General features: G+C 33.8%; 6 protein-coding genes and 2 non-coding genes across 10 annotated transcripts; 3 read left to right on the top strand and 5 right to left on the bottom strand.

Annotated features, from left to right (window-relative positions):
* Positions 1-5,288: 5,288 nt before the first annotated feature.
* LOC11443018 (linoleate 13S-lipoxygenase 2-1, chloroplastic) lies at positions 5,289-9,251 on the bottom strand. Its single transcript, XM_003601274.4, has 9 exons — positions 8,883-9,251; positions 8,483-8,751; positions 8,081-8,321; positions 7,675-8,001; positions 7,505-7,590; positions 7,293-7,403; positions 6,910-7,214; positions 6,560-6,826; positions 5,289-6,259 (listed from the first exon to the last, which is right to left on the bottom strand). Exons 1-9 carry the CDS (start codon positions 9,112-9,114, stop codon positions 5,500-5,502), a joined length of 2,598 nt encoding a protein of 865 aa, XP_003601322.2. The 5' UTR covers positions 9,115-9,251; the 3' UTR covers positions 5,289-5,499.
* Positions 9,252-10,926: 1,675 nt separating this feature from the next.
* Positions 10,927-19,112, bottom strand: LOC112420389 (protein FAR1-RELATED SEQUENCE 3). Of its 2 annotated transcripts, XM_024779449.2 has the most exons (6): positions 18,835-19,109; positions 15,625-17,627; positions 15,441-15,530; positions 15,069-15,218; positions 12,399-12,515; positions 10,927-11,545 (listed from the first exon to the last, which is right to left on the bottom strand). In XM_024779449.2, the coding sequence occupies exons 2-6, from the start codon at positions 17,545-17,547 to the stop codon at positions 11,501-11,503; spliced, it is 2,325 nt and encodes a 774-aa protein (XP_024635217.1). In that variant the 5' UTR covers positions 17,548-17,627; positions 18,835-19,109; the 3' UTR covers positions 10,927-11,500. The 2 variants fall into 2 exon arrangements, with proteins under 2 accessions (XP_024635217.1, XP_039687453.1); XM_039831519.1 differs by lacking the exons at positions 10,927-11,545; positions 12,399-12,515 and having other exon boundaries at positions 15,187-15,320; positions 18,835-19,112.
* A 1,206-nt stretch (positions 19,113-20,318) lies between these two features.
* On the top strand, positions 20,319-21,671 carry LOC11422529 (UPF0481 protein At3g47200). Its single transcript, XM_003601272.4, has one exon. The coding sequence runs from the start codon at positions 20,319-20,321 to the stop codon at positions 21,669-21,671; it is 1,353 nt and encodes a 450-aa protein (XP_003601320.2).
* Positions 21,672-26,795: 5,124 nt separating this feature from the next.
* Positions 26,796-26,868, bottom strand: TRNAA-AGC (transfer RNA alanine (anticodon AGC)). The gene has a single exon. It is a non-coding gene; the product is annotated as a tRNA-Ala (tRNA).
* Positions 26,869-31,415: 4,547 nt separating this feature from the next.
* LOC11426996 (protein EDS1L) lies at positions 31,416-34,974 on the top strand. The gene is made up of 3 exons (XM_003601267.4): positions 31,416-31,800; positions 32,489-33,277; positions 33,673-34,974. Exons 1-3 carry the CDS (start codon positions 31,432-31,434, stop codon positions 34,399-34,401), a joined length of 1,887 nt encoding a protein of 628 aa, XP_003601315.3. The 5' UTR covers positions 31,416-31,431; the 3' UTR covers positions 34,402-34,974.
* A 216-nt stretch (positions 34,975-35,190) lies between these two features.
* On the bottom strand, positions 35,191-35,263 carry TRNAA-AGC (transfer RNA alanine (anticodon AGC)). Its single transcript has one exon. It is a non-coding gene; the product is annotated as a tRNA-Ala (tRNA).
* Positions 35,264-36,138: 875 nt separating this feature from the next.
* On the top strand, positions 36,139-41,289 carry LOC11430191 (bifunctional aspartokinase/homoserine dehydrogenase 1). Its single transcript, XM_003601266.4, has 13 exons — positions 36,139-36,375; positions 36,863-37,013; positions 37,113-37,190; positions 37,316-37,431; positions 37,680-37,733; positions 39,003-39,090; positions 39,238-39,330; positions 39,456-39,496; positions 39,799-39,852; positions 39,956-40,119; positions 40,317-40,386; positions 40,575-40,740; positions 40,937-41,289. The coding sequence occupies exons 1-12, from the start codon at positions 36,280-36,282 to the stop codon at positions 40,698-40,700; spliced, it is 1,131 nt and encodes a 376-aa protein (XP_003601314.1). The 5' UTR covers positions 36,139-36,279; the 3' UTR covers positions 40,701-40,740; positions 40,937-41,289.
* Positions 41,290-41,307: 18 nt separating this feature from the next.
* On the bottom strand, positions 41,308-57,647 carry LOC11427549 (flowering time control protein FPA). Of its 2 annotated transcripts, XM_024779958.2 has the most exons (8): positions 57,408-57,647; positions 56,667-57,008; positions 50,408-51,630; positions 42,969-43,056; positions 42,563-42,847; positions 42,165-42,242; positions 41,908-42,096; positions 41,308-41,707 (listed from the first exon to the last, which is right to left on the bottom strand). In XM_024779958.2, exons 1-8 carry the CDS (start codon positions 57,408-57,410, stop codon positions 41,330-41,332), a joined length of 2,586 nt encoding a protein of 861 aa, XP_024635726.1. In that variant the 5' UTR covers positions 57,411-57,647; the 3' UTR covers positions 41,308-41,329. The 2 variants fall into 2 exon arrangements, with proteins under 2 accessions (XP_024635726.1, XP_003601312.2); XM_003601264.4 differs by lacking the exons at positions 41,308-41,707; positions 41,908-42,096; positions 42,165-42,242; positions 42,563-42,847; positions 42,969-43,056 and adding an exon at positions 45,764-47,372 and having other exon boundaries at positions 57,408-57,636.
* Positions 57,648-67,479: the final 9,832 nt, after the last annotated feature.

The raw sequence follows: 67,479 nt of genomic DNA, 5'->3' as shown, positions 1-67,479 counted from the left end.
TTACTAATAATGTTACTAAAAGCTATGCTACTAAAATGCTTCAATAACACAACAATGCTACTAAATATAGTTTGAGGAGCACAAACACAAATATATAAATCAAAAACCAAAGCAAGCAAGGCTAAATTATTTATGAAATTCAAGGCACATTTGCTAAATTCAAAGACAAAAAAATAGATGCTTCCAAAACTCTAAGAAACTAAAACTTAAAATTCAAAGTGGAAAGGTGTTGCACAATTTATCTAAACATGGACTAATTGTTAGATGGTATCATGTGACCCAACCATCGGAGCACCCCCTCTGCTCTTCACACCTTCACGGAGCCTGCGAGCTTCCACAAACCTATTCCAACGCCGTCCTATCTTGAAGTGTTCATAACGAAAAGTTGCAAAAGTTAGCTCACACACCCATAACTTACCGCAATCGTCGATAATATTCACAGTTGTCTTGAGTGTATCAAGCATCTGCGGAACATTGCCGATGTAAAGTAGAATCTGCAAAATTAGAAATCCATGTAACTTATATCAACTAAACGGAAAAGGAATAAAAGAAGTTAAGGTGGACACGAAAAGTGTATCATACCATGAAACCTTTAGTAACATCATACTCAGTTAATTTTTTTTTCGAAATCAAGAACCATGTCAGTGATATTGTGACGATAAGCGAGAAGAGATATTATTGGGGGGAGATAGTCATCGAAAGTTGCTTGTAAATTCATCTTGTCAAGAAGGAAATGCATAGGGGGATCAAAAACCGGGTTGGGGATACTCTTGTGAAACCTATCAGTCAACTGTATATCAAACTGTCCGTCACCAACAAAAACAAAGGTAATTCAGACACCAAGATCGATTCCGTAAAAGTCACGAATCGCTTTCCATCCCTTTGTGAGAAAAAATGCTCCGTTTACTTTGTCGACCAATGCTTCAAACTTGTTGGACTTAGGATCAGTCAATATTGCATAGCACCCAATTTGATCTCCAAAATCACCGCCAAACATGTTTGGCAAGCATACTGCACCCTAAAAAAATAACAAACAAAAACATCACAAACGTTGATAAAATAGAATGCAAATAATTAAGAATAGGTATATTTCGCAAAAAACACATACAACATCAATGTCATATTCAACGATATATGATCTGTATTTCAGTCTCAACTTGTTGATTGCTTTGTCAAGATCGGAAAGAGGGTTTTTCACCAACAGACCTACAAAAGATTAAAAGGGATTGAAAGAATGATTTATACTTTACAACAGCGAGGAATAAGAGCAAAAGTCTATATATTTAGTATAAACCAGAGTGGAATGAAGATATGGTTATCAGTGAGGCAGTGGTATGACAGCAAAGTCTGAATGTTTCTGGAAGCCATGTTGATTAAGAAATTTCAGTTTAAGAGAAATGTATGGTTTTAGAAAGAGATTTCCGTTTAGGAGAAAGGATTAAAATATATTGGTGAGGGTTTGGAGGAGGGGAGTTAGGAGATATGGTTTATGGAAATCAATTAGATAGGTTTTAGGAGGAGTGAAGTTAGGAAATCATGGTTAGGGTTTGGAGGAGGGGAATTAGGAAATATGGTTAGGTTTTGAAGGAGGGAAAAGTTGCTAAAATATTAGGTTAAAATTAGGGCAACAAAGCTTTGTTTAGGAATAAGAAGATTGCTCCTGAAATTCCCAACAGGTCGAAGAACAATACCAGGGAATGAAACCCTAAAAGCAAAAGAAGAACAACAACACTAATAACAAAGAAATGAAAGGATTGATCGAAACGGTAACGGCGGTGTTACGAAAAGTAACACAGGTGGGAAACAAGATTCACACCTCCTAACCCTCAAAGCTCTGGAAATTTTGGGTAAAAAAACATAAAATCCAAACCTTCATCTTCAATAACAAATCCTTCCATGGCTACGATTCTTTTCCTCTTCCGACGGAGCTCGTTTCAAATCCGCCAGCAATAAATCCAACAGCTTCGTCGCCGTCGTGATGCTCTTTACCACCAAATCAAACGAACGACCCCAGAAAAACGATGTGGCCAGAAAACCCAACGAACCCGGAAACAAAAACGATTGAGAACGGCAGTGTTGTTGTCGTCGCCGGTGATGGCCGTCGCCAACTTTCTTCATGTACGCTAGAAAACGAACCGATGAGTTTATTGAAGCTCAAATCGATTATGTGAAGGTTTGTGAGAGAATTCAAAGAGTTTAGGAGAGACCATGATAGTGAATTGTGTGAAAGATCAAGAGATTCGAGTGATTTGAGTGTGATTATGGATGGAAGGATTGAACCAGAGAAGGTATTGGATCGGATAGGAGTTATTGAATCTTGGTTCTTTGTAAGAGTTATTGAATTGGTGAAATGATTAAATTGTAATTAAGGTTCTTGTAAGATAGGACGAAGAAAAGGAGAATTTTTGGTTAAAGTAAAGAAGAATTTCTGGACAGAGAAAAAGAGATGGAAGAAGGAAAGATAAAGACAGGGGGTATTTTGGTCTTTTTGCATTTATTTGATGAGTTCAGGGGAATTTTTGTCCATTCACGTGCATATGAATCAATTAGCAGTAACACCTCATCAGATTAGTGACCTGACAGTGATTAACTGGGTCAAAAGACGAAATTTTAAATGATTAAACATTGCAAGGATTAGCGAATACATGGACCAATTTTTAAATGATCCCTAATTGCAAGGATGAAATACATATTTAAGCAAAACCACATATATATATATATATATATATATATATATATATATATATATATAGGGTTTTGCTAGAAGACACATTTTACGAGGGTGTCTTTTAGCAAGTTATTCTATGAGCATTTGCTAAAAGACACCAGCTAACTTTTATGAAGGTGTCTTTTAGCAAAGCTATAGCTAAAAAGTGGAAATCACATTGAGGTGTGGGTTACTAAAAGACACTTTATGGGGGTGGCTTCTAGCAAAACCCATATATATATATATATATATATATATATATATATATATATATATATATATATATATGGAGACACGTGCACAAACTTGCCTAACTCCTTCCTTCTAATTGCTTCTGCGTGATCGAAAACATAAGATAACTTGTCTTAACGCTATTTCAATTTAAACTTTCCTCCCAAAGGTACATATCATAGCTTATGCGTATTTGGTCAGCTCAACTACCTGAGTTAATGCTTAAATATTACTCCCTCCGTTCCTAATTATAGGACCCTTTTAAAAAAATAATGGGAATTAAGATAGTGGATATTTGTATTAAATATGTTTGTAATTACTATTGTTTTTACAATTTTATCCTTTAAGAGAGAATTCATTTGTGTTTTCAATATGATATTTATTGCTGATTGAAGAAAATTATGTATAATAAATAGGGGCATGCATGTAAAGAAATAATTAATGTAGTTGGAAATAGCAAAGGGATCTTATAAAAAGGGACAAAAAAAATTCTCAAAAGGTCTTATAATTAGGGACGGAGGGAGAACTTCCTTAAGCTCAATAGCTCACGTTTCATCTTCGCATGCAGGCCACAATTTCCATGCAAATTGATCTCTCTCTCTATATATATAGAGAGAGGCCACGCACATGCTAATTCCCATCCTCATTCTATCCTTATTCTTTCACATGATCCCAAATTCTGTAAGAGGTTAATAGACTTTTGTATAATTTTGGTCGTTGTCAGAGCTATGTTTCAAGTTTTGTAATGATTTATCTTCAAGCAATGCAATTAATTATTCGCTTTCTGCCTTAAGTATACTTCTTTTTCTGCCTTAGTTGTTTTGATATTGTAAGCAAGCAACTTATTCATGGAACATGATATTAATCATGTTTTAGTGCATAATATACACAACAGTAAGAAAGCTTCTAATATCTTATAATGATGATGTATGAACAAGCTTTGATAAATTCAAAAGTGCATATTTTGCACATTTGGGATTCTGCTCCTGAGATTCACGTGTAAAAAAAGCATCACAACTTTCTTCTTTATCTTTTTTCGAATTTTTTGTTCCAATGTGGTATTAAGCTAATTGATGCTAAGTCCGGTCGTTTCGCGTGACACTATTTTGCCTTACCAAACATTGACATATCATATCACATGCAATTGGTCCAAGTTATTCTTTTCGTTTCATGTCAGGTTGTATTGCATAATACCAGCTGCTGATGATGTTTCAATCATTGAACAGTTTATGTCTAAGCATAATCTTAGGTAGTTTTGTGATATAATGAGTTGATTTTTTTTTTTGTATGTATTAATTCATCAATTTATTTGTCATAAACTGTTCAGGTTGGAAACGAAATTGATGAAGTTGATTACACAAATTCTGATAATAATGTTTCTGCGAGTACTAATAAATAGGTTGGAACAAAACCTATCTAAGAACTACGGTCTTTAAAAAAGATAAAAAAGAAATACTATCAAAATTCCAAACACAGTGCTGTTAAATGTTTAATTTATTGACGTCTTGCTATAAATCTGGACGTTAGGTGGCTTTGGAATACGGTGATTCTTGCAGCACAAACTAACTTGGTTGAGACACAGTAAGCAAAGTAGGAGTTAAGCGCTCAACTGACAGCGTTGATTCCCTTGATGCTATTGGAGCTGAGATTGGCGAGACATCTATAACCAAACCAGTAAAAATGGTTTGTGTGAAGGGTGAGCCGAATGAAGGAAAATGATGTTCCATCTTTTTTTTTTTTTTTTTGGTTGTGAAATAATGTTCCATCTGTTGTTCCTTTCAAGCTTAAGTCAAGTGTTTTTAATTATGTATTTTGGCTTATTGTTGTACGCTGCGTTGTCATTTTTGTTGTCGCAAACTTAGCTGTCTAATGATATGGGCAATTCGAACCAAGACCTTATTCAATCCCAATGCTGTTTTTTTCGTTATATCATGGTCAACAGTTCTATATATTATATCCTTTGTTTTTCATGCATATATTTATGCGACAACTACTTCCATCAGGAACAAATGATTCCAAAGCGTAGCATATTAAGGATTCACACCAAGTTAACAAGTATATTTGTATTGTTAACCATCAAGAAAACATAGATAATGCTTTGTTCTTTCATACTTGAGTATATAATTTGTGGCATTTTACAGTGGCATTTTTGCGCCTTCTTACTTTAAGTTACTCTGTATCGATGTATTGTGTTTTAATGATAGCAACAAACTACATTACTAAGGTCACCATGATCCGACTAAAGTTTCATAATTGCTATTTTATGAACAATGACCAACATTAATTCAACTATAACCAATTGCCTTATTCATATAAATATAACAGATACTACCTAACTTATTCGCGTCTGTTTTAGCTGGTAAGACCCGTGCAGAGCAAGGGTCGTTGGTCTAGTTAATTACTAAACATAACTTACTAAAACAAGGTCAGAATAAACAATAGGTACAAGATAAATGTATATAATTTGCATCTTTATTCTTGATAAATATAAAAGAACTCCTGTGCTATTAAGAACCAAAGATAAACATCACATTTGATTATTCATATATACCAAACTAGGTTTAAATGGATATGCTGTATGGGACTCCTTTTCCAGTGACTCCAGGCCCTGAAAATGGCTTTAAAGACTCATAAGGCATTATCCCAGCTCCATTTCTATTCTTCAAATTCTTGTTTTTATTCCTTGAGTCTATAATACCTTCAATCTCTTTCAATCTCCTATGAAATCTTTCAAAAGCTGCTTTTATAGTTGGATTCTCACCCCAAGATGGCTCTATTTTTTGTCCAATATACTCTTCATCTGCTGAATGCTCTGATAATATGTTCATTATAACCGTAAACAAGGTTGCTTGAATTTGTGATGGAAAGCACTCCAAAAGTGTTTGTTCTGGTTTGTTAATAAATTTTTCCCATTCTTCCTTGGTAGGGTCTTCTGTTGGCATTTTGTTTCTTGCAATTGTTGGTCTATTAGGAAAAAAGCCTATATAAGCATATTGTGTGAAGTTCACAGCTGCATGATGAGCAGAGGCTATCCAAGTTATAGTAGTGATGATATCAGTAAGATCTTTTTGTGTTTTGAGATTTGGCCACCATGGTTCTTCAGATTTGTCTGCATGTCCCACTGTTCGAATTTCTGTCCACCATGCTTGGAGCTCTTGATCAGACTCTACAATGCTCGAGCTTGGATAGTAATGATTGACATAATCTGTCACCCATTGTTTGATTGCATCCCATATTAGAAGACCATCATTGGCAAAAGGGTAGTCTTCAATTGCTAGCTTTAGTCCATGTTGTGCACTATGATCTTTCACAGCCATTCCTCTTGACAAAAAATAACAATTTACATGAACAAATTTAGGGCCTGTTTAGATTGGTTTATTTTAGTTTCTCTACTGACATAAACTCTTGTAAGACTGTTAACACATCCATAAGATGTTTTCAGCTTATTTCCACAACTATGATAACTTATGAAAACAACTTAAGGGTTATATGAAAACAGTATGACTTTGTTTCATCTTTAGTTATAGAAATAGCATATGCATAAGCACTTAGATGATAAGCGCTTATTTAAACTGTGTATCAACACAGAACCTAAATATTAAGCATCTCTACAAACAGTACCTGTTAATAAGGTCATTTGGAAGATCCTGCATATCAAATTGCCAAAGCTTATCATATGCCACAGAACTTAATTCCATTGTATACTTCTTAGGAAAGAATGTTATTTCAAGGATGCCACTTGCATTAATGAGCACTTCACGCGCAACTTTATTGATTTCCATGGTATATCTCAGATGTGGATGCAATAATCTAAAAATTGGATGCATGGAACTGAGTTGTCTGTGTGTTGCAATTATAATAGGTTCGACAACACAATGAGTTCTTAGCCTGCAAACAGAATTAACATATTACTAAGTTAGTACTAGTTATAAGCTTGACATAACATCTCATACAACCTAATTGGTACTCACCAATGGCTTATAAGTTGATGATGACCAGAATCATGAGCAAGAACATGAGCTTTCGCAAGCCTCCAAAGCCAAAGATTGGAGGAATGATCAGAACTAGGTGTGAAAACTTGCTTCCATTGTGCCTTTCCATCAATAGGTGGTCTAGTGAGCTCAATAGCTAGTGGCTTCAATATTCCTTCAGTAGTAAGGAAGAATAGTGTTCTTGATCCATATAGTGTTGTTCCCTCAATCTTTCTCACTTTGCTTACATATGGTATGTAGAAATCATAATAGTCTAGCATGAACAACTTCTTCTCTTCAATAGCCTGTAGTATTGAATTAAATAATTTTTTCAGCATTATACATTATTAATTTAGTAAAAAAAACATTGTTGCTCTTGTTACCTCTTCAACTGTGCTATAATTTTTCATTTGTGACTCAATGATCTCTCTGTTAATTGCTGATTCTGGTGGACCGTAGATTTTGGGATCTAGTTTACTTTTCAAAGGCCATTCCTATAAAATGAACAAAAGTAAGCAGAAAAAATCTTTGGAAATTTTTGCATATATATAAATATTGTGAAAGGAGTAAAATGAATAATTGTTGCAATGTATACCTTAACCAATTGGATGCTATATGGATTGGCACCAGCCAAAGTTTCTCTGGCAAACTCTACATCTGAAAACCAAAAGAATCTATCCCCTACAATTCCAAAACACATATTTATATCAATAAGTAGATAGGACAAATCTTTAATAACTTATTTATATGATTAAACAAACTTACTTTTAAATGGTTCTGGAGCATCAAAGCGCAAAAGATTTTGGCTATCATTAGCAGCTTGAATAAACTTTGGAATGACTTTTTGGAGAAATGTTAAGTCATTGGATTTAAAAGGCGGTAAATGAAATCCTTCTTTGTAAATTTCTTCTATGTCTTCAAAGCTAGCAAATCCAAGATTTGGATCTGTGAGAATTGTGTCTAAGGATTGAATAACAGCAGTTATCCCTAAAGCTATGGTAGAAGTATTGAATTGTGTCTGTTTTGTTTCAGAAAATGACTCATCACGAGGAACATAGAAGTCTAAATTACTCCTTTCTTCATATAAAGGGTCTGCATAAAAAAAATTGTGTTATGAACATATATATCTTCAAAGATCTCAAAAATTTATACCATGAAAAAAATAGATAACCTGCATCAGAATGCTTTCGACCAGTGCGACAGCGTCTTGGATATGGATATTGTTTGGTGCCACCAAAAACAGGTCTTTTGAGTTCAATGTTGGTATCAGGATCTCCAAGATCATTGTAGACATCATAGTCATAAACTCTGTCTGAGCTTTTCCGTTCTCCTTCTCCATTACCTCTTAGTTGCATTAGCTCTTCTTTTCTCAGTCTTTGTAATCCTCTTGGTGTTTGAGATGGCAAATATGACTATTGTATATACATAGGTTAATTATTTAACCATAGGGAACATATAAGAGATTATCACTAAAAAGAAATTAAATGGCCAAGATTCATAAGATTACATGAATGCTTGGCTGGCCTAGCTTTTATGTAAATCTAATTTTTATAAAAATAATAATTCTAATTACCTTGTCGGTGAAGAAAACTCTCTTCGCAGGACTATCTTGCTTGGGTTGAATCCAGGAATTGCATGTGAGGTTAAGAGGGCCATCAGGGAAGCCATGAAGAACTATAGTCTTTAAAAACAACTCCTTGTGTTGCTCATTCTCAATTAGAATAGCACCAACCTTCCCAAAATCTTTGGATAACTCAAATTCGGCTTCATACTGCTCTTCGTCCTCTTTTTCCTCTTTACATTGTGCCGAGCCTTTTACTGTCTCCTTCTCTGAATTTGTTTCTTCATTCGTATAAACATCGCGTAAATTGTTACATAGTGCTCAAATCAAAACACACACAAACATCAAATTACACCGGTATAACTCAACATTGAATTAAAATTTTATATTTGATATATAAAATAGAAGCTACCTTGATCAAGCTCATTGCTCACAAGCTCCAGTACAAGTGTTTTTCCAACTAACTCTTCAATCTGTTGAATCCCTCCATCTACAAGATTCCTTATAAGTCCATCATCACTATGTTTCAAAGTAACAATAGCTTTCACTTTGATCAAATTCTGAGATTTTTTGTTGGTGTCATTGCTGTCACTGTCACTGTTACTTCCCACCACAGCCTTGAAACATTGAGAAAAGCAATCCATATGAAACGTAGTTGTTTAATTTCTAATCAGAGTGTTTAAAAGAGTTCAATTGTATTAATTATGATTATATGAGTATCTTTCATATTTGTGTTGTATTTATAGGGGAGAAAATGTACTATTAGCTACTAGCTAGGGATAAAGATGTGAATTAATTAGTCAACGACGTGCATTGCATGGTGTTACTTAAATTCTTCTAATCACAAATATCAATATTACACTCAAATATTTAATGAAGAGATTTTCCGTGGCTATTTTTATGTATATACATATGATCCATATTGAGAAAAGAAGGTCCACACGGTACACCATTTTTAAGAAAAAACAGAAACGTTTTTGCCAAAAACAAAAATATCACTGATACAAAACAAACGTAAATTAGCTAATGATGGTTTACAATTTTGTTTGGAAAACCTTTGTGGTAAAAAAAAAGTATGCAAGAAATAAGGATTAACGCCTATAAGAAAGTTTGGTAAAAAAAAAAATACACTTAGAAGAAATTATCAGTCTAGTGCAAGTGGTCGTTGGATGCATTCTAACTTTTTACCAAAAATAGTTTTAACATGCATATGAAAATTGTAAAAAGTTAGAACTGATTTCAGCTCGAAATGAAAACGAATCATAAAAAAATTTGGTCACACCATGTTTAACCTTCTTGCAAACTCAACTTTTTGTTTGACGTGGAAAAGTATTTCATTAAGCCTCTATTTGTATTGACGTTAAATGTGTTGTAAACATGTGTTTGACCTAATGCTATAATTTGTAGCTTCCTTAAAATCGCGTCAAATGGCCTTTGGAACGCGAGATTTCTTGTTCCACCGCCAAACCAAACAGCCTATAAGCAAATTATGGCTTCAAATAAAAAACACAGACATCATAGAGTTTCCTCAATTCAAATAATAGTGGTTTTGCTGCTGGTCCGTAATGGTATTAATTGTGTTCATTGAATCAGATTCCACTATTAAGTTTAGAAAAAGCATATATCCTTTGCAAATTTCAAACTCAACTTAAACAAGCACATAATCTATCAAAAAAGTATCCCCTACGTCAGGGAGCTTTAACGTGCAACTAAGAACAATTTTCTTCTAAGAAAACTCCAATTAAATATGACAATAAGCGTTCACCTAATTATGCCTGCTTTTGAAAATTTATTGCTGCCATTGACAAAAACGTCAAAACAATTTAATTGAATAGCACCCCAAAAGGATAGTTCTCTTTGCCCAATATAGACTATGATGAAGAGCCCCTCAGGAAGGTCTCCGACCCAAATAAATGCACTATACTACTCCCTCCGGATTAAATTTTTAACCACGTACATCAACTTTTCAACTATCATTTTTGCTTATATTTGATTTTGGAAGGGATATAGTCTATCGTGTTCCGGCACCAGGCAATCATATCACACAATGATAACAAAGATGCATAGTAATTTGGACTACCAATTCGAAATTGATATAACCATCATTAGAGTGCTACTCCTTAATTAGTGTGATAATTTTTATTGCAAAACAGACGATTGATGTGTCATATATTTAACAATGGATATCTCTGAATTCGACGAAAACAGAAAATATTGATGGATGAAGCTAGTCTCCATATTCTTTGATTTTTCCTTCCGTATTAATAAGTACTAATCTATATTATACTTATGCTATAAGTAAACGTTTTTTAGGCAAATAAGATAAACTTCAACTTAAATTGGAATTATACAAGAAGATATCCTTCAACTTAAATTGGAACTATACAAAAAGATAAACTTTAAACTAGTGTGAAGTGTTTGTCATAGGCAAAATTGTCAAAACAATGAAATAACTCTTCAAAATGGCACACATTGTGATGGTTGTTCTTCCCCCAATATAGATGTATAAAGAAACTTGTCATAAATGCAATTTATATATTCATTGTGTCACCAACCATAGTTTTTTTGCTACAACTATTATTCCCCCATGTCACACTATTTGGAAACTACTTTTCCTACCCCCCCCCAACATCAATGCATTCAAAAAATAAATTGCCAAATTTTTTGCCATCTAGATGCGTTCTTCTGAGCAATTTGTGCAGTTCGGATGCATAATTCAGAAAATAAGAAGGGCTTTTTGGTCGCGAGGGCGGGGAAAGAGCGCCCACAATATTTAGTATTTACCTTTACTTGATGAAGGGGGGTGGGCGTTGGACCATAAAGAAGGATGAAGGGAAAAAATCTAAAATAAAGCTCCTGCCTAGGACATAGTGTATGTGTCGGAGAACAAACTTGGACAAAAAGAAGCTAACCACACTAAAACACTACAACTTCTAAGTTTTGTCTGCTTTTTGTACCAAGTGGTCATTGAACTTCCATTAAGAAGCAAAGCAGCCACGCCCGCTTGAGTATGAATGAAAATTTGATGCTTTACTTTCTATGCCTTTTCAACAGAGGTTCTGATTGCACATCACCCTGCCAAATATTAACATTTAAATGGACATTAATATCAACAAAGAAAATCACCCCCCCCCCCCCCCCCCCCATAATGACACAGATTTTCAGATAAAGTAATGTAAATTGAACTCAGACAATAGATATGTACCAAGGCGGTCGTCAATTGCAATGCATATTTTTCATAAACAACTAAACATGTTGAAACCTTTTAACACAATTATTAGACCAGCATACTGAAAACTAACTTAAACCTGATGTGATGAAGGTGGATGGTTAATAGTTAATACTTTATTTTTAGGAAAGCATTGGCTCGTCCTTGTTTGCAGTCAAAGAAATTTCACTGACACTACATTATTTTCAAATAGGAGTGCAAAAAATCATCAATGCACACATAAGTTCAAGTTGAGGAATAAACAGCCGGTGGAGTTAAAAAGATTCAGCAAATAGCCTATGCCAAACTTATTTGGAATATTCAGAAAACCACTTTCATAATATAAGCATTGGCAAACAATTTGATCACCAAATTTACGTACTGAAAAATTAGTTCCTAAAATTGAAGGTCGCCAATCAATTCAGTCTCTCTTTCATGAATCCAATAGAGACAAAAAAAATGTTCAGTTCACACATTCAGGGCATGCTCAGTTGAAGCATGTATCCAGTAGATTCATCAAACTTGATTGAAGTGATCAAAGAAGGGGACTAAATTGATTGTCGGTCTTCAATTTCAAGAACTAAAAAGTCATTTCGTAAATTTAGGTTTAAATTGCTCGAACCATACATTTTCGAGGACCAAAATAGTAATTCAGTCATTACAATAATTGTATGCCTACCCAAGAATCATGGTCAAAGAGATAATGAACAAGAAACTTACAGCATGAGATAGTTGCTCACGGATATAGGCCATTGATCGTAGCATGGCACCCAATGTATCCCTGGACACTTGAAACTTAACTTCAGACTCACCGGAAGCTGTATCCGCGTCTTGAAGCTGAAACATTTACAAGAATTAATCCAACAATCAAAAAGCAGGTCAAAGTCAAGAGACAGATAATCAAATAATAACACATAATAGTATACTATGCTACGACAAGAGATGTGAATCATAATATAATTAGTGACAAGTTATCAGCATTTGTTTTTATCTATAGTTTATATTCTTTAAGGGAGGGAAGGAGCACTGGTGGTCAGTGAGAGGTAATAATGCTTGTGATTTCCAAATTGTGAATGAGAATTGTATTTTTAAGATATAAAATCAAACTGAACAACAACATCAAAAAGAAGTTATATCATATATGTGTATATATGATTGAAGAAAATGTCCAGTAACACAATAGTAGGCCACCTGGAAATAAGACAACCCGTGAATTATTAAAACAACTTAATAACTCACAAGTAAACTAAGTCCCTACATGATGCAGTCAATGCTAAAAAGAAGAAAACACAACAAAGTTGAATCAAATTGTTATGGAAAGGGCACAATTCTTTTAAGGAACGTCCCAATGATTGGGAATAACAAATTGTTATCTGCCTTGAATGAATTTTCTTAAGAACCTGGATAGTATTTGAAATGGAAATCCAAATTCACTGGACTTTTTATCAATCAGGTCACGGGACATTTTATCCATCGCAAACCACCTAAAAAATTATAACTGTGCTTTCAATTTCCCGTGTCATAACTCATGAGAATCCTTCAGAAATAAAGATGACCAAATTACACCAGTTAATGTAACACCATCTCCACTCTGGTAAGGTTCTAATTCACCCTCTGATTCATGTTATCGCCCTCTGGTTCATATCACTACATATGTGAATTGGATCTAGTTGTATGATTCAAACTGAGAATCATATGATTTTGATAACTTTATATAGATCCATTGTTGAACCAAAAGTTAACATTCAACTATTTCCACAAAGAATTATCCAACAAATGAAAAATAACACAGCAACATTGTATAAAATTACTACTCCATGTAGCCGACAGTTTACTCAAAATATGGATTCCAAGTCAAAATTCTACCTCCCACTTGACCATGGGATACTAAGGAATTGAACACTTTACCAACTATATTTGTTTCCTACAACAACAACAACCAAGCCTTATCCCACTAAGTGGGGTCGGTATATTTGTTTCCTATTCAAAACAAATTTGATAAAAACAATTATAGGATATTAATATCAAAAAGATAATGCTGTGTCTAGAAAGATAATAAAATTTAGGGCTAAATATTTTTAAGTCCCGTCGAGACATCTCATAGTTATCAATGCAGGATTGCGGAGCGGGCACTATTTAGAGACGCGGACACTAATACTAAAAATTATATTATTAACTAAGGACTAAGAAAGTATAAAAGAATCTATTTATTATTAATCTAAATAAAAAAAAATATTATTAGTATAAATGAAAAATATATTTAGTATTAATATGTATTAATACCAGTACTTCAAAAAAAAAAATATAGTATTAATACCACTGTTATTTACTTATTTAAATTAATTGATTTTATATAACAACAGTAAATGGTATTTTACTGCTATTAACTTAGTTAGAAAAACAGTAAAATAATTTAAAAAGAAGATGGTAACTACGAAAGGCCCAATTTGTTACATTATGTCACTGGACCTAGCCCAACCCATTGGTTTTCTTTGCATCTTTTACCCTAGTTTTTTTTCCATCTTCTACCTACTTTACGCCTCTCCCATCAGCCGCACCACTGTTCATCCTTCTTCTTTTTCACGACCGGTTGATTTACAGTTCGGATTTGCTTTCCTGCTCGTCTATGAGAGATACAGATGCATATAAATCCCAATTATCTGCATCTTAATTGTTCTTCTTCACAGTTCTTCACTTCTTTCATTTCTTCTCCTTCTTCTCTTTAACCGTGAAAAAGGGAGTAGTGGCGGATTTGTCCTTGCACCGCTCCGAACTGGTCACCGCAATAACGGCCGCTCCCACTGCATCACACATCTGCAGCGCTCCAATGTGACTGGGAGCGGAGGCTTCATTATTTCCATGTCGCGCCACTATATTGGCCGCACCAAGCACTTTTGATAACCTAGAGAAACCTACTATCAGGTCACCACTATCGGGCCACCTAAATTCTAAGATGGTATCGAAGTCTATCCGAGATCCATTGGGAGTTGGCACGCTTGCTATCAGGTCACCGCTAGTCCAGGGCGTGGAGAGGGTTAAGAGTCTCACATTTGATGAGATATGGCATGACAATGTGTTTATAAGCGATGGGTCTCATCACCTTACAAGCCGGTTAAGTAGAGGATGAGTTAGGCCCAACCCAAATTCTAATTAGTATATCATCTTCTTCAGCAACGTAACCAATATCAAAGACTCATCATAAAAACTCACTTTATAAATTGAAATTGCAAGTACATCTTTCTTATCCCCTATAGCAACTTATTATCAAGAATATTGCTTCAAAGGAAGTTTGACCACGACGTTTAAAGATGCATTGGTCTGTGCTTTTCTAGTACTAGAACAACTATACAAAAAATATTTAGGACATGTTTAGAAAATAAAATCACATACCCTGAGGTTTACTACAGCGACCTTATTTGCTGGCCTTGAGAGCTGTTCACTGATGTAGCCCATAGACTTCAGCATTGGTTCCAAAGAAACTCTTGAGAGCTGAAACTTAACCTCAGATTCTGTTGATGGATTCCTACTGTAATCTTGCAACTGCAATATGGTGCTTGAAATATGTTAAAGGATTAAATCTCCTAACTGGTTATCAAATATGATATGAGAGGGCAAAAGTAAAGTACTTTTCCAGCTGAAACGCTACAGAAGGTATCCATAAACATGCAAATAAAGCACCGAAATCAGGACCAACTATAAACCAAAGCTAAATAAAGAATATTAGAATTTACTTTTCCTTAGTTGGGGATAATATGAGCATACCTTCAGATTGATAACAGCTACTTTATTCCCTAGACTTGAGTTTTTGTTCTCCATTACCCATGTCATTGATTTTAGGCATGGAAGAACCACCTATATGAAAGATATCAAGGATCAAATCAATTCCATGGAATCCTATTCCATTAAACAATAGAAGCAGAAGGAAAAAGGATCTTTTTCCATATACCATGTTTCCAGATGGACCATCATCTCTATGAACAGACACCGGGGCCATTCGTGGCAAATTTAGGTCAGCAGCTGATTGAACCGAACCACCAGAATCATTAAGATTAAACCTCCTTGATTCATCTTGTCGGGGCCACAAAAGAGGAGTTATATCCAAAGTTGAACTGGTGGTAGTTTTCTTGTCATTTTTAGTCCCACTGACTTGATTATTTGGAGGTTTAGCTTTGGCAGCACTTCTTTTCATCACAGCAACCTTCTTTTCACCTTCTTTAAAACCAGTCATAGCAGCATTATAAGTTTCCATAGTTACCGCCCCATCTTCAGCATATCTGATGGCTTCCCGACATAGATTACTGTACCTCGATGTCAGAGACTTCTGTCCATGTGATTCACCAGTACGTTCATCTGATCCAGCACTACTTTTTGCATTTGTTGTCCACCGTTTTAAGATGTAATGAGATGGTAATGTAAGTACATTTGTCACAGTAAAAACAGTTAAAATGTGCCTGCAAAGAATGCCCGAATGCTCAAACATGTGGCAACTACAATTAGCTCTCAATTCAGCATGGTTAAATGCGACAGTATATGCCTTGTCGACATCCTCAAACTTTGCAACCTTGAATGTGCTATTTACATCATCTCCTTCAGTTATATTTGCAGTATAAACAAAAGTTTCAACTAGCTCTTCCTGAAACTTCAAAAATATTTTTCTTGTATAAAGGTTAGCAGCCTGTTTCTCCATTGGTGAAGGTGTCTTCAAAACTGGTGTTGTGCAAATTGTCTCAAAGTCTGCTTCTGTTTCCTTTTCTATCCAGCTCTCTAAGGCTCTTTCATACTGCCTAAAGAACAATGGCAATGTCATCTCTTGGTCGACATAACCATCAAAAAAAGAACCACCAAATCCCTGATTAGGAGATATTGCAGCAAAAAATGAATCACGGAAGTATGCTGGAACCCATTGAGCACGAGCATTATACAGAGACTGAAGCCAATCATTTCTTCTAAGTTTGTATTTATCAAGGATAGAAATCCAAGATGACTCAAACTCCTCAATAGTTTCCGTCAGGTTAATACAAGTATAAAGTTCACCCTGAAATTTTGGATGTGCTAGACATACATGGGCCAACTTTTCCTGGCCTTCCCTCAAGACATCCCACTTGTTAATACAGTGGCGAGCTTGTGGGAAAACTTGTGAAACTGCCACCTGTATGGCTGTGTCTTGATCGGTAATTATGGAGACAGGCTGTCGATCATTCATTGCTGTGAGAAATGTCTTAAAGAGCCAAAAAAAAGAAGCCTCGGAGTCATCTAAAAGGAGTGCACAACCAAACAAAACCACCTGACCATGATTGTTTACACCGGTAAAAGGAGCAAATGGCACTTTGTACCGGTTAACTCGACATGTGGTGTCCAGATGAACTGCATCACCATAATGACTGTAAGCTGTCCTGGATCGGGCATCTGCCCAAAAGACATTAGACATATGGTTGTCTTCATCCAGTTGTATAGCATAGAAGAACCCAGGGTTCTCACCCTGCATTTTCTTAAAATACTCCAGCAGATTATGGGCATCCTTCCCTAATGTCCTGTTTTGAAAAGGTGGCCGAGCAGAAATATTCATAAATTTGTCATTTTTAACAGGGGGGCTTGGTTCAGCGGCAGTGGTAGCTTGAATATTCAACACCGCACAAGTATTCTGATTAGAATTGTGATTCCCATCCACGGATACATACATGACACCACTTGGAACAAGTCCAACTCCCTGATAAGTTTCAGGCATAGTCCTTCCAACACTGGAAAAATGCTTACGTGGTTGCAGGTTTTGTGCATTATGAATTTCACTGTCACTGGGTTCTGCATACCCATCATCTGACTGAGCTTGATGATCACTTTCTTCTTCAACATTTATCACATGAACATCCATTTGAAACAATTTACAAGGCTATGCTACTCCGCGTCTAATTCATGGATTAATGTACCAACCACGGACTGTATATTGTATCCCTATAAAACAGAAAGTAGGTGCAATCTAAGTTATCTGAGCTCCAATAGTAAATTCAAAATTGCAAATGCAATGCATGAAGTCAAAAAATGATACCCATAGACTGTTCAAAACCTCATTATATAAAAGTCACTATTACACACTCTGTGAATGTGTTCAATCATTTTATCCATGTACATTGTTAATAATGAAATAAAATAATTGTTCTGATAAAAAAAATAAAAAATAAAACTCCCCAAATTAAAGTTTAAATGAAACTGCATCAAATTATTGTGGTCATGCTATAACCCAGTCTTTGTGTTTAAATTACAATTTAAAACCAATAGGGAATCACACATATTGATATATACCCAACCTATGCCACTAACAGGACATGGTCAATTAAGTGTAAAATTGAGTGAAAAACTAATGGACGAGCTTATAGTGGATAAGCTAGCAGATTGAATTTGTAGTGTTTGGTAAAATTAGTGATTGAACAAGCGTTATGGGTTTTTATATTTTTGTCTTAACCCTCCAGTTCTTAGGGGAAGGGAGCCCTAGTAATCCAAAGTTCGGCCACGGGGTAAGTAAGGTTTGGCCATAAATTGTCATGATTCGTCTTTTGGTGGAGCTCATTAACCACTTGAGCCCAATCACTTGGTTGGTTACAAGTATTTTTGGTCGAAGGAAATCGCTAATAACAACTAGCTAATAAATATCAAATGACAAAAAGATATTTTTAATTTAAAAAAAAAAAAAAAAAATCAACTTATTTGAAACAGCCTATTTGGATTGGCTTATTTGAGCTTCTCTACTGATGCTATTTGGCAAATTTAATAAGCTTTTTTCAACTTATTTTCACAAGTTCTCCAATATAGCTTATAAAAACAATTTAATGTTAGTTTATCTTTTGCTATAAAAATAGCTTACGCAAGTTCATACAAAAGCACTTATCATGAATCATGATAGCTTACCAAAAAGGTTAATTTTGGTCCTATGAGCTTATAAGTCCTAAAGCTACAAGCTCGAAAACTGACATTGTCAAACAGAGCCTAAAACAATTCATAAGTTGTTTACAATAACAATGAAAAAATATTAAATTGCAATGAAAAAACTAAACTTTGTATAAAAATCAACAAAGCCCCTAATTAATAATAATTTACGGAATTAATTAACGAAACGGTTTTGCAGAAATTAAATTGACATGAAGAATTAAGAACCCTAACTTACCGAAAGTATTACGACGGTGCTTTGGAGGTGGTGAGGGTTTCGCGACCACCGGAGAGTTGCAGAGAAAGAACTGAGAAGAAGAAGAGGAGAGAGAATGTGAGTGCGTGTCACAGATTCAACGTGACATAAGTACACACGCGTGTTGTGTGCCGTTTGATTAAGATTTAACGGTTCAAGATGACTTGGATGAAACTGCTTTTTCTTTTAAGAAAGTGGGATCTGAATAAAGCTGTGGTTTTTGTGGTGGGATTTGTCAAGTGCATCACCAATGTTGTGGGTCAAACATTTTGCATGTGTTTTCTGTATTCTTCTACTTTATTAAATTAATTAAAAACCTATGACTTTCTTTCAAAAGAAAATTTAAATTTAAAACCTATAATTTATTGTATCTTTTTTTTTTTTTAGACAAAAGGGAATATAATAAATAAAAAGAGAGATCCATAGTTAGGGAACATTAGACCTGACCCAAAATCAACCCAATGGAGAATACATCGTGATAAAACATTAAAGTGAAACAACCCTAATCAATCCTAACAAATTGAACACTCCTCACGGGCGCAACCAAACAAACCCGCGTACGAGCTAGAAACCGGGTTACAAAAAAGATGACAAGTGAACATCAGTAGGATAAAAAGGGGTTTTAGGTTGGCGAATGGATCGACCGTCATCACGGCAACTAAGATCCACGTACCAGCAATCCCCTAAACAAAGCAGCAGGTATAAAGCTCTTTCGAGCATCACTCCGAAAACAATCACACGGACTACGACGGATAAAAGGACGGTACGGTACCGGTGTGGAGGCGGACCTGAAGCATCAAGATCTGCAGATCTCAATAGACCTGGAAGAATAAGAGAATCAAGCAAGGAACACCAACACAACTAGTTTCTCAAGAACGTGTTTGAACCCATATCAAGTCCAAACCGTCGGTAACCAAACTTTGATAATAATATATGATTAAATGTATATATAAAATAATATTGACAATGTATAAAAATTAAACTTTTAATTAGATTATACGTTAAAGTTTTGTAGTTTTATTGAGTTTTTAACTAAAATTTTGTAGTTTAATTTTTTTAATATAGTTTAAATCTGTTCAAGAAAACATATATCAAAGGAAACCACTAATAAATCTCCTTTTCTACTCCTAATGAGAAACATGTAATTAGTTTCACAAAACAAAGTTTGACTTAATAACTCTTAAGTTAAGGAGACTTTTTGGAATTGACTTGAATGTTGACCAATTAATTTCCTCACACAATCACTGAAGCTGAGTATGTTATCTCTTCCTTTTGCTCCTTCTTTCTCTTCCTTTGCTGAGAGTGAAACTCATACTTCATATCCTATGTTGTTGCTTTTCAAGCAACACTCTTCTTAAGCCACCACATTAATGTGTGTTCTTCACTCAGGTACTTCTATGTTTCCTTACTTTACTATCCTTGTATTATAGTCTTGTACTGCTAGTTTCAAAAGGGTAATGAAGGAAATGGAGTTACAACAAAATGGTTTCATTCAAAGTGAAAATGAAAATAGAGAGTTGATAATTCACATGGAAAACATGTTACAAAGTGTTGAACTTCCCTTAGTTTCACGTTGTTGTATATACAAAGTACCTCAAAAAATCCGAAAACTCAACCAAGAAGCCTATACTCCAACCATTGTTTCCATTGGTCCATTTCACAATGGAGACAAGAGGTTAGAATCAATGGAAGATCTCAAATTGAGGTACCTCAAGAGTTTTTTCTTAGAAAGGACTCATAAGGGGTTAGGAGATTGCATTGGTTACATCAAAAAATCTGAAGAAATCATTAGATCTTGTTACTCAGAAGCCATTGAACAAACTAGTGATGATTTTGTTAAGATTATTTTAACCGATGCTTGTTTTATAATTGAGTATTTTCTTCGGTCGCTTGAGTGGCCACAAGAAGATCCTTTGTTATCCAAACCATGGTTGAGGTGTGATGTGAAGCTTGATCTCATATTACTTGAAAATCAGCTTCCTTGGTTTGTTCTTGAAGACTTGTTCAACCTAACAGAACCTAGTTGCATCGATGGCGAGGTTTCTTCATTTTTTGATGTTGCTTTTCATTATTTTAAGGTTCATTTCCTGCAGAGTATATTGCCTAATGAAACAAATAACAAGAACTTCACTATCAATTATTTTCATGAGCACTATCAACAATATATAATGAAACCGGATCAAGTTAGTATGCAATTACATAACCTCACTGATCTGTTAAGAGTATTTTACTTGCCACCTGATATGCTACCAAAGAGGGAAAAACAAATAGTGAAGCATTTGTTTAGTGCAAGCCAGTTAGTAGAAGCAGGTGTAAAACTCCATGTTGGTCAAGATTACCAAAGTGTACTTGAGTTAAAATTTGCAAAGGGCGCGCTTACAATACCGAGATTCGAAGTTTGTCACTGGACTGAGACGCTTTTAAGGAATGTAGTTGCGTTCGAGCAATGTCATTATCCGTTTCAGACTTACATAACTGATTATACAATCCTGTTGGATTTCTTGATTGATACAAGTCAAGATGTTGATAAACTTGTTGAGAAGGGAATAATGATTAACACATTGGGTGATAGCAATGCAGTTGCTAAAATGATTAACAATCTTTGCCTTAATGTTGTTCAGGAAAATATCAATGGCGGTTATATTTCGCTATGCAGAAAATTGAATTGCTTTTATGAGGACCCTTCTCATAAATATAAGGCAATCTTCATACATGATTACTTCAGCACTCCTTGGAAAATAACATCTTTTGCAGCTGCAATTGTGCTACTACTGCTTACTCTAATTCAAGCTACATGTTCTATTATCTCATTATTTTAGGTTGAACTATTGTACTCATCATTCTTCAATAATGTTATCATCTTTAGTTTTTTATTTAATGTTCTGCATGCATTGAATACAAGTGTCAAGGTTCTTGTACTCTCTAGATCAGAATACAGTTGATGTAGTTATTGAATCTAATGCAACTACTGATATTAAATGCATAAATTTCAGTTCTGCTATTGCCACAATAGACACAGTAGTTCAAGATTGTAAGTCTCTTATTCACCAATACATTGAAATTTTGCTTTATGCTTGTTGATTGGAAGATATGGTTATGATTTATGAAACCTGCCTTAAACAACGCCTTAGGAGTTAGATAGGAATTCCATCCTACTTTAATTAATAAATCTAATGCATCTGTTGTTAAATGCATGAATTACAATTCTGCTCTTGCAACAATAGTTCAAGATTCTAAGTCACTTGTGCACCAGTTTGATTTAATAATATTATCATCTTTAGTTTTTGATTTAATGTTCTGCATGCATCGAATACAAGCTTCATTGTTTTGTACTCATAGATGCTTAAGGGATATAAGACACTTGATCATTAGTCCATTTGTTTTAGATTTTGAGATGTCTCAAACTAGATCAAAATGCAGTTGTAGTTAATGAATCTAATGCAACAATTGAATCAGCAAAAAAGTTTGGAACTAGAACTTGGTTAGGAGAATGGTTATTGCTTAATGCAATATGTTGTTTAACTTAAAAATGGCAGAAAATGGAGTGGAAAGTAATAGGGGAAAAAGCCAAATAAATGTGGAAAAAAAATTTAGTTGGAGATGCAGGGTATCAATCCCTATACCTCTCGCATGCTAAGCGAGCGCTCTACCATCTGAGCTACATCCCCATATAATATAAATATTAAAAACAGCAGTATTATTTTTCAAAAACAAATAAATAAATAGCAGTTTTAAAAACATAGGTGATTTTTATATTCTATGGGACTCCTTGTACAAAATTTGAAGGGAGTAGCCATAGTTTTTTTTTTTTTTAATCGGCAAAATTTATTAAGTCAAGCTAGTGAAAAGGAACACCACCAAAAAGATAACATTACAAAGGTGTCGTATATATACGGAACACCTCTAAGATAGCACACCAAAAAGCTTCGCATACAAAAGAACCTCTAACCAAACCTCTAAAGTCCAAGAAAACCAAACCACAGCAGATCCCACTGCCACAAGGAGGCTGTGTAGCAGCTCCAAGACAGGAAGAGACCTGCAACTTGCTGAAACAGCAAACAAGCATCCGAAAACAGCACTAGTTATACAACTTATACTTATCTTCCACGTTCTCTTATAAATGAACCTTACAAAATCATCACTAGTTTGTTCAATGGATTCTAAGGTACCGTTTGATACGGCTTTTTTCCAGCTTCTCTATGTTTTTAAGGAGAAGTCAGGTCAAACACAATATTAATAAAGTATCTTCGAAGAAAAGTACTTTTTTAGAATGCATAAAATTGAATGAAATGAGCTTTAACCAAAAGTTGTTGAATGCTACTTCAAAAAACTACTTCTCCCCAATTTATTTTACAAACACCTCTCTACAACTCACGTTGGCAACCTTTTCTTTTATTTTTTCAATATGTTTTTTTCTTCCATTTTATTTTATTTTTTGAACCGATCCATTTAATTTTTTTTAATGACGGTCCATTTAAGTTTATTATCTATTTTTTAAGGAATTTTATTATCTTTTTATCACTTATATATTAATTTCAATATCTTTTGATTATCACAACCTCGCAAATATTTTTATTCACGTTGTCAATGAATGACACCGAATATTTTTATTCCCTTTCTTCAACCTCGGAAATATATACACACACATTAGTGTTTAGAGTAATACTTTATGTTCGTCTGTCTGTTTTTTTGTTACGCTAATGCATATAATTTTTTTTAGTGTTGCGTAATGCGTAATGCATATAATTATTTTTATAAAATTTTGATTTTAATTAAAAGTACAAGTGTAGTTGCCTAAAAAAATTATACTTATATATATTTTACACATTTGTATTGTAATAAACTATGCATATCTTTTTCTTATTAAAAAAACTAAACATATATTTCTCAATGACACCAGCAATGTAACAAATATAATATTATATAATATAAATTCTTATCTTTTTGACTGACACTAAAAATATGGTATTCTTATAACAAGAAATTTTATAGCAAAATTTGTTATAGAGTATAATTGAAAAAGAGAAAACCAATTATTCTCATTATATGTACACACACATATACATATTATGGATGTTATCTCTGAATATATGATTGAACGTGACGAAGAAAACAATATAAATGAAAAAATCAGTTCATATAATCCAAGAAGAGTACAAGATGGAGGCTACATAAATAAAGTTATAAATTAAATAGGAGTTGCATTGATGGAGAGTAAAAATGTTTGAGTTTGTGATGATTTATGTTTTTTTTTTAAAAAGATGATTATTGTTTTTAATTTTCCAAACTACTTTGATATTATTTATGTTATTATTTGAGCCTCATTAAATTATTTCTCCTATTCAAATATTTAACAAGTCCTTTATATGATGATACAAATTTGTATTCATGTTACACAAAATAAACGTCATTGAGTAAATATAGTATTTGTAAAAATATATCTTTTATATTTTAAACATTTTTTCCCTTCAAAAAATATTTTAGACATTTTTTTTATTTATTATGTTAATTCATAATGAATTCAAAGTTTTTTTTATTTATAGACAATGCATAAATATATAAATATATGTAAGGTTCCGGGTTCAAACCCCCTACACCACCAAAAAAATAATAAATTCAAAGTTTTGTACAATATTTTGTCAAACAACTTTTAACTTAAAAATAACTTTAGAACTAAAATAAAAAAATAAAAAAATAATAAAAAACAGTTTTAGTTTTTTTTAAGAACTTTATTTTAACTTTGTTTTAAAGTAACTTTTAGACCGAAAAAAATGCCGACCAAACGGTACGTAACAAGATCTAATGATTTCTTCTGATTTTCTGATGTAACCAAGATGTTAGAATCAATGGAAGATCTCATAATGAAATGGACCAATGGAAACAAGACTATACAAGGATAGTAAAGTAAGAAAATATAGAAGTACCTGAGTGAAGAACACAAATTAATGTGGTGGCTTAAGAAGAGTGTTTCAACCCATGAGCCAGGAAAGCTTATAACGAGATATTGTTAAGTTCGAGGTTGTTCTAAACACTTTGGTAATATAAGGTTCATTTGTTGAGTTGTGAGCTTTAAAAGACAAACTACATGCTTTTTTTATAACCTCTTCGTTTAATCCTATGTTGTCTCCAACTAACCCTCCACCCATGTTTCTATATTTGAAGACTTAACTTCATTGCAGTTTCATAGAAGCTTGGTTGTACTTGTTTGATTAATTAGTACGTAATTTCTGTGAAATTGGAATGAATGGTGATGGGTGAAATTACTTGGTTGTTGATGTTGATGTTGATGACTGACTTAAAGTCTTCTAAATGGGCTCCATAGTTTTTTTTCCTCCAATCAAACCATGGCTTGTAACTTGTAAGTATTTTTTTTTTCTTTTTTTCAAATTGTAACTTTTAAGTTATATTGTTAGTTATTTATCAATCAAAACAAAAATATTTAATGTGAGATAAATAAAGTGGTATCAATGAAATTTGGTTCGTTACATACTCATATTTAATAAATAACTTGAGAGAGTTTGGTGTGTGTGACACTTTCGTGTGGAAATGTGAAAAGAGTGGTTGTTATTTAGTTAGTAGTGTCTACCAAGTGTTTGTCGATAACTTCAGAGATAACTCTCTACTGAGTTAACAACTTAGTTTGGAGGGTGTGTCGAGGTTGCTTCCCACACGGGTTCGTCTTGCAAATAGAGGAATCACGTGCCCTATGGAATGTGTCATCTGCAGTGAAGAAAACGAGAATGCTATGCTCACCATGCTGACATGTCCACGTGTTGTGTAGGTTTGCCGTTCTGTGCATTTGTCGGACTCCAGCAGACAAACTGCAAGTCAGTTTAACAACATGGAAGACACAATTTTCAGTTTGCTACAACACCTTCAGAACATGCAAGCTGAGCGTTTCGCCGTTACCTTGTGGAGTATTTGGAAAAGAAGAAATCTAAAGCTATGACAGCAATTGACCAAGTAATGGAACATGATGTTCACCTGGCGCTAGGGATGGCCATTAGACCCAGGCCCGATGGATATCCGCAAAAATTACCCACAATGGGTAGGGTAAATACCTGCTTTCATGGGTATGGGCATGGGTCCGGGTAATTATCCGCAAACTTAAAAGGGTACGGACACGGGTATGGGCACTATACTATCCATCTCCGCAACCCACACATATGTATTTATATAATATAATAAATAATTTATATATTAATTAATTAATTTACCTAACTATTTAAGCTTAAACCTAAACCTAGCCTTCTGCTGCGTTGAATCTCTTCCGCCTGCCTGCATTTCGTTGTTTTTTGTTATCCATCTTTTCTGCTTTCAGGTAACTATTTTTTGAATCTTATACTTCTAAAGGGATGACAATTGGATCCAAGTCCGATGGGTACCCGCCAAATACTACGATACATATTGTTTTTTATTTGGCTAAATACTACGATTCATATTATTTTATGAGTTGATTTGAAATTTTTTGGATCATAGTTTTATTTCAATTGTGGGTTTTTTTTATTGTCTTTTCATAGTTAAAATGCGGGTAATGGGTGCGGGTATGGGCACTTAGGTGCCCATAGGATATGGGGAAGGGCACTAAAGTTGTTGCCCACAAGGGTACGGATCCGTGTGCGGATATTTTTTACAAACGCGGGTATGGGAATAGATACTATAGTACCCTACCCATTGGATACTCATTGCCATCCCTACCTGACGCAGCCATTACGTTCGAGCAGCAACAACAAGCTTGGACAAGCACTCGTTTGAATATACATTGATATGTTTTGTGCTCGCATAGACCAATTCCGGTTTGAATATACATTGAGAGTTTTGCATTCATCATTTTCGGTGTTAATGAGATTATCCGCATAGACAAAGACAGTTAAAAAACGGCAGAAAATGGAGAGGAAAAGTAATGGGAAAAAATAGCCAAATAAATGTGGAAAAAAGAAAGTTGGAGATGCGGGGTATCGATCCCCATACCTCTCGCATGCTAAGCGAGCGCTCTACCATCTGAGCTACATCCCCATCTACTCGTTACTAATTGTGAATATTAATAATAGAAGTTTCAATAGTATAGGTGATTTTTACATTCCATTGGACTCCTTACAGAACATTTGAAGGGAGTAGTCATAGTTATACTTTGTCTTCTACATTCTCTTATAAACAAAAATATGGTTTGAAATTAGTGACATATACAATATGGGAGCAGCTAACCATTTTCTATTATATATATTTTATTTCACAAACCAAATAACATGACATATCATTATCAACCCACTCAACAAAAACAAAAATATGACATTTCTACATTCGGGTAGGGTTTTGGTATGGATTTGGGATAGGTACATATATCACAGTTACCCGTCTCGTACCCGTATTATGAAATCGGGGAAAACTCAAACTCATACTCAAACCCAGTCAAATCGAGAGAAAAAAAACCCGTCAAATCAAAGTTGGTTTGGACGGATACCCATAGGCACGGATTTTGTTGCTATACTCATTCAGGATTACAAATGAGGATCTACATTAGTTTAATTTATGATTTTGTATCAAAGATGTATGAAAAAGTATTTATAATGAAAATATTTACCAAAATAGTATGTAAAAAAGTGTATTTGATGATAATATAAGTTTCTTGTAAATTTGTAGATATTACATATATAATTTTAAATATATGTAATTTTACCACAATTTTATTTTCCTATACAACCCTAGCCATAGCCACGTATCATATTCAAATTATTGTAAATTTGTAGAGTTTACCTATATAATTTCAAATTATTACCACAATTCTAAATTCATATCGGACTCTAGCCATAACCACATATCATATTCAAATTCTTCTATAAAATAATATTATGATAATAATGTATTAAACATATATATTTTAAAATAATAATCTAGAAGAAATCTATCCAAAAAATGTTGATATGGCACCCAATTTCAAGAATCATTAATTCTTTGACAAAAAAAAAAAAAAAATCATTCAAATTTGATATAGAATCAATTAAATAATTTTTAATTTAAAATTATCTAAATGAATAATTAAATATAAAAAAAAAATAGAGTGTTCGGTGGAGGAGATGGCTAGAGTGGGGTGGGGGGAAGGGGGTGAGGCGTGTTTGTGGAGGCGCCGCCCTGTTAGCATGGGAGGAGGAAAGTGTGAGAGAGTGTTTACTATTATTACATAACATTGTTATGCAGGCTAATGTAACTGACAAATGGAGGTGGCTTCTGGACCCTCTTCATGGATACTTGATGCGGGATGTCTATCGTTTTATTACCAACTCGGGGGAACAGATGGATAGAAATCTCGTTGTTGATGTCTGGCATAGGTATATACCAGCGAAGGTGTCTCTATTTGTCTAGCGTTTACTACGCAACAGAATTCCGTCTCGCGATAACTTGGTGAGACGTAACATCATTCAGCATACGGATTCATTGTGCCTTGTCGGTTGTGACATCTTGGAATCAGCTAGAAACATTAAGATAGAAAAATAAAACAAATATGAAGAAGAAGAAAAATTGAACATGGGAGAAACATTAAGGTGAAAAATATGTAGTGTGTGTTTTTTCCATGAGAGTATAAAAAATAGATTGAATTATCGGTAATTACGTGGTTTTGTTGAAGGAGTTGAAGATTTTTGGGTAATTGTTACAAAAAAAAAAAGACTTAATTAAAAACACGTATCATTTTAAAATGTCTAATAAACATGTATTTTGTTAATTCATCATAACACATGTATATTTTCCATTGTCACACCCCATCATGTATCATATGCGAAAGAATTTGAAAAAATAGAGTTTGAATACAAATATAGAATGAAAGTGAATGACATCCAAAAATTAAGATTTACGGTAAAAAAAAAAAAAAAAGGTTAATTAAGTAAATGTTCCCTATAATTATTAAGAATTTATTTTCAGTCCGTTGAAAAAAAATTGTATATTTGGATTTTTTGCAAATCATGAAGATATTGGATTTTTTTCAAGAGCGGGGGATACTTTCTCCCACACTGGACGCAGATGAGCACGTAAACGAATTCCTTACAACAAATATGTGTTTATGGGCTTATGGGCTTCAACCTTTCGTGCCGAGCAAGATGAGATAAGAAAGTTTGTCAATTGAATGTTTTCAATTGGAGATTGAATAGGATCCGCCAACGAGAGTAGATAAATTAATGTACCCATTTTTTATGAGTTGCTCATAAAAGATTCCTCTGATCCGTTGCAATCTCTGGTTGATTTTGTATATCCGAATGTTTTGCAAAACATGAATATCTCAGATTTTTCCAAGAGTGGGGGATACTTTGCTCCCACACTGGACGTAGTTGAGCATGTAAACAAATTCCTTCTATCATTGGTTCCAAGAGACGAAAAGGAATATACCAGTTCTGATTCGGTTTGCAAATCAGACGAGCATAGTGAGGTACAAAGCAAATGGTTTACAACAAAATTCTTAAACAATATTATGTTTTCCGGTATTCCAACCACAAGTTTAGATTTAAAGTTGGATGTCCAGTTATGTTGACGAGGAACATTGACCAAGCAACTGAATTGTGCAACGAGACTAGGTTGATTGTAGACAATCTTGGGAAGAACTTTATCGGTGCAACTATTATTACCGAAAAAATGCTGGTGAAAAAATAATTATTCCAAGAATGAACTTAGTTCCGAGTGATCCTGAACTTCCTTTCAAATTTACTACGAGACAATTTCGGTTGGCTTTGTGTTTTGCAATGACAATAAATAAAAGTCAGGGTCAGTCGTTGTCTCATGTTGGAATCTATCTTTCCAAACCGGTTTTTACTCATGGACAGTTGTACGTCGTTGTGTCAAGAGTCACTTCCAAAAAGGGGTTGAAAATGCTTATACTGGATGAAGAAAATCGTGTGTGTACTGAGACCATTAATGTTGTGTACCGTGATGTTTTTAGGAATGTTTAACTGGTCGTTCCTGATGACGCAGGTGGGTATGATTTTTTTCTCTCTCTTTTAAACTTCGTTGCATATATATTTTTTATTTGGATATGTATTGGTTGTTGCTACTTGAAATCATTCTAATAGTTGCGTAAAGAAAGATTAATCGATTGATCATGTAGATAAACTACAATTCTGCAACTAACAATTGAGATCACTTTTCTTATTTCATTGTATAAAATATAATGAAATTTATTGTTGTGCAAAGAATAGGCCGAGTGATCAATTTGTTATAGGACTAATATGTTATATGAAGTAATATTTTTTATCCCTTATTGACAATATTTTTGGTCTCATGTACCTTCAGGTGATGGTTTTGTGCCTCAGGTGACGTGATATCATTCATATGTACACATGCTGACGTTAATGGAATTTCTATGGTATTGAAATATCATTGACCAATTGCAATAGGTGAAATACCTTCTCTTAGGCTCTGAAATTAACATTGCCGGATACATTAAGGTGTTTATCTACTGAGACTTCGGTTTTTCTATTATCTCATAGAGCAACTCCAATATTCTCATACTATGTTTAATTTTATTTATAATGTCAGTATCCATCTGATCTTTCTCATTTTTCCTAATGTAAGCCGTACTCTTTCAGAGACCATATTATCAACTAAATGTTCTGCTTCAGTTTTTATACAATCTGCTATATATCTGTTTTTTTTTTTTTTTTTTTTTTTTTTTATTTTTTATGTTCTTTGGAGTGCCTATGTCTATGTCTATGCACAAGACAATTTTATAGTCCCTTTTTTAAGTCTTTTCTGTTGTTTTTGTTGATGGGTTATTTTATAATATGCTTAGTTAAAAATTAAGCCTTTTCTGTTGTGTTTTTGTTGATGGATTATTTTATAATATACTTAGTTAAAAAAATGTGATAGATAGTTGGTGTCTTTGTCGTTGTTTGTTATATTATTTCCTAGATTGATTGAATACTTATTTTATAAGATGAATAAAGTGTATGCACGATATTAACTTTGTATATATAAGGGTATCAGCTATATAAATCATGGAATTTGAAAGAAACCATATATAAGGGCATATGGTAGAGACAATTCATTGGGTAGGGACAATTAATTGTATATGTAGTGGCAGGCCTCGAGACTCCAACACCCCCAATTATATGCAGAACATAAAATAAAAAAGACTCATGTCTCCGTGATTAATTTTAGTCATCCGTGTAAAATATTTCATCATTAAATACTAATATTTCGATATTACATCCATTAAATCATTTATGTTTAACGATACGAAAATCCAAATAACTATATAAACGTTGATATTTGTATATAATATACAATTGAAAATACGATAATGATGCGTTCTATTTATATATTATGTATAAAATAATAAATTTGTTGTTTAATTAGATTTTATAAAATAAAAAATATAGTCGTAGTTCTAGCCTGTGCTTGGCACGGGTTTCCAAGCTAGTTCATTCCAATTTCATAGAAATTACGTACTAATTAATCAACCAATAAAACAAGTACAACCAACCTTCTATGAAAGTGCAATAAAGCTAAGTCTTGGTCAATTTAGTAATTTACATTTCATTCCTCCAGTAGCCTTATATAATTATATATATACACAAACATAATTATAGCAAACCAATGAAACAAACACAAACCAAAGATAGAAACATGGGAGGAGGATTAGTTGGAGACAACATAGGATTAAACGAAGAGGTTATAAAAAAAACATGTAGTTTGTCTTTCAAAGCTCACAACTCAGAAAATGAACCTTATATTTCCGAACTGTTTAGGATATCCTCGGACTTAACAGAATATCTTGTTCTAAGCTTTCCAGGATCATGGGTTGAAACTGATTGGTTTGTAAGAAAATCGTTTGGTGAAACTAAGATTGATCTTGCTAAGTTTCCTTTGCTTAAAAGTGTTGGTAATGATGAAACTGCTTTGGTCAACCAAGCCTTCTTCAACAGATTCGAACGTTTGTTGAAACTTTCCTCATTTGTAGCTGAGGTATTATTTTCTTTCTTTTTATTTGGAATTGGATTGGATAGCACCAGGACAAATTTTGCTCTGATAGCCAATAATTTATACCTTATAATTTCATACGACCATAATAGACATGAGAGATTACATGCTCTGTTTGATAAAAATTAATGAATAGCTAATAAACTAGTTTATAGTAGATGAACTTATAGCGGATAGCTAATAAGTTAGCTTATTGATATTGAATAAGCTAATTGATTGAATTTGTAGTGTTTGGTAAAACTAGAGATTTAATTAGCTTATAAATATGAAATACAAGATATATTTAATGTTTCATTTAAGATTACATTGGTAAGATATAAGCTATAAGCTACTTGAGTTAGTTAGTGGTTTAATAAGCTATAAGCTACTTGAATTAGGTTAAGCTAATAAAAATAAACTATAAGCTTGTGAGAAAATGACGGTTGCCAAACATATCCTTTTTACTCATATGAGCATATAAGATATAAACTATGAAATATAAGCTCAAAAATGTGTCTTGCCAAATAGATTCATAACCAATTTTACAAATGATCTGTTTTGGAAAATGCTTAGCAGTTTCGAAAATAGTGTAGTTAATTTTTGTTACAATTCAATTAAAAAAATTATTATTGATAAAGCAAATTAATTACTTTTGAATTATGCTACGATACAAATCAAATGTGTTGCATTGCAGGTGAAGAAAGCTATAGCAGAAGGGAAGCAAGTAGTGTTTACAGGGCACTCTTCAGGGGCTGTTTTGGCCATTCTAGCAACATTTTGGGCATTGGAAGAGTATCTTTACCCAACCAAAATCCAAATTCAGCACAAGTCACCTATGTGTGTCACTTTTGGTTCTCCCTTGGTTGGTAATCATATATTCTCTCATGCTTCAAACAGAGAAAAATGGTCTCATCATTTCATACACTTTGTCATGCAATATGACATTGTGCCAAGGATTTTCCTTGCTCCTTTCTCTTCCATTGAAAAACTTATTAGTCCTGTTCTTCAGCTTTTGACTCCTAACAACAACTCCTTAACTCAAGATCCAATAAGAGACAGTGTGACTTGTGAATTTTACTCTACTGTGATGAGGAATGCAGCAACTGTTACAAGTCATGTTGCTTGTAATCTAATGGGAAGCACGAATTTGTTGTTGGAGACTATGACAAATTTCGTCGAGTTAAGTCCGTATAGACCCTTTGGAACGTACATCTTTTGCAATGGTAATGGTCAAATGATTGTGGTAAAAAACTCAGACGCTGTTTTACAACTTATGTTTCATATTGCTCAGCTAAGAGATTTGGCACAACTTTCTGAAGTTGCCAACAAAAGCATACTGCAACATCTAGCCTATGAAGCTGAATTAGAAGAGAGCTTGGGAATGCAAAATGTGGTGTATTTAAACAAACTTGACGATCTTCCTTTGTCTTCTGGTGAGGGTCATGATACTGACATTGCAGCTGCCTTGGATAGCCTTGGACTGGTCAGTAATTTATTCTTTTGATTTCTCTACATCTCTATAGAAAGCATATAAAGTTAGAGCAAAGGTTTCAAAAAGTGTGATTGTGGTTGTGACGTCAAAGTTTTTATTTATGACTTTGTGACTGCACTGCGACTGCAATTATGGTTGCATCACGGCGTGACACTCGACCATGATTTTAAACCTTGGTTAGAGCATGTTATTGTGAGAGAAGTTAATGTTGACCATCCATTTACGATTGTATGGTCAAGAATAACTCCTTTTGCATCTTCTACTCTCACTCTATATGTCCTTCAATATGATAGATATTATACAGACATAAAATTAGACAGCATAATTTAGCTAGCTTATGTGTGTGTGTGTGTGTGACGATTTTTTTTTGCTGAAACTGATTTCAGAGCGCAAGAGCACGACTATGCCTTCGAGCAGCTGGCGAGTTAGAAAAGCAAAAGGAAAGAAATGAAGAGAAAATAAAAAAGGAATTTCAGGATAAGGCTGTGCCAAGCATGAGGGATTTGGAAGAGTACAAATCAACATGTGAGATAAACAACGGAAAAGGTTATTATGATGCCTTCAAGGTGCAAAAGGAGCCAAAGGATTTCCAAGCAAACGTGAAGAGACTTGTGCTTGCAGGAGTATGGGATGAGATCATTGAAATGCTGAAGAGGTATGAACTGCCAGATGAGTTTGAAGGGAAAAAAGAATGGATTGAACACGGAACGAGATTCCGTCGTCTTGTTGAGCCTCTTGATATTGCCAATTATCATCGTCATTTGAAGAATGAGGACACAGGACCTTACATGAACAAGGCTAGACCAAAGAGGTATAGGTACACTCAGAGATGGTTGGAGCATGCAAACAGGTCACCAAAAGCAGAAATCACAGAATCTACCTTTTGGGCTGAGGTGGAAGAACTTTGCAGCTGGACTAGTAATAATAAACCTTTTGAAGATATCAAGGAAAGGGTTCTCAAACTTGAGCAAGATATTAAAATGTGGACTGATAAAGAGGTACTAACCAAGGATGTGTTGTCAAAGGATCCTACCTTCATAAAGTTATGGGAAACTCTACCTCAGGAACATAAAGCAACATCCTGCATCTCCACTCTCTTTACTGTTAAAGAATAAATATTGGCTATCTTTAAACCCTCACGAGTTGGCTTTGTGGTGTTGGCTTGGGACTTTGAAGTGTTCTCTCAAGATCTCATGTTCAAATCCACCTAATGTCATTTTTTGTGGGCTAGTCCATACAGGGATTTATTCTGGCTTTAAATGGCCTCCCACGAGTGGGGACCCTTCTCGTAAGTATAAGGCAATCTTCATACATGACTACTTCAGCACTCATTGGAAAATAAAATATTTTATACCTGCAATTGTACTACTACTTTGGCTTCCACTTATTCAAGCCACGTGTTCTGTCATCTCATTGTTTTAGGTTGTATTCTTCATTCTTCAACAACGATGTTGTCATTTTCAGCTTTTGATATAATGTTCCACATGTGTTACATTCAAGAATCATTGTATTTGTACTCTTAGATGCTTAGGGGCAATAAGACACTTGATCATTAGCCCTTTTCTTTTAGATTTTGAGATGTCTCTAACTATATTAGAATATAGTTGGTGTAGTTATTGAATCTATTATTCTAATGTCTTTGTTGTTGTTGTTAAATGAATAAATTCAATTCGGCTCTTGCCACAATAGTCACAGAAGTTCAAGATTGTAAGTCTCATATGCACCAGTTTGGTAGGATTTACAAAAAAGTTTGGCACTAGAACTTGCTTGGAGAGTACCCCAAATCAAGCTATTATGAAATTTGGTTAATGCAATCTGTTGTTTAACTTAAAAATGGCAGAAAAGGGAGAGAGAAAAAGTATGTAAAGGAAAAACCAAAAAAAAATTATGAAAAAAGATCAAATTGGAGATGCGGGGTATCGATCCCCGTACCTCTCGCATGCTAAGCGAGCGCTCTACCATCTGAGCTACATCCCCTTTGTGCTAAATTAGTTGTAAGTATCATAAATAAACGTTTTAGAAAAGATGGAAAGTAATCAAATATAGGTAATTTTCTCAAGTCTCAACATATGATTATAAGTCAATCATATTTACTTGCTTCATAGCGAACACAATTGTAATGTTACGAAAATAAGAAGACACCATCTCCCTAAAATTTTGTAGAATAACACCAAATTCAGTGTAGTCCACATTCTTATGTTTTCCTTAGTATAGCAGATTGTTTCTACTCCTCAATACTCCAACTGCAAATTCTCAATCATTTATGCTCTAAGTCATGTTTAAGAGATTTAGTGTCTCCTCAAGAACATTCAGGAAACTCAATCTTCACCAACAAGAATAAGAGTTAGGGGATGTAAGGAAGCAGCAATGATAACCTGTTTTGGCCTCTTGTGTGCACCTAATGTGAGTCATAGGACAACATACTTTTTGGATTGAAGAAGAGCCCTTGTTGAAAGTTGAAACACAATCCTCATAATATTTATCCTTGAAAATTAATGATTTGATAATACAAAAACCTCATATAATAATTATTTTGTAATTTTATTTTTGAAGGATATAAAATTATGATTTAAATATTAAGTTGATTCCATTTCATATGATATATTTTAGAGTGAAGATCCAATTTAGTCCTTCACAATTTTCTCGTGACCCAATTTAATCTATAAGACAAAATTGAAACTCAAAGTAGTCTCTAACTTTTACACACGAAGGACAAATAAGTCCATTTATTACAATGAATTGTCTAGTTCCTCTCAAAATTAAAGGGTCAGAATGAGTTATAAAAATAAAATAAAATAAAAAAGTAAAAATTGATATAATGTCTTATTATTATTATGCTTATATCAAAATTCTCATTTCACATTCACACAGACACAGACTATAGTTCCCTTACTACTTACATACATTCCCACGAACTGCTTCTTCCATTATTCCATTTCATAAAATCCATAAAATTCAATTTGCAACTCTAAGTGAAAAACTCACTCAGAAAAATGAAGACTATTCCTTTGATTCTAATGGGTTGTGGAGGAGTTGGTTCTCACCTTCTCCAACACATTGTCTCATCCCGTTCTCTCCACTCTTCACAGGTAATCGATTCTCATGTTTCTCATTCTGTTTTAATTTCCTTGTATATCTTCATTCTTCTCTGTCACTACCAATCTAGTATCAAAATCATTGCTTTAGCTTGAAAGTGAAAATTTTATGATGATTTCTTATGACCCATTTGTCTTCTAGATCTTTTTTTTTTTTTATTTTTTTTTTTTTATCATGGGTTTATTCTTTGGAGTTTATTTGCTACCTTAAAATTCATCTAGCTATTGATCATAGTAAATTATGAATGTACCACCAACACTTCTGATGGAAGGCATGACCGGTGCCTGTGACAATGACACTTGTAATTTACATTCAATTAATTCATCTTTTTAAAATTTTACTGGTATTGACATGTAAGTGTTTGTGTCAATGCTTCATAGAGTATGATCATTTTCTGACGTTGATGGAAAATGTGTTCATAAATTTTAAGTGTTTTTGTTGGTTGATGTTTTGAATTTTGATTGTTATTTTGGTTGGCAGGGACTTTGCTTGAGAGTTGTGGGAATTGGTGATAGTAAATCTCTGGTGGTCGTTGATGATTTGTTGAATAAGGGGTTCGATGATAGTTTTTTGTTAGAACTTTGTCGGCTCAAGCATGGTGGCGAGTCTTTATCAAAACTTGGTGATCTTGGTAGATATCTATGCCAGATTCCTTAGCTTGCCTTAGTTATTTATGATCTATGAATGTTTTTGTGATTTCTTATTATTGCTATTTGATTGTAATCGAAAGGACAATGTCAAGTATTTGTGCATCCGGAATCGGAAGGAAAGATTTTGGAGATTGCATCTCAACTTGGTAAAAAGACAGGTGTGTTCGGTTTTATTTTGTCATGCAGCACCTGCTTAATGTGATTGATTTCAAAGAAAATCCTAAATAAGAGTAAAACTCTATGAAAAATTGCTTGGACATCATATCTGAATTTTTCATTGTAGGTTTGGCCTTTGTCGATTGCACTGCTAGCTCTGACACAATAGTGGTACTAAAACAAGTGGTGGATTTGGGTTGTTGTGTTGTTATGGCAAACAAAAAGCCTCTTACATCTACAATGGTAAGATCATCACAAGTGTTTCATAATAATTGTTGAAATGGGAGGTTAGGAAACACATCATATTTGTCAAGCAGAAAAATCCTACTTATGTCTAGGTTAAAGGGGGTTGATTAGACTTTTCCCTAAAATAAAGTTTCATTATAAATATTCTATCAAGTAAAAGATAAGGTTTTATTTTCTTCCACATTACTTTGTTCTATTGTTGCGCCTGCCTCATCTAAACAATAACTCTCTCTTACATGGAACAGGGGGATTTTGAAAAACTTCTGACATATCCACGTCGTATCCGACATGAGTCAACTGTAAGTGATGTTAATTCATGCCTCAACATGTTTAAAGATTTATTAACAAGTTATTGCAACGAGATGGGACTATTTTAAAAAAAAAAGTGTTGTGAAACTGTGAAAGTAGGAATTTTCAATAAAAAGAAATATAAACTGCAAATTTGTTTCTGGAATTTCTTTGATTGGTTATATTTCTGTCTAATCTCGGAGTAACTAAACTAAAGCCTGTATAAGTTCTGGATGTGCTGTATGGATCTATAATCGGCAAGCAGTTGCTTTGCAAAAATTCAGACCTTAGTAAACAATGAATGTAATCTAGGGGAAAATCTGAAAGTTCTGATATGCAGACAATTATCTGATGACTCATCTAAATTCTTCCATTAAAGAACTCGGTATTATGTCATCTTCATCTAGAAATAAGGAAGGAAAGATTATGAATTTGAGAGTGTGCTTTACTCAATAATATTTTCATGCATATATAAAAATATGGAAGTTCAAAATCAAAATCAGAAAAAAGGGAGCCAATATATGAATTCTATTTTAATTTTGAAATTTGTGAATGGTATTATCGTATTTTTTTCTTTCAATTTTTTTAAAATCAATTTACTTTAAGATTGTTCTTTTTGAACAAAAATGTATGTTTCTTTAACTGTAAAATCTAAATGCATTTTCTCGGAATCATGATACATGTTTGATTCTGACATTTGTTTGTCTCATCCATTATTTTTTAATTAATCTTTATATCTTTTTACTTTCTAGCAATTTTTTCAATGACGTATTTATGCTTAAATCAACTCTTTCCTTGGAATCAGTTGATAGCGGTCAATTTTTACAGTGAAATACTGTAAAAATACTTGTCTTGATAGCGAAATAAGAAACGTTCTTTGAATGGGCCATGTACATTTGTTAGGCTGTCAATTAATGACAGTGAAATACTTCCTTGGTTCCTTAGACCATCTACAATGGGGGGTCCCTTACTTTCCCATAATACTATTAACTATTTATCATCTCATTACAATTATACCCTTATGTTTTTATTGCATAGAGAGGAATGATGTAATGAGATGATAAATAGTTAATGGTATTATTGGAAAAAATAAATAATTCCATAAAAAATAACAAGATTTATTACTTTTCTTGGTATGTAATAACTTTAAAGCGACAACTAAAAAGGAATTGAGGAAGTTCGAAACTTTTCCTTTCGAAATCTTATTTGGCTTCATGGGGATATTGAAAAATCATGGATTTTGAGGAGCTTTGACTGATCTGGTTGTGATATTTTTAAAGGTAGGTGCTGGTCTTCCTGTGATATCATCCCTGAATCGCATAATCTCGTCTGGCGATCCAGTTAATCGCATTATTGGAAGTTTGAGTGGTACATTATCTTTCATCATTGTATGATTACATCTTCTGGATATTATTTTTTTTATGCTTGATCACATATTCATTGTTGGCAGTCTTCCACATAAGTGTAAGGTTTAGTTATGTTGATATTGGAATTTATTCTGCATACTCTTACTAGGGACATTGGGGTACGTGATGAGTGAGGTTGAAGACGGAAAGCCATTGAGCCAAGTTGTTAGAGCTGCTAAAAGTCTGGGGTACACTGAACCAGGTTATTGATAGCTACTTTTGAAATTGCATTATTCACTGGGTTCCATTTGCTAATTGCTACACAATTAGTTTATGAAAATTTACCTTTAATTTTTTGGAATATTTATGCATGTTGTTTTATTGCAGATCCGCGTGACGACCTTGGTGGAATGGATGTTGCTAGAAAGGTTTGTTTTTCTTCTGCGAAATTTAGTTTTACTGTTGTGCCTGCTTTATCCAAAAGCTCACAAATCTGTATCATTGACCCGTGTTAGCAAAATTTATGCATTTAGTGTGGCGAATGGGGCTTCCGTTTCATTTTCAAAGTTTTGATATTGGAGTTTATCAATTTTTTAGTTGACCATTTCTTATCACGGGTCATTCTGCACTACTTTTGGATGAAGTTGAATGTACTATTATGAATTGTAGTTTAAAATGGTCTTAAATCTTAATACAAACTTTCTGTTTTTTGGGAAAATATTTGAAACAGGCTTTGATTCTGGCTCGAATACTTGGTCGTCGGATTAACATGGATAGCATTCAGGTTCGTGTGACACTTTTCACATTCTACTTCGCTATCCTACCTTTCCTTTATTTATCGTATTTTTTCCATATGTTATGTTAGTAATTTTATATGAATTTCACAGATTGAAAGCTTGTATCCCAAAGAAATGGGGCCTGATGTAATGACTGATGATGACTTTTTGAGTTGTGGACTCTTGTTGCTAGACAAAGATATTCAAGAGAGAGTTGAGAAGGCAGCTTCAAACGGAAATGTTCTGCGATATGTCTGTGTCATTGAGGGCCCAAGGTATATTTTTTTCCTCCCTTCATATTTTGTGTTCAAGTCAATCAAGCATTTGTCACATTTCCACACATATGGTTTTCTCCTTTTTCATGTTCAATTCAATCTTTGCATATGATTTGGTAATGTGTAATGTTCAAAATTATTAATATTAAATATGTTGACACCTTTTATATCAATTATAACTTCTCTCCTTTTTCAAGGTGTGAAGTTGGTATTCAGGAGCTCCCGAAGAATTCTGCTTTAGGAAGATTAAGAGGAAGTGATAATGTGGTGAGCTTATTTATTCTCGCTTTTGGTGTTAAGTATTTTAATTAGAATTCTTTTCCATTTTAGAGGTCTGACCTTGCACAATATGTTTTCTTTCTCAATTTCTTTGCCCTGCCATACTGTACAAGTTCATCTTTCCGGAGCAATAACTTTGAAGTCTTGACCATTTTATATGTTGATGCAAATGACAGTTGGAAGTATACACTCGGTGCTATAGTAACCAACCGCTGGTTATTCAAGGTGCTGGAGCTGGAAATGACACGACTGCAGCTGGTGTCCTTGCTGATATCGTGGATATTCAGGATTTATTTCCTTGAGGGAAAAAAATTTATTCTGTGAATTTAAAGAAAATAAAAGGTACAGCTTCTTGGTATCTTGTCCTGGAATCTTGCTGATGTGCTTTTAAATTTTTGGTTAAATTTTGATTTGGTAATTTGTCCTATCAATTTCAATGTTGATTTCAAAGACCATGATTTCGATGTAAAAACTCGCTTATAATATAATTGCGCTGATGGTTTATAGTTGGTTTATAAATCATTTTTTGTTTATGCAGCCCTGGATACATTTCAAGTCAAAATCTCAAGTTGATGGTCAATGGAGCTTACCTGCAGGCTTCATATGGATGGATATTACTAGATTACCTGAGAAGCAATCTTATCCCCTCAAGCACATTCTAATGTCTGTTTATGTTGGAAGTGCTTTTGATGTGTATTATTATTATTATTTTCAATTTGGTTGGTATAGAACTTCAGAATATATATCAATGTAGGCGAGGATAGATAAAATGTATGGTTTATGACTTGTAGGCATTATTTTTCATTATGATCTGTAGGCATGCAACTAGTCACTGGAACAATGTAAACGAAAAGGGTTGCTACTGCAGATTCCTATGAGGCATTTCAAGGATATGGTTTATGACTTGTCTCATCAATACATCACCCCCCCTTTAAAATTCCGCTATTTCAGTGCAATCAAAATAGCAACCTGTAGGGCCATCAGCTGGTAAAAGGCTCAGCATGACTGGTCCTCTAGCACCCTCATCTACTGTCATTGTCCCTTTGTGCCAGTTGAAATCAGTGCTTACGAAGCCAGGATGAACACAGTTAATTAGCATGTGAGGATTTTTCTTTGCAAGAACTCTTGTGTAGGCATTGAGGCTGGCCTTGGAGATGCTGTATGCTGGAAGCATCATGCCCCACCCATTAGCTTCATGATCATTTGCTTTAAAATCGTGCAGAAATTTCTTCACCATGGCATCTATTTTCCCTTCAGATAGTTCATCTACATCCCCAAGTTCGTTTCTTAGCCTCTCATTTGGAATCCTCTGCACACAATCATGATGCTTTCAATCAGTGGAAGTAATCACAAGACATGTGCTTTAGACAATTAACCAAATGTCCTTAGTTCAACCCGGCCTTGTAAATTCGGCAACGTTGAAACATATTGACATGTAAAGGGTATCTATAATCTACATTTAGCTTGAGAATAATGTTTAATTTGTGGAGTTGGATCTTGGTTTTATACCTTTAACTCACCCCTGAGGGAGGAGAGATTCACAATCCTTGCCTTTGCTGGTGATAATTGTAGCAGGGGAAGGAGAGCCATAGTTACTCTTTTGACACCATAGTAATTGGTATTTAAACATTCTTCTGCTTTCTTGTAAGTTTGTGTGAGAACTCCTTGCAACAAGGTGTTGCTTACCTTACCTGCCAACTGCATCCACAAGTCATAAAAGGTTTAGTTTTATAAATTGTGGTAATTTAGCAAAAATTTAAGCTTACCCATGTTGCAGGATCCACATTTAAGGCCTTTAGACCCTCCTTATCTACTTCAACACATGATGCTCCTGCATTATTAATCTGCACAAAACAAGCTATATATTTACTTTGGTAAACCCTAACAAAATGAGACAAAAGGATAAAGCTGTTCATAATATTTAGGAATTGACTTATTTTGATCCCTAAAGCAGTAACAGAAAGAAAAGTTGCATTGCTTGTGCTTTTAAACACTGAGGCAACAAACTCTTGCATTTATAAATTATATTTGTAGCATATTATTTGTTCATTCTTAATTTAACATCAAGGATATACAGCTGTATATCAATTTTCATAAAAATTATCATCATAAAAACTTAATGATGATTGAAAATTTTAGATGTTGGATCTATAAAAAAGCTAACCAAGATGTCAAGCCTGCCAAATTTATGTTGGATGAACTTGGCCAATGACTCAATACTGAGAGCATCCAAAACATCCAGCTGATGGAACATCACATTTGACAGACCTGTCTGATGGAGCTTTGTTATGGCATCCCTTCCCCTTGTGTCATTTCTTGCTGTTAAGACCACCGTGACGCCTAAAAACGCCAGTTGCTTCACTATCTCCAGTCCAATGCCTTTGTTTGCACCTGTAACTACTGCATACCTATACATATAAACCAGATCATGTTGCAGCCGCAACACAACCTTGTACAGTCATGCATTAATTTATACCATTTTGTTTACTTCTGAAAATGTAGAAGTTTGAGTTTTAGGTGTCATCAGGATGATTATCAAGCCTATGGTTTAAAGAAATGGTGGTTCTCACCTTTGTGCCACATATCTTCCATTTGATTCCATATATGGAATGATGTTCTAGTTGAGGATATGCAAAAGGACTCTTAAGTTTATATAACCTGCAAAATTTTAAATGTTGAATTCAGTTAAGTTAAAATTTTAAGGAATCATTCAAAATCTTAAGAGTTTCTCCATTTTGTATAGATTGACAATATCTCTAATTTAATAAATAAAGTTACTACTACGTACTACCTATGTTGCTAAATGATTGTCATTCAAAATTTTCTCGCACATATAAGAAAAATAATAAACTGAATGATTGTGTATAATAATTTTACAAATTGTCCTTATTAATATTGAGTGTTAAGTATTGTCACAAATATATATGGTTGAGTAATGAGTTAAAATAATTATATATTTCTAAAACTAAATTAATTTAGAAAGGAGGGGTATCTTAGTAAGGAAAAATGTGAGGATCAGGAATACATAATTTTCTTTCAATTTTGCTCCTTTGTGCATTAACAATTAATACCTAGTTTGAGGCTAATTAAGAGTTAGAAACACTGAAGAATTACATATTGGAAGATGGATATATAAAGAAACTAGTTTATGTTGCATTGCAGGCCGGTGATTATTGGCACACACTGACACAGGTAATAAGTCAGTGACTTGTTTGTTTATCATTTAATTATTCTGAGGAATTATTCCTGAAGATGACATGTTAAGTAAACCTATTGGCTATTGTTATATGTATCAAATAAGAAGCATCGTCAAGTTTGTGATTTTGTTAACATGTTGGCTTAAAAGTACTGTGCATGATCATGTTCAGCAGGCATGCATCACATGATTAATAATAAGGCATAAATATAGTCCATCGAATTAGGATAAAATGAAGGGTGGGATGTAGAGTAACCCTTATAATAACATTTGTTAGACTAAAAATAAATGATATTCGTTCATTGAAATTGATAAAGTACACTCATACAGTATAAATTCACTAAAAACAAAAGGGATTAATGTGCGAACAAATTCACAAGATTCATGTTAATAGTATAAAACGACAAATTACATAAGCCTGAAAACATAACTATATATTAGTATCTAAAATATTCATGCCTCCAGATATGTAACGTTAACGGCATCAAAGTCATTGATTGGATATGCATTGGATCGAAGTTTATCTAACAATCTGAATCGAACAAACATCATAACAAGACAGGAAAGACAAACAATAGTCCACAAAGATGACAAACACGACAAATCGTACTAAGACGATGAATTCACGAAAGAAAAAACTAAATATATTTGAGAATCACTTGTATAAAATAAAATGAAAGGAGAAAAACGATTTAAAGGAGTGATTTTGTGTAAAAAAAGAGAGGTTATTTTGTAAACTTTAGAGTAGCTCACTCATAATTTTGAGTCAAAAGACAATGGTTTCCCTCAAAAAAAAGTCAATTAACTTTTTCAACCACTTTCATAAAGTCTTTTCAACCTGTATTTTGTATCAAATTTATACGTAAATCATTATTTGATATATCATAATCATATCATAGATTCATGTTTTTCTTCTCAAACAATAATCATGTATTTTCTTTGTTATGTTTAACTTAATCAAAGTGGGCTGAACAGTTGTTGCATAATATTGATCTATCCTCAATGTGATATAGAGATCAGCGGTATTTTTTTTTACTCAAGCAGTTAAACTTAAACATTATTTTTTATGAAATAGTTAAATGTTCTTGCTACTCAATAATACAAAAAATTTAAATCGTGACTACATATATTCTTGTTAAAAATACATTCTTTTTAAAAAAAATCTTCTCCTGCATAGCACACGTTACAAATACTAGGTTGGATACATTTAATTCTTCAAAAACAAAAATTTGATACATTGAGGATTATATTGACACGGTTTAATGAGGGACATGGAGAAAAGATCCTACATACTGATGGAGGTTATTTTGTTTATAAGTATAAATTTATTTATGAAAAAAGAAAAATAAAAAATTGGAAACATAAACCAAACCCCAACACAAGAAAAAATATGCATCATACTCCATACCTTATTATAAGCAAATTCAACAAATTTTACACATGTTAAAGAAGTTAGTTCAAGCTTGTCAAAAAAAGAGAAGTTAGTTAAAGTTAATTTTTTTTTATTTAATAAAAAGCATACAAATCCCCTAAAAAATACAAATGTTTACAAAAACATCATTAGTCATCTTTCCACTATCCAACTACTAGAAATAATGGTGCTCTTTCTAGGAAAATTATTTTAAATAAATGAAATGGTATATAAAAATCAAAAGATATCTTCTCAAAAAAAAAATCAAATGATATTTTATTGAGCATATTATTATGTAAAGAATATTAAGGTAGTCAAAATTGCTTATATTAGAGAACAAAAAATATTGATTTTTTTTTTTGGCTTATAATAAGAAAAAAAATGGAGAGAGAGTGGTCGTATTGGTGGGGAAAAGAGAGAATCTCAAGCTTTTATTTGCATCGATCCTTTTCATTCTTGAGTCATGTGGGGGGAAGTTTAATCATCTTAACTTAAGTGTAATATAGTTTATACAAATATTCAATCACAATTTATATTCTCATATCATAATATTACTTGAAATATATTTATACCGTGACAATATAATAAAATACAATTTAATAATATAAACACTCGAGTCTTTTTAGTTTAACCATAGTCCAACCATGAGAATGTATCAACATTAAAAACTCTTAAATGAGTTTTGATACTCGTTATGGTTATATCCGATGCAGTGTCTCTAATGCAATGGACTGCTGGAAATCGGAATATACTAGTTATTACCAAACTAAAAAGAGAAACATATTGAAAAATCAAACCCAAATATTGCCCCTAGAGAGAACTTCTGCAATGAGCATGGGTGCATCAACTTATGGTGAATGATTGACTAGTATGACATTATTAAATTACTTACCATTAACTAGTTTTCATTCAATATCTTATCCGACTTTTATGAACTTTCCCAAACAACTGAAATGACACTGTATATGGAGCAAGAACTGATTGTGAAAAACAAAGTACCGCATTTTTACAAGAAATCTCCTTGCTTAAAAAACCACAGTATTAGTTGTGAATCTAAACATTGTAATGAAAATCATTTATCCTTGTTTTAGAGCTTCAAAAGTCAAGACATCAAGCTAGGAAAGCAACAGCTGATATCCTGGCATTTCTCAATTCCCTTTTTCTTGATGGATTTGCTTAAGAAGAGTAGCAGCCAACTTTAGTGTTGCTTGTAAACGGGTCTGTGGATCTGCATCTCCATCTTCCTGCAAGCTATTATCTGCCATCTGTTGATTTCCACTAACCTCTCTTTGTTGTTCTCTTTGAACCATCTGTGACAAGTGAGGCATATTTGCCATCTGCTGTTGCTTTTGCAAATGTGAAATGTGACCAAACTGAGACGTCGAGAATTCAGAACTCGCATGGTTGTTTTCTGCAGCATATAATTGTCTGGATGAGGCTTCAGACTCATTAAATCTATTCTGCCTGGGATCACTCAATGAAGATGTGCTCATAGAGCTTCCCAACTGCCTCTGCTGCTCAAGAAGAGATGCAGCTAGTTGTGCAAGCTGTTCTGGTTGGAGGGATCCCACAGGGGTTGAAGGATCAAAATTTCTTCCTTCCGGATATGATGACATGCTGTTACCACCATATGGAATACCAGAATTTCCACTGGAATGTTGATTTGAGTTTACATTCATGATGGGACGACGCTCCTCAATAGGTTCAACAGCACCGCTGAATAGATGTGAAGGTAAAGTTCTATTAGAGATTAAGTTCTGTGGGTTGTGAGAAGACCAGTTTGGTACAGATGTTCGCGGCTGGATGGAAGGATAGTCACGACTTCTTTCATCATGGGACTCATGTAGGTTAACCGCAGAACGGGAGGAATCCGATGCTAATGGAGCTGCTGCAAATTTGTTTCCCAGATATGAAAGATTGCTGATTCCAGAGTTACCCAATTCTGAAATAGATGGTGGGTTTGTAGATATGCGTACGGATGGAAAAGAAGAATTTGGATGCAATATGTTCTCATTATAGGACGATAAGTTTTCGTTTTTCATGTCTCTTTCAATGTGCATAGGACCTTGGTTTAAACCAGGATATTCCAACCTCAGGATAACACCAGATATGCTCAATTTACCGGGTACCTTCAACACTTTTTCTGAGAAATCTGATGGAGGTACAAGAAATAAGGTGGTCTTGTCATCCACCTTGGAAACCGCAGCTCGTTTCTTTTCCTCCAGATAATGCATAAACTCGTTGTAGAATTCAATGTCGGCATCGCTTCCTGGCACAAAGAAAACAACCCAAACGCCAACTGCTTGGTAGTAATGCTTTGAAAGCATGTCTAGACTAGTTCTTGCAGTGCAATCCAAGAACTCTGGTCTGTAATAAATGTATTGGTTTGGCATTAAAACCAAACATAAAACAGTTTATAGCAAAGTTAAGACAGTAAACTTCTATGACATTGTGCTGTGGTTGCATGGTTGTGATGTTAATGAAATGAATGCAGTTTAACGCAAAATTTTCAATCAGAACTTTTCCCTTATCACCACTTTATGGGACAGTTGATGTTTTTGGCTTCTGTGTGGTAATCACCATATGGGCTCATTTAAAAAAGTTTCTATTGTGACTAAGGGGATTGGATAGCTTCGTTAGACAATGTATGTGTCATTTTTTCTTCATTGGTTTCTTTATGAGGATTGTGTCCTCTTACTCTGATCTCTGATGTCGCCTCATGAATTCTTTTTAACAATTGATCATGTTTTGTTTTTAATATTAACAAGATGCTGCATATATGTATAATCATAAATAAAAGATGTATGTTTGTTTTGGTAAAAGAGTTGGGTAAATATGAAGTATAAAAAGAAGAGCTCTAAAGCCACACATGTCTTCTCATATGAAGAAAAAAATAACTGTTAATTAAACAGTCCAACTTAGTTATTATGTAATTCATCTTTAGACAGTATCCCACATCTCCTACTAGAGATATAATATTAAAACTGTCCGGGTGTCTTCACCTAACAATTTCAGTATTTGGAATAGTTTATAAAATGGTATCAAAACCTATGTCCAGGCCTTACTGTCTCTTAAAAAAATGCCTGAATATCAGCACAACACAAGGTGTTTATGCTTCAAACCTAAGGGGCTCTTGCATGAGAGGGCATGTTAGAGATGTGATATAAAAATCATCGGTGTAAAATCATCTGCTGAACTCTTGACTTCCTCTCCTTCAAATTAAATTGGTGAAAGCTCCAATTATGCATATGAAGTATGAACACACTTTTCTTTACAAACTAGCAGCACAGACACAAGGCTTCTTCTTATATATTAATAACAAAAAATTTGAAGAATCTTATTTATTAATATTCAGAGTTCAGGTAGAGCCGGTTTCTGAGGGCTCCTATATTTTCTGAAGCATTCTAGTTCAGGGTTGTCTTGGAGTAAGACTATCTGGAATCGATTTATTCCTCCTTCAAAAATCTTTTCTTCTTTGGAGATTGTTACATAAAAAGGTACTGATGATAATACTTCAAAAAGAGGATGTGCTTCAGTTTCAATGTGCAGTCTTTGTTGTGCTTCGCAAGAATCTTCTGAGCATCTATTTCTTTCCTGTCCATTTGCTCAGAAAATGTGGATATGGCTTAGCTGTATTCTTTAGTGTAATATTGGCACATCTTCTGTGGAGTGTACTCCTGACATCTATAGTAAGCCCTGAGCTCCCAATTGGAACCAGTCATTCTTGTACCAATTATTTATTCTTTCTAGCTTATTTGGTTTGTTAGGAACAATATTAAGTTTAATAACCGGTCCTTTATGCCCCGTTAAATATTAACACGCTTAGTGCTGTTGTGTCTATTCGTGGGTAACATTAACTCGGGGACATGGTACTCTTGTGTTAAAGAATTCACAATTCTTAAGGCTTTCAAGTTTCAATATTTTTGGGCATGCTGCCAAGTACCCTAGGATTGTGCCGATCAGTTGGATTCCTCCTACTACTAGGGGCTAGATTAAGTGTAACATGGATGGTACTGGTCATGGTGCTTCTGAGATAGCAGAATTTTTTATTGGTGCTTCTGAGATAGCAGAATTTGTTATGTCTTTAGAGGTCTTTTATTAGTTGTTTTGCTGGTTATATAATCATTTCGGTATTTCTTTTGCTCCTCGTGCTGAGCTTATGGCATTGAAGTTGCTTATCGTAGAGGTTGGTCGTCTTTGGCCATTAAAGACGGATATAATTCCTGGGCAATTAAATGCAGTGTCTCAATTGTTTATTTCTCACAGGCCAAATGAGCTCTATGGTTTCCCATATTTACAGGGAAAGTAATACTTGTGCTGATTGCTTAGCTTCATGTGGTTACTATTGGTGGGAGGATTTTCCTTGTTTTAATGTTGACAAATTTGTTCGCAATAAGTGGAGCCTCCCTAAATAAGTTCCAATTTTTTTGACTTCTCATGTGTTTTGATTTTAAATATTGTTCTCCTATGTTCAGCTGTATTTTTTTTTCCTTCTTAATTTATTAATATTGTGGTGTACGCAAATGAATGATAGGTATAGGAGTGCAAGTGATTGATGGATATAGGAGTGCCAACATAGTTGGGATCTCAATATTCTAGAGTGATGCTTTTGCGTACTAATGTCTTAATCAAAAAAGTTTTAAGGTATGAAACCACCTGCAAATGAATTACTTACTCCTGGTATATTGTTATACTGCAATCTAAAGTGTGCCCCTTCAGTTTTTCAGTTAATTCAATTATATAACCAGTTCACAAGTTTTCTGGGATTTTCTCTTGGTTCTCAATGTCTTTAAGATTATAACACAATATATGACTATAAGGAAGCAATAGTTTTTGCTTTTACAAAAATTAAACGAAGGTTGCAGTGGGTAAGTGACACCCAAAACAAACAAAAAAAAGTGGTTATTTCACAAAGATTTAACTACATGGTGGGTGAAGTTTAATTATAGAATACCCACAAAACACATAAAAATTAACTTGAAAGCTTCTGCTAACGACAAATGATGGCAGTTTCTACCAAAAGACAAATTAGTTATATGCTATGGATAGTCATTAAAAAAAATGCTTTATGCTATAGGCAGTAAAAATGTCATGAAAATATCAGTATATCCCTTTTTTGGTAATCAAAGTTTTGGAGGAGGTAAGGTGCCCCATCTGAGGTCAGTGAGGGTTTACAAATTACAAGTATTTTTCTAATTTCATAAGGTAATTTTCTTTTTCAATGTCACCCCTCCCCAGAATTTCCAGGTTATCTTTTCACCCCCTTTAAAAAGCCATTATATCTCATGAGAGTCTTGGTAAAACAAAACTAGTTTAGAAATAGAAAAGGTGACTATTTCAGAGCTGATGTAAGACATTCTTATCTAGAAAAATAGATTTTAAAAGGAAAATTATATACTTACAACGCGATATCTAGGACTTTCCCTACAGGGAAGCAGCGGGCACGGCAAATAGGAGTCCCACCTTTAGCAATGGTACCTTCCCATTTCCACTCAGATGAAGATGAATTATCCGGTTCAGGTGTAAATCTTTTTTTCTCAACAAAATTTGATTGGAGAGCACCGGGACCCATTTGGAAATTATCATAAGGTTTCCGGCCTTCATGTCTATCGAAGCGAACCAGAGGTGAACTTGGTGGGTGATTAAATGTTTGTCCATGAGGGAAATTTCCAGCATCAAAGCTTTTATCAAAAGGCTCATGATGAGGAAAATCAGGTAATAATCTTGGTAAAACATGTTTTTGTCTTTCTAACTCGGAGAAGGCATACTCTGGAAGCTCTCTCTCGGGAGGAGAAGAACCACTCTTTAGCTTTTTAGCCACGTGTAGATAGGGAGCATCTTCAGGCAAGCCCTGTAGATCTTCAAAGAATGCACCTCTTTGAGGATATTTCTGTGGAAAATCACCCTGATGAAAGTGTCTTTCCCTTGATGGACTATTTATATGTTCATAGAATTCTTGTGATACTCCAAGTGGAGTCCCCTTCTCTCCAACATTCCTTTGCTCATATGTGTTAGCTCCGCCAGCCCATGAAGAAACCCTGTTGTTAAAATCATAAGCACCAGAATCTCGAGAATCCCAATTCGAGAACATATTTGGAGAACTAATGTTCTGCTCCCCAGCAAAGCTCCTCTCCGGCCTGAAGTTCTCGGATGATCCACCGCGACCACTTGACTTGTATGATGGGGATCGAGGACCATTAAATGAGCTCTTACCGCTGCTGGATGAACCTGATTCACTCTTGGCAAAGCAAATATGTACACGGGGATTCCCAAATAACTTTCCCTGCAGAGCATCTAATGCTATGCATGCTGAAGCCACACTGCTATAGCGAACAAACGCATAACTACGACCTGGAAATGTCGAAATCTTCTCAATCTCACCAAATGGGGCAAAAGCCCTTCCCAAAATTGATTCATCCACCTTCAACTGGGCTGGGAACCCAACCCACAAAACCTCGCTGGGCTCTGGATTTTTATCACTCAACTTGAACTTGTCAGAATAATGTGGTTCGGGGCTGCCATGACGTCCTCTAAACTCTCTTTGGGAGAAAGGAGATCCCCTTAATGCTGGTCTTCGTTCATCACGTGAATAATCTTCATCACGCATAACTGTCGATGGCTTATCCTGTGATCAACAATACAAACTAAATGTGAAATTGTTGCACGTTTCGGGCATTCAGATTTTAGAATTTTTAAAGAAAAGATAAACTAATTCCATAACCAGGCTCAAATTACAATATGACAGTTATGAAGGTAATGTGATTACAAACATCCAACACTTTGAAGCGCTAAGACTTAACTAACAAGCATTTTTTAGCTTTGATAGACTACTTAGGACGAAGCAAATCTTGCTTCTAATGGTGGCATGAGATATTCAACCCATATAAGTGGAACAATTTCTAAAATTGCACAATCAAAACTAGAGTAGATATCCAACACAGAGACAAAGAATGACTTTCACGCAAGAAATTTACCATTTGAATGGTCACGACAGTTGTATAATGACTTGACCTAGCACTACAAAAACAGACAAACAAAATATGTTGAGACAGTCAATCACTCTAAGCTCTTCAAAATACAAGTTCAGCTTGATGTTACCCCACAAAGGTGGAATCAGCTTCATAGATCAAACAATACTTTAGGCTCTTACCAAAACTAATGTATTGTTGACCTTACAAAAGAATTAAGATTCAAACGAGTTTTATTTTGGCTTCCAATTGCCTTATCCTAAAATATTGTTCCCATATGCCATATTGCTTGAAGCTTCCAACTAATGTATTCCTGACTAATCTTCTTTGATATCCAACAGAGGAATTTTGCATAAAGAAAAAACAGAAACACGAGATTGGCTATCTTATCCCATCTAAGGTAACTTATCTTTGATGATTCTACAGTTCCTTTTAATCCAATGGCATAAATACACAACGGAGCTCACTCAGCCTAATATTGTCTTCTCTATCAATGTGGTTACTATTTATATCAACACCATGCACTGGATTTTGTTCTTAATAAATCTGAAAGGGCTCCAAGTCACACAAGAACATAGATATCATATACACACTATAGTAATGGATTTCTCAAATGATGACTAGGCTAGATTCCATCTAGTCAGCTAGAGAAGTAAGATGCAAGAGTGCTATTGCTGAATCAAGTGCCAATTCAGGATGTAATATCATGGTCCAAGCTACAATTGATGGGAATATATCATATTGTTGATGAGATTGGATTCAAGAGGATAATGCATATTAAATTGCAGGCCATGCAGGTCAATATTAAGCTGCAAGCTTGAAATAAATTGAATTGGCAACTACTGAGCTTCAACAAATATAGCTCAAACATTATAAATGTTTGATAGTGTATATACAAACGCTGATAAAGTCTCTGGGCTTTGCTTCAAGTAATAAAGGCAGACTAACTACTGATTCAAATCCACACTAAGTTCATCTTTCTAAAGTTTGTCTCTTTTTTGTCTTTGGTTATGTATCAGATGGACTATAGATCTCAGTTCAGGATGATTTTTTGTTCTGAAACGGTTCTTCTTTATAAACCTGTGCTTGTCTATCTACCCTCTATCTTTGAAACAGACTGCATTTAATTTTTTTATTTATTTTAGAAGTTCCTACATTTCTAGATATTTCTATTTTCTGAAAAGCTGAATCATTGAGAAGTTTGTCAGCTTTTCTGGCTGTCTTCTCCCGTATGGATGGGGGAATTCGAACTCCTAATTCTTCCACAGTGCAGTCTAGTCAGTTCATTCAATTTTTTACTTATTCATTAAGCAGGAAAATATTCCTTCTTGATAACAAATAGTTATAGATGCATAGATCATGACACATATTTTCCTGCCTGCAGACATTCTTGACATTTCTTTACTTGCAATAGTAAGTCTTAATAGTGATGCAGGTATTTCACCAGAACGAGCACAAATATCAACGGTTTGTTTCAAGTTTGGAGGCCTCATAAAGCCCCAGTTTTACCATGTATTTGCCTGTTTTATTCTAGCAACAAGACTAAGGGATACTTAAATTTATATGTAACACTAACAACATTCATTTGGATTAAGCTTTGTCTTTTGGTGAATACCAAACTTTCCCTTTAAGAGCAGTATCCTCGATGAATTTGTTATGTTTCCGGAAGGGGATAAAAGCCTTGTAGAAATGCGTAAAAATGCATTAGGTGTGTGGTTGTTTATTATCTACTTGTATTTGAAAGAAGTAAAGCATTATTGTCAGATTTTAAATTTGTCCTTAAAGATCCACTATGGGAAAATTGTGTTTCTTTTTTGCTTCTCTCTGATGTGTGTGGCATTTATGAGGTATCTTTTGTTTAACATTGCTGTATTTTCCTTCTTTTATGTTGTGTGATCTATTTCAGTCAACAAAAATAACCTACTTTCCTCCTTTGAAATCCTTTCATATATAAATCAATGAACAACAGCAAGAAGGAGAAACCCAGTCTACAGCTTCATCCCCAACAAATGCAAGTGCCTTCCCGTCTACAGCTTTATGCATTGCACTATAATTAAATTTATGTCTAAGCATGGGAAATTGTGACTAGTCATGGGAAACAAGATTCAGGTTCTTGAACTGAGATATGTCGACTGATATGAACACGAATTTAACATAGTAGACCATGCAAGTCAAAATTCACATCCATAACTACATAAATTGTGTTGGATATTGAGCTATGTTCACTAAGATTTGAACACAAGAACACTGAACTGTTATTAGTTATTACCACATCTTGCTGTAGCTTCCAATAAGTGACCTGGATGAATTTTTTGACTTGTTGACAAGATAAGCAGTTCTGTTGATTAAATGTTAGGATTTTTCTGTAAAATTTGTTTCTCTATTTCTAAATTTAATGAGTGAAGTTATTATTTGAAACTGATCTATATTATACAACTGAGATTGCAATTGATCTTATGCCTGTGGATGGCCAGATTGTTTTCATGTAGTGGGTATATGCTATTTTGCTGAGTTTTGAACTGTTATTTTTTCAGAATCTTTCTTTGATTGTTGATTTTTGGAACATCTTGGGTTAAATGTATGCAAGAACTGAAATTGCAACCGAAATTACATCTTCTGGGGATATGCAAGAACTGAAATTGTGTTAAATGTATGCTCGGTTGTCATATATTACCAAATTAAGTACTATAAACCATTTCCATCAAGAACTTGGAAATTTATGCAAGAACTGAAATTTGGAGGTGGAACTCCCAGTTCCATATATTATAAACCAATACATGCAATGTAATTGCCATAACATATCAGAATTTCATCAACATCTCCAAGTCAATATTAAGCTTTTATGTTTGGTAATAAGCAATCTAGGTTAAACTTCCATGCATATGGCTGAAACTCAACTGCGGTATTGCTAAGAAGGTTTCATTGGCACAGCAGTAGATTTCTTTAAGATGAGGTGTTCAGTTCCAATTTAGTTTGAAATAAGAGACCACAACACCCGTGGTGAATAAATGTGTGCCATGATTATGGGACTCCTAGCCATTGAAATGGGTAACACTGATGGTGACATTATATAATGAGCTACTGAGTGCTTGCTCTTAGAAACTGTCCTGCTTTTTTAATCCAAATAATACAAGCCCGACTGTCTCTTCTTTTTTGCTTAGTCTACTAGTTGAACATTGATTCTTACTTGGTAGAATGATGTGCTAATGGGGTTACTTCACTCATAGTACCATACACCTGATGAATCTTCTGTTTAATTGAAGTTTCTTTAGTTTTTCTACAGTTGCAGCCTCCCTTCAATCTGCTTTTGTGAAGCTCACTTGTTTTTTAGGTAAAATATTTTTGTCTTTTAGAGTCTTAAACCATACAGAACTGAAGCTATCAATTTCATAGCATGTGTAGGTCACAATTAAGAGAAAATAGAGAAAAATATTATGCTCAAAGGTTTAACTGAATTTTAAAGAATTAAACATTAAGAATTAAGAATAAAAATATAATCTTATAAACTTGTTGATATTGTGCTAAAAGGTAAAATCAAATGCCCAGCTTAAGCTTTCTACTCTGCAAGATTTATCCTCATATTTAAGCTCCAGATTAGATCTCTAGCCTTCTCTTGAAGTCTAACTAAAAGGTTTACCTGAGTTAACAAGAGCAGTAAACTCTACCCACTTTTTTGAGTTTTTGTATACCTTTGATGTTAAACTCATTGAGTGCGGAAAATCTCATCAAATTTGTAATACTAAAAAAAAACTTGGAAAATATATTGCCCCAAGATTTCGCAATACGGAAATCCAATTCAGAACTTGCAAAAATATTAAAGAGCTGAGTAATGGTGCTTTGATCCGTATGGTGGTAGTCGGAGGTATGGAGTTATTACTTCGTAGCATGGTTTGGAGTGCAATATAGTGGCAGAGCTTGATGGATTTTGTTGAGGGGGGCAATAATTTAACAAATATTTTTAAAACTATTTCGAAGAAGAACTCAATTTGTTGTCGTGGTGGTAATTTTAGACAGATTTTAACACTAAAGAAGTGGGTTCTAGACCTAACTAGAACATTTTTAAGAAAGAAAATAAAAATACCAAAAATATACATTCTTGGACTCGAACTCGCTACCTCCGTGTAGCTTTGCCACAGGGCCACTAGCAGGGTAACTCTATTTAACGAAATGGATAATACATATAACTATAATGATGTGTATACCTATCTTAATATTTGGGGGTCGTAGCCATTCCCAGTCCCAACTGAGATCCGTTGGCAATATTATACTACCTCCAATTCTACATATACGAAAATGTCGAGTCGACAAAAAATGATGAATTTGGGCTAGAAATTGGCCCAAATGCATAAACTTGTGTTGACCCAACATTTTCTTATATATATAGAACTAAAGGGAGTATTAATTAAAAAAAGCATTCAGTCATGCTTTTATTTAATGTAAATGTGGTGTGCATGTTTGGAATAACTTCCTTCGATGGATTGAACTGTATCAATTATCATACGTGGAAAACGATTATTGGTGTGATACTCTGATGTATTCCTAAATTACGTTGTTGCGAGTTTTGTTTGTTTATATCTAAACCAATATTATGGCCTTCATTAAATGAATAGAATCGAACTGAGCTGAAAATCTGGGGTATATACATATAATCAGCGGGAAAATTAACAAACAGTATAAGTTTGGCAACACTGACCGCCTTTGCAAACTCGATTCTAAGCGGGTTGCCAGCAAGAAGAAAACCTTGCAGCGATCTCATAGCATCAATGGCATCTTCATCCACTTCAAAATTGATGAAAGCATAGCTTCTCCCAGGCTGAAACGCAACTTTTTCCAACGGTCCAAACCGTATAAAAGGATGCGCAAGCTCATCCTCTACAATATTGTGTGATAAATTCCCAACCCAAAGATGCCTGGAAGGAGGATTGCTGCTGTTCCCACTACCACTACCACCGCGTCCCAGACCACCATTCCCTTTATTGTCTTCATATCTTGCCAGATAATCCCTTCTGGATCGATCCCTTCCACCTCGACTTGACTATTGCCAAACACAACACAAACAACAAATCAACAACAAAACATAGTAAATTATCATCAAGTTTTCTACTTTATATATATACAATTAAATTACACAGTTAAATTCACAGAAAAATTAAAAAGTAATTTCTTTTTCTCCCAACGACTTACTGAGAGAAATTAAAATCAAAAGTGAAATTGTTACTGAACAGAAGTTAAAGTGATGAAAATTAGTGAAAAGCGATAAACCCTAGTAGAGTGATTAAAGCTGAAGGTGTGAAGTGAAATTCGGAAAATTGAAATTGGTGATTAAAGCTGAAAGTGTGAAGTGAAATTCGGAAAATTGAAATTGGTGATTAAAGCTGAAAGTGTGAAGTGAAATTCGGAAAATTGAAATTGAAGAAGTGGTGATGAAACTAACCATGGTGAATTGAAGAGTCGAAATTCAGAGAGAGAGAGAGCGAAGAAATGTGAAATTAGGGTTCGCAGTTCGCAGAATTTGGGGATCGAAGAAAGAGAGAGTGATGAAGATGATGATTCCGCATGAACTATTTACTGTTCAGGTTTTCTCATGCGCTATGCTAATGCTGTGCAGCAACAAAATAGTTGGATATGGTGTAAGCTACATTGGATAAAAACAATGGACCGACTCACGTACATTCAATAATATTTCACGCAAACTTGGGATATCTGAGGTCGTTCGATCTAGATTATACGGTCTATCACATTGATAAAATATCTTTAATTTTATTGAATTATTTCATAGTCCCTCTTATTTAATGAACATTTTTACTTGCAATAAAGAGGTGTGTTCGTTGATAACGATTGAGATATCGTATCTCATGATATTATCAGATAATATGAATTCAGTTTAATCTCGGTGGTGCAGCAGGTTGAAATGTGAATGTTGTTTGGCGTGTCATAGTTTGTGGACTTAAGAACAAAGAGTTGCATTAGAAAGGTTATTGTCGTCGTTTATCTGGCACAACATGTGCGGTAAGTTGTGAAGGATTATGTTATGCCGATTAAGGCTAACAGATTTGTGGAAGATGTTCGTCGTGATAGGATGGAAGCCCTCTACGAGTGGTTGGATAAAATTGAACAATGATGGTTCGTGTAAGGATTGTGAGATAGCTGGTTATTGAGGGGTCTTAAGAGGAAGTGATGGAGAGTGGATGAGGGATTTGTGGTGTGTATGTAACAGGGCCGGCCCTGGGGAGGTGCAAACAGCTCTATAGAGCTGGACCTCCCCAATTTTGGGGCCCAAAATATATTTTTTTTATATATAATCTACTCAAAATATTAATATAAACGCAAAGCATGATAACGTTAACAATAATGAATGCTTGTCCCAGTCGTAAAATTCGGTAGTGATATGATTGGTAAAATTCGGTAGTGATATTTTTTTTTCTTGTTTTTTTAGAGCATTTATAATTTTTGGCATATACTTGTTGTATAAAATAACAAAGTTCTAACAACAAACATTATAATATTTTCTAAAAACACATTATAGTTTTTTTCTCAACTTCAAAAAAAAAATGTTTTTTTAGGGGTCTATTTTTATTGAGAGAACCGGGCCACCGTTTTCACAGGACGGCCCTGGTATGTAAGAGAGTTGTGGCATGTAGGGGCGTTTGAAGGTTTGAGATATGCAAGGAGACTTGGCATATGAAGTTGCATGTGTATTATGTGACGGTGGTGTATAGAACTCCAAGCGGTAGGTCTCGCCATGAAGATTAGGCAGTTGATGAACATAGATTGGGAAGTGATTCAACATACTTATTAAGGCAAATTAGTGTGTTGGTGCATTAGCAAAATTTGGATGCTCTTTAAATTTTAATTTGATGTTTTTTGGTTCGTGTTCGCTGCAGTTTATGCTTTGGAAATTACTGCCCTAAATTAATTTTCATGTGGTTGTTTTTTTTTGGGCTTAGGCCCTTTTTGTAATAAAAAATAATAATATAGGTTATATATCATCTATTTATATATATGATTGAAATAAATTCCATAAATAAAAACAAAAATTTTAGTTTCCATTTATTGTTTATGTTTTCATTTTTCGCAACACTAATGCATACGAGTCAATTACTGAGAACGCGAGAATCACAAACGTGCAAAGGATGACTCAAGCTCGAGTAACCAACACTCACCTAAAGAATTACATTTATAAATCACTTTTATAGTGGAAGGGATAGAATGGAAAGAACATGTGATGGATGTAAAATTATTCTCATTATTCTATGATAATTCTCTCTTTTCACTAATATTCTTATGGATTCAGATCCAGGGATGGTGAAAGGGGTATGCCGAGCTAGCTCGGTTAACCCGTCGTTTTAGGTGGTAATTTGCCCGTCCGTGTTTAACCTGCAGAAAATATTGGGTGCGGCTTACTCACTCGCGGGATCGTTAAATAATTGTTTCATTTTTTTTTTCCTTGTACCGGTCAATAACAAGTGATCCAATTTTTAAGTTTTTCCCTCTAAAAACAATTGGAGGACCTTTCATTTATTCATACTAGTGAATTATTATCTTTCTTTGATAGGGCGCAAGTGCATTATTTCTTTCGTGTAATAAAAAATATTTATACCACAAGGACTAAAGTTGATTGCCAATTCCCTTTTTCTAATTTGATAAGCTAAAATAATTTGATTTTTAACAGGTTGAATTTGATAGATGTGTAACAATAATAATAAAAATATCTTATGATTGTGGCTTCCATCACAAATAAAAACTCCAATATCAATTCCTTTTATTGTTATGAGAATCAAAAGGATCCAGCCAATACAGATAAAATGGATCTATTTCAAAACTTTAAGGAATAGGGGTATCAAAATTACGAAATTAAAAACGCGGGGATCAAAATCCAAATATTGATAAAATAGGAAGACTAAAATTGTAATCAAACCTATCTAATTTGTTGACGTAAAAATGAGTTATATTTTTTTTTCAAATAGGTTTCTAAGAATTTCGTTGAGCTTATCCAAGAAATTTATTTATATACATGACACTAATTAATACCATAAAGAAACGTGTGACAGTATCTCTTGGCATAGAAAACACATGTGATAGTACAGATTTCCAGGGACAACTATAATGCATAATAGTAGTATAATCATTAATTAATTAGTAAAGCCTTAAAATTAAAAAAGAATATCAAAGTTTTCAGTTCTCACCCACCACACACGACTAAAGTTCATTCATATATACCTTCAATATTTCATCTCTTTGTTTTTGAACTACTTTATTTTCTAATTATCTCTTTCCCGTTCATCTTTTTGGTTGCGATAAAAATATTAACCTTTCTACTTCTACTTATGGATTAATTGCAATTGATATGTTTCATTTAAATGCCCAATACTCTCAAACAAATTACACGATTCATTAATTATCACATTCTCTTCCATTGATTTCTTTAAACATCTCTACCGGACCATAACTTGTTACAGACATATTGTGCGATAAGAAGAAACGACCTTCCTACTTCATCATCATCACTTTTCTTCTCATATATCAACCTTTTCCTTCATGTTTGTTGTTATTTCATTCCAAGCTATACTTTTTTTGTTGGTTGATGCTCTTTTTATTCAAAAGTACGGTTGATGATAAAGATTGCAGAGTTCTTTTTCCCAACTTCTTCACAATTTTTTTGTTTGAGTCAAATCCGTGTTAACCGACCCGCATAACCGTCTAACCCATGAACCCGAACACTGATCAAACCGAAGCCAAATACGGATGGGATTGGGGTTGTGTTTCTCACCCGCGGATTGCAACGGTTTGGGGTTTTGGGCCCGAAAACCGATCGAACCCATCCGTTGTCCATCCATCCCAACATATATATATATATATATATATATATATATATATAGAGGGTGTATCAAGTGAGAGGAGTTTTATTGTGAGAGATGAGAGGGTTGAATCCTAACCATTTGATTAATCTTAACGGTTGAGATAAATTTTGAAAACATGTAGTCTCTCCTCACTGTATCATTCGTCCCTGACTCACTGGCTTCCTCCTTTCCCGTTCTCCCCTTCCTCGTTTCCATTTTTCCCCTTCCTTGAGATCCAAAGATGGTTGTGTATCCATAAAAATTAAATTAGGAGATAATTATTTCATAGAAGATGGTTAATCTAGATTTAAGAAACCAATTTGATTATTCATCTAAAATCATTTCACTATGAGATCCAACTACCCTTCTTTCTCAAATCTTCATATTTCTCATAGCTCTCCATTTGTTTGATGATTCACACTTAGAATCAACATTTTGATTTGATGATTCACAAAATTGATTTAATATATAGTAAAAGATTAATTAACAGTATAATCCCAACCTCTCTTTTGTGTGATTTGACTTTAAAGTGTGATTCTTTTTTTTTTTTTTTGGTGAAAAACTAGAATTTATGCAACAATAAAGCCTCTTCCCATGATCTGCAAACGTGAGGTTTGAATTTACGGGAAAAAAAGATTGAACCGCTCACTACCATGAGAGAAGACCAGACGCGAGGGAAGAAGGAAGAGGATGAAAAGATCAGCTGTAATTTTTTTAATTAAATATCACTCTAAAGATTAATTCAATGGTTAGGATTTAACCCTCTCATCTCTCACAATAAAACTCCTCTCACTTGATACACCCTCTATATATATATATATAGAGGATGTATCATATGAGAATGAACTTTTTATATGAGAATGATGAGAATGCTTATTTGCCATTGGATTAAAATTTTATGGCTGAGATTAAATGGTCTAGGTAAGTTGTTCATGTGCTGGATTCTTTTCCCCAACAAAGAAAAAAAAGCTGAACATCCACCATTTTGCTCTTACCGTCATCACCATGGACGATTCAGATCCTATTGCGTTTGTAACTTTGCAGCGCTGGATTCAACTTTTATTGTGTTTGCAATTTTGCAGATCCTATAAAACTGCTCATAACCTAAAATTATTTTTAGATCTCCATATTCAATTCAATTTAATCTCTTATTTTTAAGGTAAAATACAATAGCGGTGGTGGTTGCCTGGTTGGTGGTTTCATTACTGAATGGGGTGGTTCCGGCGACCCTCTTTGTAGGAAGAAGAAACGTTGGGGCGACCATGCTTTAAGGTGCACAACAACCGTTGTCTGTTTTCGACTTGCTTCATCTCCGTCGTGGTCGCCGGTGTTTTTGACGTCTGTTGTTCCAAGAAAACAATAAAATCAAATCGAAGAGAGAATCAAATGAAAGAGAGATAATAAATTATTAGGAAACATGAGTTGAATTTGTGTTAAATTTCACTTGAGAAGATGAACTGGGAAGATGAACAGTGAGAGTTGATAGATGATGGAATAAAGAGATATACATGTGTTGTTTAAAATGAATCTATTAATCCCATCCATCTATTTTTGATCTAATGGTTGAGATTCATTATCGTCATTCTCACATAATAAGTCCATTCTCATATGATACATCCTATATATATATATATATATATATATATAGGGGGCATATCACATGAGAATGACTTTTGTATGTGAGAATGGTGAGAATAAACCACAGCCTTTAGATTAAAAAGTAAAGGTTGAGATTAAAACACCACTTAAGTGACTCGTGTGCCAAACATGTGATCATTCTCTCTCCCTCTCTTCCATCATTTGCGTGTTTCCTTCATTCATGTGTGTCATTGGTTTTTCTTCTCCTTCTCTTCTGGGTTCCGGTTCATCTTTCACCGATTCTGTGGATACCATCTTTCATCCTTTTTGTCTTTTCATTTAATTTCTCCTAATTACTTGACTTCTATTTGGGATTTAGGGATTGAAATTTTTTTCTATTTCAATTTGTTTGGATGGATATGAACTGTTCTTAGTGATTGAAGATGGTTAAGTCATTGGGAAACAATTTGTAACAAATACAAAACCATCATAAATTGTATGGAATGATTCATTGCGCTGCTGCTTGAAGAAGAGAGAGGAAAATTAAAAGCAACAAAGATACAAACTTTGTTTCTAAATTATTTTTATAGAATAGTTTGTGTCACTAAGCAATTTTCGTTTTTAATTTAATGTTGGGACGGAAAAGTGAGATTGGAAGATGATGGAATAAGGAATGTTTGAAGCAGTACTGGGAATGAAAAAGAAACGTCCACGCAGTAGCAAGAAAATGACTGAATGATGGAAAAGAGGGAGAGAAGGTCACACGCATGCTTGGCACATGAGTCATTTAAGTGGTGTTTTAATCTCATCCATTGCTTTTAATCTGATGGCAGTAATTTATTCTTACCATTCTCATATAAGATACCCATTTTCATTTGATATGCCCCCTATCCGTTCTTCTTCTCCTCACCTTCCACCACCTGATTCGGCGCCCCCAACTTTCCACCACCGTAGAATCGCCGTCACCTCCTTCCACCATCAAATCTGGTGGTTCATGACGGCTCTGATCCGCCGTCGCCACCTTCCTATATCTATTCGCTGTCGGCAACCCCGTAAAGGAAAACCAGTCCAGATCCAATTTCAAGTTAATGTATCTGTTGGTTTGTTAATTTGCTCCGTGAAAAAAAACATGGTAGATCCATGGTTTATTAGTTTTATCAATGAAGGAAATATCATCTGCTGCTCATTTACCATCTCCGATTAATTTATTAATTGAATTCAAAATATTGCAACTCACAAAAACAAAAAAAATAATTCATGCAATCGATTTTAAATCCAACACAGTGACCCAAGTTGAAGAGTTATAATAGTGAATATCAAAATTGGAGATTTGAAAACTCAGGTCTCTTGCATTTAATTGCAGATACGGTGAAGAAGAAAGGCAAAGGGATTTTGAAAATATAATAGTTTGTAGAGAGACACATGGGTATTTAAATGATATCAGCCGTTAGTTTTTAATCTAATGGTTCAAAATCATTCCTATCATTCTCACATAAGATGTCCATTCTCACTTGATATGCCCCCATATATATATATATATATATATATATATATATATATATATATATATATATATAAAGCTAGTCTCATACTCAAAAGCTTCCATAGTATGCATTGATTACAAAGTATTGATATTGACTTTAAATGTTTTAATAAAAATATACTCACTTTATTATTGTCAGATGATTTTATCATCATAGTTCTAATTGTTTTCTTCAACCCTTTTAATAGAAGAATTTTATTGTGGAAAAATGATAGGCATAATTTTGTTTTGTTTAGTTAATTATAAGGTAGCGTCCTTTTGGAATTCTTTTAATGCTACGAGTCATTTTATGCGATCTATATTTTTTTTTTTTTTTTGTGTCAATGCAACACCAATATACACATTTATCTTCACTATATAAAACATATTAAACCACCATCACATTCATTCAATTACAAAAAACGATGCAGCTCACACACCGTCTATTTTGATTCTTAAAATAACTAACCAACACATGAAAATTGCTTAATTTACACTTATTTATATATTTACGATATACTTCAAAGATTCAAGTTATCAAGCCTTATTAAACCATTTCAGAAAAGAAAAAAATTGATCTACAGTTACAAAGCTTAAATGCATTGCACAACAAAACAACTCAATAGAAAAAGAAAAAAAAAACCTCAAAAAATGTGTTTACATCGAACAAAACTAACATATTTGAGAGTTTTAACATTGCCTTTTGAACTTAAAATATTAAAGGTAGAGAACACTGATTAAAAATTATGTTGATAGAGAAAACAATCAGTGTAAAGAATAGAAAGATTGATTAAAAATTACCTTCTAAATATGAAAATGTTTTGATCTATCACATGAATGACAAAAATTACCTTTTAATTTTGTTTTTTAATTATTGTTTTGTATCATATTTAATTGTTGTAATTGTTCATTAAAGTTTTAAGAATTGATTCACAGTGTGGTCTTAATATTTGAATCGAAAATAAAGAAATAAGAATTTTGGGAATATTATCCTTTGTGTTGTTTTGTGACTCGTGAAAATAATTCCTTGTGTTTTATGAATATCATACCATATTCTATTTTCTTATAATTGTTTCTAGTATGGGTTGCAAAATGGATGAATATGAATTTGGATCCTAATGGATAGATAAAAAAAGTCCATTAGTCCATTACAATCCACTATTTTTTCTGGTTAAAAAAACCATTCAATTAAGAATAAAGTTCATCAATTATTATATTTTAATGGATGGATAATCCATCTGATCCATATATTTTTAATTATTATTTTTTAATAAAAACAAAATTAACATAAATTCTTTTTTATTTTAAAATTCTGAACAATTTAAAAAAAAAAAAAAAAAACTCTCTCTTCTTCTCCCTCGTCAACTGCAAACGTCAAATTTATACAATTAACAGGTTCTACTTGAAGTTGTTAAGCATAATCACTTTCGCTTTCCACCACAAACTCCACCTATTATCGCAAACAACCTTCAACAATAACTCATCAATATTTTCAAATATAATATTAATGTCAGACCCAATTTTAGAGTGCAATCACAATCAATAATTTCTTACTCGTATGTTTTCTTTTTAATTTTATGAATGATATGCAAAATGAATTTTATAGCCTCTGCGCAACCATATCTATTAACTGATATTTTAGAAATGATATGCCAAATGAATTTTATAACTTTCACTAGTTTGATTGTATGAATAGAATGAAATCACCCATTTATCATTTCCACAAGCAAGTATAGAAGCAATCAAGAACACAGAAAAAGAAGACCAAGATATAAGTTTTATAACTAACGGATGCAAAGAACTTATATGTTATGGTCAGAAATTAAAACAACAGAACAATATAGTTGCAGAGAAGTGTTTCACTAAATTGAATAAAAGAGGATACAACTTAGGAATATATCTATGCTAAAATCTACAACTATGGCTCAATTGCCTTATAATACGCAGCAAGACACCATAGATAGTAGAAGACCAATTTAAAGTTAAATGATAACAAGGGTTTGCACTGCTCACAACCCTATGTTTTAAGTCTTAGAAATGCATGAAAGAGAATAATTGGCAACATGTGACACTGGCTCCCATAACTACACCAACAGAGTTAATCAAACCAATACAGTTATTAAAGTTCAATTTCCACTAGTAGATATCCAACGTTATAAGGTATGACAGTGGATAATGCATTTAACATATGACAATGGATTCCTTAAAATATGACAGTGGCTTCCTTAACTACACCAACAGAGTTAATCAAACCAATGCAGATATTAAAATTCTAATTTCCACTAGTAGTTACAAGGTATGATAGTGGATAATGCATTTTACATTGCTCCCAATTTCAAATAGCAAGTTACAGTTCCACAAAGCCAATCATGTGAACACAATAATGCTTCAGCATTATCCGGCAAAAGAATACTTCTATATTTATCAAGTATCTGTCCACCTATAGTGAATGAGGACTCTAATGCCACTGTAGTAATCAAGATGCTCAAAATATCATGTGTCACCTTAGAAACTTCAGGCTATTTACCCTCATTCACTTTCAATATTCAAGAACATATAAGTTAGCAAATTGATTATGATCAAGTCTCTCCTCATCTAAATAAGCTTGCAAATCAGCTCTTTTATTGAAGGTTCACACAATTTACTTTGATAATTACTAAAATCTTCTAATTCACTTGAAGGAATGATTAGACTATCTCTACCATACCTTTGTGAAGATGAACCACTTAGCTCATTAGAGGACATGAGTTATTCTAGAAAAAAAGTTTAATCTTAACAAGAACCTCATTTGCAATTTTAACTCCTTCACCATTACCAAACAACTTCTCATAGTAGTATTCAATGAACTGTAACTTACTATGGTTCAATATGGTTTGAGTGTGATACTAATTGTGTATTGCTGATAATGTTTGGATAAGTTGTTTTGTTAGTATATGCCAAACCTTTTGTTTTTTTTGTAATGATTATCAATATTTGGTTTTCTTTTTGGTTCAAACTATGACAATGTAGATTAAATTAAATTAAACGTAATGGTATGCCTCCCTTTATTTCTATGTTAATTTAAGCCTACTTTACATTTTTGTTATATGTATATATCAAAAAGATAATATTTTATAGTTGACCTTATGTCATACGCTAAAGCAAAAATATGTCATTCTTTTTATAAGTAAGTCTTACACCTTGACATTTGTATTTTATCTTAAAATGACATGAACAATTGTATTTATACATGGACAATTGTATGTTGTTGTGTCAAGAGTAACCACAAAAAAAAAGTTGAAAATTTGGATGAAGATGGCAACACATGCACCTCGTCCGTCAATGTTGTTTATCTAGAAGTGTTTGATAATTTGTAGAACATATTTTACGAGGATTGAATACACACACATATTTATTATAAGTTGCATATTATAAGGTTAAATTAACATTTTTCATTATCTACGCTATATAAGTAAAATTGAAGAATCTTCAACTTTTTTGTAGCTAATATTGAAGTTATAAAGCGATGTTGAATCTATGAATCTATCGTCGCGAAAGAATTTTTTGGATCACCATATATTCTAAGT

The sequence above is a fragment of the Medicago truncatula genome, chromosome 3 (genome assembly GCF_003473485.1).
Source record: "Medicago truncatula cultivar Jemalong A17 chromosome 3, MtrunA17r5.0-ANR, whole genome shotgun sequence".
NCBI classification, from domain to species: Eukaryota; Viridiplantae; Streptophyta; class Magnoliopsida; order Fabales; family Fabaceae; genus Medicago; species Medicago truncatula.
Note: the sequence above shows the minus strand (reverse complement) of the source record. Positions and strands in the feature narration are given on the sequence as shown.

Excerpts from the sequence above, each read along its gene's own strand:
- LOC11443018 (XM_003601274.4), bottom strand. The coding sequence starts at position 9,114 with ATGGATTGCTTTTCTCAATGTTTCAAGGCTGTGGTGGGAAGTAACAGT. Across the intron at positions 8,752-8,882 it reads GAGCAATGAGCTTGATCAAG|AAACAAATTCAGAGAAGGAG; the intron begins GTAGCTTCTATT and ends ATACGAATGAAG. Across the intron at positions 6,260-6,559 it reads CCAAATGACCTTATTAACAG|AGGAATGGCTGTGAAAGATC; the intron begins GTACTGTTTGTA and ends TTTTTTGTCAAG.
- LOC112420389 (XM_024779449.2), bottom strand. The coding sequence starts at position 17,547 with ATGGATGTTCATGTGATAAATGTTGAAGAAGAAAGTGATCATCAAGCT. Across the intron at positions 12,516-15,068 it reads TCGCTGTAGTAAACCTCAGG|CTTCAAGACGCGGATACAGC; the intron begins GTATGTGATTTT and ends TAAATGTTTCAG. Across the intron at positions 11,546-12,398 it reads GTGAGCAACTATCTCATGCT|GGTGATGTGCAATCAGAACC; the intron begins GTAAGTTTCTTG and ends AATATTTGGCAG.
- LOC11422529 (XM_003601272.4), top strand. The coding sequence starts at position 20,319 with ATGGAGTTACAACAAAATGGTTTCATTCAAAGTGAAAATGAAAATAGA.
- LOC11426996 (XM_003601267.4), top strand. The coding sequence starts at position 31,432 with ATGAAACAAACACAAACCAAAGATAGAAACATGGGAGGAGGATTAGTT. Across the intron at positions 31,801-32,488 it reads TTTCCTCATTTGTAGCTGAG|GTGAAGAAAGCTATAGCAGA; the intron begins GTATTATTTTCT and ends GTTGCATTGCAG. Across the intron at positions 33,278-33,672 it reads CCTTGGATAGCCTTGGACTG|AGCGCAAGAGCACGACTATG; the intron begins GTCAGTAATTTA and ends AACTGATTTCAG.
- LOC11430191 (XM_003601266.4), top strand. The coding sequence starts at position 36,280 with ATGAAGACTATTCCTTTGATTCTAATGGGTTGTGGAGGAGTTGGTTCT. Across the intron at positions 37,191-37,315 it reads TCAACTTGGTAAAAAGACAG|GTTTGGCCTTTGTCGATTGC; the intron begins GTGTGTTCGGTT and ends TTTTCATTGTAG. Across the intron at positions 39,497-39,798 it reads GAATGGATGTTGCTAGAAAG|GCTTTGATTCTGGCTCGAAT; the intron begins GTTTGTTTTTCT and ends TATTTGAAACAG.
- LOC11427549 (XM_003601264.4), bottom strand. Across the intron at positions 51,631-56,666 it reads GAATCGAGTTTGCAAAGGCG|GATAAGCCATCGACAGTTAT; the intron begins GTCAGTGTTGCC and ends TGTTGATCACAG. Across the intron at positions 47,373-50,407 it reads AAAGTCCTAGATATCGCGTT|ACCAGAGTTCTTGGATTGCA; the intron begins GTAAGTATATAA and ends CATTTATTACAG.